Raw genomic sequence first — 58,488 nt, 5'->3', positions numbered from 1 at the left:
ATTGTGCAAGAATAATTCTTTCTGCACGAGGAGTGCAAGTTCTGTGGATTTGTGTTGCCTAAATCCATACTGTTTAGGTGAAAGAACGTTGTTGTGTTCAAGGTAAAGGATTAGCCTTTTGTAGATTATTTTTTCAGTGGCCTTGGAGAAGTGTGACCTTACACTACATGCCGGGCTAAGCGTGTATTAAACGTTTGGATACAGTAGCTCGATGTGCTTGTGGTTCACGAACAGCGCTGCTGTTGACTTGCCATGCTTTGCTTCGATTGGAATTGGACGGTTAAAGTGACGGCCCGATGCCGACGGCGCTGTCACTTGTGAGTTTTAGTGTATCGTACGCTACCGGCCTTGCGTACCTAAGGGATAGCGTGGTGGTTCTGCGCAATGCGCAAAATTCTGTTTATGTATTGCGCGTGCGCGGAACCACCAACGCTATCCCTTACGTACGCAAAGGCGATAGTGTACGATGTACAAAAAACGCACTACTGAAATTCGCGTTACACAACTGTAACCGTCCTGCGATTTTTTTCTTCTTGATTTCGCTTTCAGTTTTATCTGGCGTCGCTAGTCCCGTGTCTGAAGCAGAAAAATCGATCGGTCACCTTACCGCCTTTCTTCCTTCCCAGCCAATAAGAGTGCACCGCTGACCAAAAATTCACGTAGCGTGTTCCCTGCTTACCGTACGAACTTTCCGTGGTGCACGACTACGTAAGTATGCGGTGAAAAAAAAAAAAAAAAAAAAAATCGTGGCAACCAAACTCTGCGTAACAAAAACGTTCCACGCGGGCAAAACCTGTAAAAATTACTGAGCCTACATTATTTAAGAATGCTCTTTGTGATCATCTAAACGTCACATAGTGATTTTTTTTGTCTAATTTTTCATTGTTTTGTGTCTTCTGTATGCATCATCTTATATTTGAACTTATTGTTACATACGCCCCTCCCCTCTCTAATGCTAATAAGCCCTGAGGGTATCATAAATAAATAAATAAAAAGTTGAGGGTATCGCCCACCCAAGTTTCCACATGCAGCGAATAGTGGCGTCAATAGTGGCTGGTATGGGCACTAAAGGCGCACGTGGTATAATCTAGCGCTGTGAACAACCGCTTAGTGCTATTATGGCGAACTAGTGGCTTATACACAAATTCTGTCGGAACGAATAAAAATAGTCACCATGAAGCGCAACAAATTGCACGTGTGGGATTTGTGAGGTTGGTGATAGAGCCTCTAGATGGCGCGTTTGTTTCCCGGTATGGGATTAGGGGGCGGACGCCGAAATGGGGCAAAAAGATGCTTTGGCGGGCAGTATCGTCCAGCTCTTTTCCTGTTTCATTGAAAAGGCTGGAACTTACAGTCGAAAAGTAATAAAGCCTGTTGTTGTTTGCTCGAACTAAGGCTGCGTTCCAATACCTCGCGCCCGCGAAGCCGCCTGACTAGGCAGCTGAGTAGACCCCTTTGCTTGTCACTATTGGAACAGGCTTGCCTAGCCGAGGCGCCTGTGGCGCCATCTTGTTGCTCACGCAAGAAATGCGTACGGCGCAAGCGCAGCAGGTACTAGCGTTTCCCGCTGTCAGCCATCCCGGCTGTCAGATGGTCAGGCCAGGGGAATGAACGTGTAGTATATTTCTATTGTCGGGAAAATCTCACGTGACCTCTGACGTCGGGCCAATCGTTGGGCCTCGGTAGAGAAGTTTTTTGCTTTCTTTTATTTTGTCTCCCTGGGTGACGGGTGACGTAAAGCGACGCTACCGAGGCGTTCTTTTTCCCTTTCCCCTCTGTTCTCTCCCCCGCTTTGGCGGTTCTGCATTTTCGTTCGCATCCAGTCGAATAAATAAAACGTAGCGTTGGCTCTTTCTGTTGCACAAGGTGCTTTATTTTTCGGGATTGGTATTTCCAAATCATACATATGCAGTCTTCTGTATCTGCGCGAAACACAAACTTCACATGAACATTGTTTCTGAAGTTCGAGTAATATATGCCGAAGCAACTTCGCCTTCACTGTTAGCTGATATGTCTCACGTGGAAGATTTCACAGTAGATCAGTAAATTGACTGCACAGGCACACACATTCACAAATCCAGCATGACAGAAAACATGTCCATATTCCTTTGCTGCTTGTGTAGTGTCACATGTCAAGGCTGACCCGTCACAAAGGAACCTGTGCTGCTGCTAAACCAAAAGATGATGTTCCAACCACTCAGAGTGGCATATCCATTCTATTGCGTCCATGCAGATGCTTTTCTGAAGCAGATATGAGTTGAGCAGTACCTAGTTGATACCTGAGTAAGAAAGGCCAGAACAGGGATCAGAAAACGTGAAAACTAAAAATTCTACCGGCCGAAATGTTGCGTATATGCCACAGGTGCGGTGCTATGCTATGTTACTCTAAGCGGCAGAATGGAATAGGAACTGACTTACCTGCCATCGAGTGGAAAAACACAGATGCTTCTTGAATCGTTGTCGCGCCAAGCAAGCGAAGCAGTCCTGCCTTCCACTTATCTATCACTGAATTTACTTGCAGAAGTATCCAAGAGGATTCGACTTTTGCAGAGTCGGTATCGACGGGCACTAAAAACCATCCAAAGCGGCACCGGCAAAGATGCTTTGCATGCGTCCCTGCTGCACCATATATTTCGAAACTTTACGGCGACCTGCTCCGGCCGCTCCGGCACCCCAGACACGGCGGTGCCGGCTTTCCCGCGCCACGAAAAGGTTATAATTTCAAACCGACCAATGAGCGCTTGCATACCAGAGGAGCGGCCGCAGGAGCCAATGGGATGCTCTCGGTAGAGAACTCGTGCTTCGACGTAAAAATTTTGACGTTTCATGACGTTTGATGACGCGAAAGGCTCGCAGCGCCTCACTTTAGTCCGCAAAGGAACTCGCGAGTTTCATCCCCTTGGTCAGGCGTATAACTAGACTACATCGATGCGCACTAGGCAGTAGCCGACTGAATAGCGAACTTGGGAAGATTTGGAACGAAGCTTAACATGGCGGCACTTCCGGTTAGACCGCTAGGCAGTCGACTAACCGGGGTATTGGAATATTGGAACGCAGCCTAACCAGGCGCCCACAGCTCCCCATAGAGCCCATAGTTTGAGATAATTCAGGCAACACTGGACATACGACCAATGAAAATGCGTCGTGATGCCTAGCAGCCAACCAATCAGCAACCTCTCAGTTTGGCTCGGCTTTCGGCCGGCCCTGGCTGGCTGCCATTGACTTCTACTGGTTTTCATACCTGGCGCCCGTTATTCCAAAATAACTAAGACATTTTTGATAGGCGAAATACATATTTATTGATGCAACGTATAAACTCAAATGTTTGACTCATATATTCACCGTGCGTACAGGACGTTTCGTTCCTTGAATAGACAGTAACCAAACCAAGTTCGTACTTGCAAAGCACACATACAGTCTACTTCTGGGGGCGAGCGAAGTCCACGAGTGCGTGCGTTTCACAGATGAGCATCGTTTTCTCATTTTGGCGATGCACCGTAGGTCACACAGTCACGGGAAATACTTTTGTCGTACGAACACTCTCTTCTTTGTCACTGTATTTGAAAATGCGACAGCGCTCGAAAGTGTTCCTCAGGCGTCAGCTCACCAAACATTCCAGTTCCGACCCGGCAAGAATGTCCGTAGGTTGACACTTTATCGGAGATCAGTACATGGCCAGAGTCACTATAGCTCACGAACAAACCCGCGCGTACACTTCCTCTTTGGTCGTTGTGGTCAACCGACATCGGCGAGCCGCGGAGACGCAGCGACCTTGCTTGGAGCTGCCCGCCTGGCCGACTGCCCGCGAAAAGTGAGCTGTCAGATATTTCGAAACTTTATCAACCAATCCCGGAGCGCGCATCCTCCTTTGGCCAATGGGCATCCGTCATGATGCCTGACGATGTAATACCACGTGACTGTGACGTGATTTTATTTTTCTACTGCCGCAAATGCGGGGAGCTGTGGAGGCCTGGCCTAACTCTTGCTGTTTGCGTCCCTTGCGCGAGTCGAACGTACGGGCGTTATCCCGGTGGTGAGTGAACTGGAAGGTTTCCCACACATGGGGGGGGGGGGTCGAAAATATTTTACTATAATAGCATGATCACACATGCAACATGTTGAATTGTAATAGTTCAACGCGAATCTGCGTGGTGTGCGGCAAGCGCATACTTGAGAATATCGCGTGATTGACTTTAAAAGAGGGACCACGCCCACCCCATACATTGAATAGGGCGGTAACGCACCAGTCTTGCTACACTGTTAAAACAGAACTTCACCACATAGCACGCTCCTAACCAACCATCATACTGAATGATATCATTCTGTGTCATGATTTGTTCAAAACAGGGGGGAGGAGCCTATATGGGACAAGATAATCTGTCCCAGATAGGCGTGTCCAGTGGCGTAGCCAGACCTCAAAGGTAGGGGGGGCTCGATACGAAAACTCGCCCCCCCCCCCGCTGATCCTGTGTCGACAACACACACATACTTGTGCACACTGCAAACTGAGGATTAAAAAAGGGAACGAAAATAGTTGATTTAGACGTTCACAGTACGATTACATGTATAGGCTGTCATGACCAATGAAGTGGTGTCACGAGATTGGAAGCATTTTGAAAAGCTCATACTTTGAAAACCATTCAAGAGTGCTTCTTAGATAGACGCCATGAACTGCAAGAACTTTCGCGATAGTCACACTGGTCCCCCCCCCCCCCATATATTATGTTCTCGGATTTGCACGATTTGTGTGGGTCGGTCAGTGGCAGGTAGGGGGGGCTCGAGCCCCCCCTAGCCCCCCCCGTGGCTACGCCACTGGGCGTGTCCCGCCTGTTTTGAACAAATCATGACACAGAATGATATCATTCGGTATGATGGTTGGTTAGGAGCGTGCTATGTGGTGAAGTTCTGTTTTAACAGTGTAGTTCTGCACGGTTGTACACAAGATGTCTCGACAGACATTTTCCACATGTCCTACGTGACAGTGTACGTTCCCATATATAGGGACTTATGTTAGTCGCTTTGCAGTACCAAGGTTCCAAACTTAGCTGCATCTACTACTGCGAGCCTAATGAAGCAATTTGCTACAAAAAAGAGCAGGACAGAAGCCGTTGCTTGGTAAGTATGGAGATTCAGTATAATACAGTTACTATGGCACTCCGTGCGATGAAATCTGTGGGGCATCACCTTGCAACGTCACAAAGAACGGTATGTAGCTGTTTTTCTAGAAAGGAAGTATTAGAGACGTATTCTTGACGATCCTCGGTGGTGGTGGTGGTGGTGGTGGTGATAGGGCTTGCCGTTGTCGGCCTCACGTATGTGGGCAACGTCACGACTCACGCCCTGGGGGAATGTGCGTCCTGGGCCGACTTCTAAGGGAACTGTGCCGACGATCCTCGGCACGACACTCGGCCTCGACAACAGCAAATGGAGGAAAGGATAGCGCTCCCTAAACCGAGGAAGCATTGGGCTTCGGGAAGCACCGGTACCTGTTCTGGTTCTTTTATTCACTATAGTTACATGAAAATCAATAGGAAATAAGGCTGTGAGGACATGCCCTGTAATATAGTCTTTGCACACTGAACAAAAAACTAGCTACTTTGTGGGACAATTGTGTAAGGAAATACCTTTAGTACTCGAGGAAAGTGCGAAGGATTTCCTGCGCTCGATTTGTGTAGAGGTCGACCTCTGAAGCACGAAATCGGTCTCAAGGAGCAGCTCCAAAGGAGGACTCACCGAGTACCCTTTAAGAATACGGCACTTAGCATTTGTTGCACATCATGTAAAGATGTGAACTTGTGGACTACATCAGCGCGATTCCATATGCAACAGGTATTTTTTTCTTTTTGGAGGGTAAGAGGGTATTTCTGTCTCATGATCGATGGACAATAGTTATTGCACCAAACATACCTTCTTGACAACCCGCAAACTGAGAGTAAGAAATCAAGCGCGAACTACTCTACATTTGCTTATCTGGTCGAATTCAGACAGAACATCCCTCCAGACGAATCGATTTCGTTTCGTAATCGAAATCGAATTGGTTTCGTGATAGTAAACACATCACATAATCGTCAAATGAAAATTTCGGCAGCATTACGATGTATGTAAATGTTTCATGCACAATACTGTCCGAAGCGTAACGCTATATTGTGTAATGACATTGCTAATCCTAATTTCTGCAGAAGTTTGACGGCGCATCCAAAGGCAAGTGCTTCATGGGGCGGTGTTACACACCGGAAGATTATGAAAGCATGCGTCCAGCACACTGTAAGCTTACATTCGCAACTCGATCTTGTGAATTATAACCCGCTATTAGTGTAAAAATAATTCGCAAGATGATCCGGTCGTTGAGCAGTACGGAATAATCATGAGTTCTAGTGCGTCGTGCGCTAGTAGTATGTACAAACGGCGAGGACCGCCGTCTTGGCTAGGTGGAAAAACCTATTGCGAAATCGAACTATAATCAAACTGACAAGCATCCAGGCGTCTCCGAGAGTAGTATTTGATCAGCTCAAGTATCCGGAAACTCACACAGCAATTAGAGTAATTTGAGACCCCACAGTAATTAGGATCATTCAGTGAGTCATTACACTAATTGGGGAGCATCTAAGATGTGTCCAGACCACTGTGTGAGTTGCCGGCTACTTGAGCTGACAAAAAATAAAAAAGAGATGGGAAATAAAACAAAAAGATAGAAATTGAGCAGAGAGAAACCATTTGTTTGAAAATCAACGACATGGTATCAAAGAAATCGGACCGGAGTTACCAGCGTTCTCCGTGTTGCTTGTTGACGGCCGGTAGTTGCAGGGATCGATGACAGATGACTACCGAGTTGCAAAGCACCAAACCAGATGGTGCCACAGTCATGGCTCTATGCGTGAAAGACAGAAAAAAACAACAACAAAATGCTAGTGGCGTGTAAAAATTGCAACAAGAAATACACTGCTAAACAAGTCCAAACATGCGAGAGCAGTACAAAAGATCCACGAAAATGCCTAACCACTACGGCAAATGCTAAACATGCGACAACACTGAGAAAAGGCTTAAGACGCACAACGCTAAGAAACTCAACGGTGTGGAAGTCACTGCTAAACAAGTCCAGTCATGCGGGGAAAAGGCTTAACACGAGCGCGGTAAAAATGTGCAAACACCTGGAAATTACAGCAAGCTGCAGAAAATTAGAGCCCTGCACCATTTGCGGATGGAAGCGGATATCCACAAGATACTTGCAGATTCGGATGACAATTTATGACACTTTCTGCGGTGTGCGGATCGGATGGCTCGAGGTCGGATGCGGATCAGATGCGGTATACCGCGTACTGTAATTTTTCCACCAGCAATTTATTTGTATTGTGCTCTGACAGTGAGCGCATGATCGGGTTCACCACTGACCATGGATGGCCAAGGTGGGAGAGGAGGCATTATGGCATCTCTTGCACCGACGAGGTAACGTTCCATGCGTTCCAGAAGTCTCTATGCATCGTGTTTGTTGAAAGGTTTACCTTTGCTTGTCATCGTGAGTCCTTCCATGACAGCATGGAGGCATCCGAAATTATATCAACAGGCTTCCGGCAGTCTTTATGCGTCCTTCGAAACGTGCAGATTTTGCGGATCGGATGCAGATGTAAATGGTTGTGTATGCTGCGGATGCGGATTGGATGCTGATAACATGTGCACAAATGCGGGTCAGATGCGGATGGCAAAAATCTCATCCGCGCAGGGCTCTACAGCAAATCACTCACCTTTCCCCCACGGCGACGTAGCGTCCGCTCAAGTCGACAACCAGGGCTCAACTGACACGGCGACGGCGGAGTGACCGACCGCATGTCCTCTGTCCACAAGAGTCACAGCCCTCCTGACACAAGCGCTGCTTTACGGGCGCTACGCATGAGTGCGCGCTGCTAGCGCCCTCTGCGCGCTCCTAGCACCACTTGCGGCGACCACCAATGAGAAGTAACATGACTGTACCCGCGAGAGTCTAAAAGACAAGTGAATCCTTGCTCCCTCTGGTGGCCTTACTCATTGGTTGTGATGTCATCATATTGTCTCAGGGCTACACTGTTGTTTTTTTTCACTAATGTCCAACCCTACTGCTCTGGACAAGGTCCACCCGAAACAAGAGAGTCGTGGCATGACGTCATCACCCAGGCATGCAGCTGCATGGTTCAAGGATGCGTGCTCTCTAGAGAGGGGACCTGTTATTTATTGAATCACTCTCCCAAGATTATTTCCTTTATTCTACTATAATGATTGCATACGAAACAGAAGAACTATTGCAGAAAAGCACAAAACACCACGCATGAAAGCTGATCGTAGGAATTAAGCATTTTGATCCCAAAGTCTTACAAAATTAGACTTACAAATACAGGAAAGAACAAAATATCCTAACAAGTAACACCATCATTGTCTAAGTACGACAAACTCAGTGAGATATGTCCGTCCCATCTGGGAGCAAGGCAGATAACTGAATAATGATGCTTTGTTCCTCCTAAATAAAACCACGTGTGGCGAATATCACAACGTGTGATAACGAAATGGAGAATGTTGTTGACTATGCCAGTCGGACTATGTTTTTGATTATTCATGTGAGCCACGGGGACTTGTTAACCAGTTCGTGCTATCTATGGGGCATTGCACCTGCTCCCTTTGTTGGAACGTCCCCGAATGGGTCAGTGTAACCTGATACCCAAAGCAAGGTCTTCCGAGATGCGCATCTGGTCACTGTTTCTCGTGCCACTTTCTCTCCCTTCTTTCTGTTAGTCGTCTCTTTTCAAAGCTACGAAGTGCTCGTGCGTTTTCTGGTCACTGCGAAGTACAGGCACCCTTGACATTTTAGTTCAACAGACTTACACATGCACATGTCCCTCTTGCGGTTACTCTCTGAACCAATTGAATCGCAAAATTATTAAGAGTCGTTCTAGCACTACTCCCATTCAGGGCAGCACTATCGACATCGTCAAGACAGTGCTTCAACAAGAATGTTTCTTGTCAAAAAGAAAAAAATACAGAACTACATGCAGAAGGAAAGCATGCATCATAAGACAATAGGTCTGGACATGTCAGGACATTGCTCAACGAGCACTGTCATGCCAGGAAAAATCGCATGTTTGTCAGACAACAAGGGGGAAAAAAGCACAAAGAAACACTTGAATAAAGTGGAAAACACATCAAACCTTCATCTCCTCATCAAACTATTTCTAAGCACACACACACACTCCGCGTATTCAAAAACAGTGCACATCGTAAATCCGTCCAGGACAATGCACACGATCGACCAACCTCCCATTTTCTGAGGCTGCACTTTTTCTCCAGTAATGGTCAACGCATTGCTACAGACACCTGAAACATAGAGCCACTGCATGACGTCATCACATCCTGTCTGAAGAGGTGCAGAGCGGTTCTACACAGCGGCAAAGACAAGCCCTCCCATTATTTAGTGAATCACGAGGTTATTTCCCTTGTCCAACTCTTAATGATATTAACTCTTACATTAGAATTTAAAAAAAGCACCATGCATGACATATGATCGTCGCAATTTTCACACCAAAGGCCTGTCAGAAAACACCCTTGGTACTTTCAATCATTAGAATCCATAGAAATCTTACGGACAGAGGCTAGAAGGACAGGCGGGGAGGAGGATCGGAGGAGAGCCAAGAACTTAAACGTCTGTTTTTTCGTTTCGTTTTAAACGTTCTGAACTTGATTAAAGTTCAACAAAGAAGAGAAAAGGTGTTCTTTCAAGAATTGCGCAATTGTTTTTGGACGATCTGCCAAACGGTAATATGAATATATATCACTTATCTATCACTTATCTTATCTTATCACTTATCTTATATATCACTTATCTTATATATCACTTATCTTATATATCACTTATCTTATATATATCACTTATCTTATATATATCACTTATCTTATATATCACTTATCTTATATATATCACTTATCATATATCACTTTTTCTGAGATGAAATCAATTGCAACATAGCCGATGAAAGGTGAAAATCACTGAAAGTCTTGTTCCAGCCTGAGAACATCAGTTTCTCTCTTGTGCAACATAGCGCATGCTGAGGGGCACTCCTTAGGCAGGCATTAGCAAACGCCTAATAACTTCCAATAATTAACTTTTTAACTATAAAAGCTACGAAGTTGTCACAAGGAGAACATCTGTTTCTTTCGGTTACCTGATATCGTAGCAGTTTTCAGAAGAAAAATTCATTCGGTAAAAAATTCGTAAATGAACACCGTTGTTTTCTTCATTTTTTTCATTGAGCATCTTCGGAGACGCGTATTTCCTTCATCCCCAATGCGAGAGGAGGAAAAAAGCACACTATCGGCTCTTGCGTCCCGGAAAAAGATTACAAGAAAACAAAAAATGCAACACAAGATAAGGGCAGCTCCGATAGAGTCACCCGATACATTCGTTTTTGTTTTGTTTCCCCAAGTTAGAGCTTAGCTTCGACGCATGAGGCGGCGCTGTGCTCCTTCACCCTCTCACATTGGGAATGAAGGAAATACACGTCTCCGAAGATGCGCAATGAACAAAATAAAGAAGAGAAACGGTGTTCTTTCAAGAATTGTTTGCGGACGATCTACCGAACGGATTTTTGTTCTGAAAACGGCTACGATATTAGGTGACCGAAAGCCAAGCGAACCTCACTTTTCCCTTTACAGAAATATGAAGTCCTCCACGGATAACCGCAGGTCGTACAAGAACTATTCAGGACATCCTAAAGCTAACAGTTAGATTCGAGTAAGAGTGGGTGAACTTGATAACTGGACGTGCTTGATTAAAGTCGCTAATGAACATATTTAGGCTGTCGTCCGAATACGGCCAAACTATGAACATGTCTTCACGACACCCTCATGGTTTGGTCATGGTTAGTTTGTTTTTGTTATATATTTTTAGTTAATCTCTCCCTTATTTTAACTGATGTTCCTTCATACTCCTCATTGTGAATGTATTAGTGCAGGATATGCATAAAGGATGCTTACAGACATTTTAGGAACCTCTTCGCGGTTCCCCTAACGAAACGGTCGCGCCACACATCGCGTGCCACGTGTCCGTCTTAACGAGTTGGGCGTCTGTCAACTTTTTCCAGACCAGAACAAACCGCTAGAGTGCCCAAGAGGATACGACTACCTGAAAGTGAGTATTCAACTGATTTGCAAGGTGAAGAATATCGCAAGTTGACTAGCACGAACTCATTCGTAGTTTCCCCGATGTACATCGTGCGCATATGTTTGTTTATAAATGTGCGGCTCCATATTTGATTCTCCTTTTCTGTTAGGCCGCCTAAATTTTTGTCTCCCACGTGCTACTCCGCGGAGCCCCCCAACGTTCTATGTCAACCACTGTTGTCCTAATGATCCTCTTACACGGTGCCAAATTTTGTTTAACTAGCTTTCTTCATCTCTCGATACTTTTTCATCCTCATGTACATCATTTAGGCAGAATATCTTTTCTTGTTTTTCGGAACTTAGATTTCTCTGATATTTTTTTTTTATAATTTCCGTTTTGTTGCCGTGGGATTGTATGGGTTTCTCAGATGCGCGTGTGTTCTTTTCTTGTTTTGAATTCAAGTCATTTACATTTTTTTTTTCATTACAGTATTTTTTATTGCATAGATCATGTCTTGTGATAGTGCATATTGTCTGTATTCGCATATCGTATTATTGTATTTATATGTATATTGTGTCTGCTTGTCGTGTAGTGTATTGTATTTGAGTGCGCCAACATTAGGGTTGTCATGACCGTTCTTGGACACCAACAAAACATTATTATTATTGTTAAATGTTATAATACAATGCTGTAAATGCTACACTAAGAATCATATTCTTTCACATTCGCGCAGAACTCGCAGGGAATCCGTTACGGATGCCAGTACTACTGCAAGACAGGCCGGAGCAACAACCCGTATCCCAGGGAAGTTGATGGCAGTGACTGTCTCGTAAGGGCAAATAATCTGTTGTATAGTATGGGGTTTCAAGAGAGGTTTGGTCAGGCATATTCTTGTCGTCTGGGGACGTAGTGTAAACAATAGTCGAAAGTAGCCTCATGGCGGGGCTTTAAATAGAGCCGTGTTCTGCTAAGCCACAAGAACGGTGTGGTCATCACAGTGATTTCCCACATGGCACGATGTAGGGGTGCTCCTGCTTCCTGGCATACACTTCCAGAAGGAAGAAGACCGGTTAGGACAGTGAGTCGCAGACGACAGTAATGAGATGACCAAACTAAAAGATCAACGAGACGAGATCTATCGGAGGAAAGCACCGTATGTGGAGGATTATGTTGATACATGCCCTGGCTCTAAAAAAAAAGAAAGGAGTGACAGGGGAGTAACTTCCCACATTTACTCCATTTCCACTGTTCCTGTCAGTCGTTTACTCCCTCTTTCTTCCTGCATTTTTCATGTAACTCCATCACTGTAAATAGACACTCCCTCTTGCCGGCCAAATTTTAGTGGACAAATGATGCGAGACATCACCTTCTCTCTCGTACGGCAACATTCGAGTTTGTACACTTATGCATTACAGTGCAGCCATCCATATAATACACCATTTTTGTTATATATTTTATGTTTTTGCAATAAGGCTCTCAGTTGGGGAAGCATCACATAAACAAAATGCAGAAACCGACAGAACACTCCCCTCTTCGTATACGTTTCTGGCGAAGCATCGTGAAATTTGACCTTGTGACACACTAATGACGTCCAATACTTACCTCAGAGTTTACCGCGATCGAGAGCGCTTCTCGATGAAGGTTAGTGAGGGAAGCTCTGATGTTTTTTTTTTTTACCCCCCTTTCTTTTAGTGAGTAGTTCCGTGCGACAACTAAAATTTCTTAGATGGAGCTATCACGCCCCCTACACCTCTTGTTCACTGCCTCATAACACTTCCCTTCTTCTTTCGCGCCCGTTTTCCCCATCGTCATCTAGTATCTACTACAACGGGTTGCTCATATAGGCGGATACACGGATGGAGGCAGAGGCACTGGTAGAAACCTGTTTCACGGTGTCAGCATGGTACCTGTAGCTGGTGCCTGTGTACCTGTAGCTGTGAAGACACTCCCACTGCGCATGGAAGCAACATGAGGGAAACAGGGGGAAAAATGGAGGGCGGGGACTGGCCCAATCACTTATTTTGTCTTAGCAAGCTTATTTGTTCGTGGCCATCAGTTGCCGCTAATCACCGACATTGGATGCTCTGTGCTGTTTCCTGTGTTGTCCTTTCCTCCTCCCCATACTCCTTACAGGGCTGCCTAAGTTAGGCGGGGCAACTTGAACGAGCGCGCCTTGATGAGCAGCGATTTTTCGGGCACTTTTTACACGTCTTCGTGTGTCAAATTTTTGTGGAAATTTTTGTGGACCCGATTGTTGCGTTCATTCACCGCATGCGACTCCAAAATGCCGCCATCACAGTGCAACGCATCACCCGACATTGCTCAATCTACAAAAGCTCTCAGGAATACTCTTAGTGTCTTTATATCGACCATCTCGCCCTTTCACTGTGACGAAATTGCTGAGTCAATGGTCAAATCGCCAGTGCATTGCCCAAAAAGTGCTTACCGTATACTGGGCACTGTATAGGAGTTTTGTCCTCCCTGTGAATCCCATCGTGACAGCTTCACCAAATTACCGCTAGCAATTAGTTATGGTGTCGCCCCTCGTGATGAAACGCCTCACTCATTATCAGAAAAAGAAAGTTACTAAATCCTTGTTATCGAACAATCTTAAGCGACGGGCAGGAAGTTTGGTGTGACTAACTCCTGGTGTCTATATGTATAGGGTACAAGTGATTTCGATCTTCCTGTATATCCCTAGCCACGATTCTAGGATTGTAAGCAATATATCGCATTGCTTCCATATATTTCAGATGCCATCGACTGCACGAACAGGACAGTGTTGGGACGGCAAGTGCGTCTGATAGCAGACGATGATGACAGAAGATATGGAAATCGCGCAAGCTGCAATTCTTGTCTCAAAGGCAATAAATACATTGTCAATCGACAAGGTTCGGTTTCTGCTCTTACTCAGACCGCGGACCAACGGTGAAGAATGGAAACCGGATGTGCATTTGTTTTACAATTTAATTTGTGCCACACCCCTTGAGAGTGTGACGTCTGCAGAAAGCGAAAACATTCAAAGTATCGGGGCTTTCAGAATTATTTTAGACTGGTGTCGAATCGTCCTAAAAGCGTGAAAGAATACCAAATGGTACTGCATTTCAGAATGTCACTTTTCGTGAAAGCATGTCACTTTCACTTCAAACCTGCTTGTACTGAGAAAAGAGATGGCGACTGAACAAAACGTATAGTCATGACAAAAGTGCTACAAGAGATTATAGAGAAAAGTGCACCACGCTTTTCTAGACAAATGGGCGTTCCTCTCGTAGCTCTGTAGAAAAGCCCGTTGCTTCCTGTTCGGTGCAACTGTCCGAGAACAATCTTTTTCCCCTTCTCCAATCAGAAAGGACGTCCAGACAACCACACACATTCCCTCTTTCCGCTAAGCTCTTCCTGTTACCTAAAAACATCAGTGAAATGTATCCCTGCAGGCACAGGTATGCATGTGGTCCTCCAGGCAGTCTTGCTTGGGCCCGCTCGCGCCACTTCTAGCCCTGCCTGCGTCATCCCCCATCCACCCATCGTCACCCCTGCACCGTCGTTTGTCGAGTACTATCGCTCATTGACCACCTCCACCATCACCTTCTCAATCCAGTTTGTCACAGCCATGTAGTCTGGTGGCGCTTCTGAAAGAGCTCACCGTTGTGGGCATCACAGAGGTGGGAACAACCGCATGAGGCGTTTCTCCAGCGTCCTGACGCGCCGTTTGGCGAGCGGCAGCCAGAACGTCATCGAACGATAGAAACACGACGCTCCCCTCCAAGTCCGAGGCAAACAGATAATTGAGGCAGAGGCAGAGGCGGGGACGACGTGCGCTAGTGACCAATCAGGGATTAACCTCGGGATCGTTTCATCCGTTGAACATGAGACAATTGATGTTCTGAAGCTGGAACACATAGAAAGGACAAATATATATATACAACACGGCCCTGGTCCAGTAATCCAGAAGATGTGGGTTCGAGTCCTACAGCTGGCTAACGTTTTCAGTGACTTCCATGTTTCATCATAGGTTCATCCGGGCGCGCCAGTTTTCGGGAGCTCCCATAGATGGCGGCACGTGGAATCGCTCAGACTGTTGTTCGGGCACGGAGTTTGGAGATGGAGTTGGAATAAAAAGAAAAGAATATGGAGATGATGGCTCCTACAAAAGACAGGAGCCGGCTACTCCAAAACATTTGAAGATAAAAGCTGGCAGAAGGACAGAAATTTGTTGCCGCTGGTGTGGGTGTCCAACATACAAAGTACGAGGAGAAGTGTGGAAGAGCTTGATGAAGATGTCAACCGGAATGCTGAGTTCGCTCCGTCTAAATACACGAAGCGGGGTACCTTGTGAATATATTCACAAGGTGTGAATATTCACAACAAATATGGCTTCGTGAGCGCGCATTGCTGCAGTGTCCTGTCCGTTACAGGGTGTTATCACTCAAAAGCACTTGTGTTTGAGATTCTTCACTCGTAGTAAAGTGTTTATCAAGTTATGTAGAGTTTCTTTCCCTGAGAGATTACAGAAACGTGCGCATGAGACACCACCCATCCGCCGTTGTAGAAACGCTGCATGCGGTGAGCTCCGAGCGTTTTTTTGCCAGCGTCGTTTGTCGCTGAGAAAAGCGCGACGCCCTGCCGCTCGCAAAACGTCTCATGCGGTTGGCGCTTAACGCTCTGGGGGAATCGGTACTGTGCCGACATACGTCTGAAAGTATTTGAGGAAAACCCAGAAAGAACCCCAAACAGCACAGCCGGCATAAGGATTCGGGTACGTCTCGGTCTCGATGTGACATGTCCAGTGCGCTGACCACTGAGCTGGTGGTGGTGGTGGTAGTTGTAGTCTAGATACTCAATTCCATATCCTTGGCCAATCTCCCTTGTGGCTAATAGCTATTCTTTATGGGGCAAAAGAAGAAGGAGGAGGAGGACGACGACCGTTATTCCGTTTTCGCTGGGAACAAATCACGGAACAAGAAGACTTGGAAGATGTGTTCTCGAATTTCCTTCATTCATGGAAGCCGGTCTCAAGGCAACGCAAGGTACCGTGCGCTTCGACGCAAATTATTCAGTCGATTACGGAAATTCCAACGCATAGGATAAAGTGGGGCTACTTGAAGACGGGGGCAGGTTGAGGACAGTTTGGGTTTTTCGCGTGGCATTTTCTAAGCAATATTTCTTCTCGTCTGTGACACCAGGGTGAGCACAGTCATTGTCTGGGCTTTGAAGTAACGTGTTGACGTTCTGCACGTGGCTTTTTCGAAAGACCTGAGGCGCTGTTTTGCAGATGTGGTCGAGGTAAGAGGGGCTTTCTTTTTTTTTTTTTTGTCCCATCTAACTTTCGCGAGCATTGACCTCCTTTCTGTTCCTCGGCTAATAAAATATGACCTCACCGTTATGATGCTGTGTCACTGCCCTGTGTTTCCATGTGCACTATCGTGGCTGACCATTTCGGCTGGCACAAACAAAAGACAAAATTTAAACCCGGCATTAATTTTTTGATGTCCTCAACTTACCCATATAGGTGATGAAAATATGTAGCTTGTCATTTTTGGCTCGCACGAAATAAATATGTGGTTTAGCACCACACTAGTTCGTGCATCATTTCTCAAAGGTTTGGGGGTTCAGTTAACGAATTATAGTACAATTTAGGCGATTATTCTGACTGCTACTAACAAAATAGCGCGACTGTCTTCAACATAGACCACCTTACCCTATTTCAAATTTCCGGCATACCGATGCTACACTCTAAGGAAAAAAGGTAGAATTTCCTACCCAAAGTAGCAGCAGGACGGTACTTCTACCATTTCGTGCCAATCCACACCCGACTTCTCCCCCGCGGATATAAGCGTCGTCGTCCCTTTCCCTTGCTCCTCTCTCTCACGTTTGCTCTAAGAGAAAATGCTAGAATTTCCTACCCAAGCTGGTAGAACGACAGTTTCTACTCTGTAGTTTGTTTCTACTCTGCAGTTACAGCCAAAAGGAAAAAACTGGTTGGAGTAGAAATGTGGTTGTAATGCAGCTCTACCGAAGTGAGGTATTGGCTGTACTGTGGTAGTGAACATGCCCTAGATCTAGGGGTGCCGAGGATGTGGCGGGATAGATCAGATTAGGACAGGTTAGTTTAGGTACGATAATAATTCGTGGCTTTACGTCGCGAGACAACTGAGACCATGAGCGACGCCACAGTGGTCGATCGGTGTGTGGATTGCTTTTGCCCACTCGAGCCTTCTCTAACGTACACTGAAATCTCCACCCACGCCACACCGTATTTGCTGCTCTTCGTTTACCGGATGTCACACGCTTTGCTGACTTCCGTATTTGCTCTGTTATAGTATTTCTAAGCCTTAAAAAACGCAATGGACCATTTCCGACAACGCGTATGCGCATGCCCGCCCCTTGAGTCCGCCATCTTTGAGCGGAAAACATCGCCACGGACCCACCTGTGGGCGACCGTCATGTTCATTGTGGGGAGATCATCGGTTTCAAGGTTACGCGGACGTTTGAGGTCTGGTAATGAGTACAATTATGCGCTTTCACTCATTCCGCATTCTGCTTCCAACCTTCTCTTGCTACTTTTCCACGCAACGTACGTGCCAGTTCGTAAAGCGTCACCATTATTGGGGGGAAAGACACGACGTTCGACATTCCGCCACCAGGGGCGACGCGGATATGAAAAAGGTCCATTCATACAAGCAAATATATACACCTATCCATCTCTAAAGCCAACGGGTCGCCCGAACAACGATCCATATCCCGAACGCACAGGTCCGCCAAAGGACTGACCGAAGCGTCCGCAGACCCCGCGGGAAATACCCGGACGATGGAGCCACAGTCGCTACAAAATTGCTGCGCAGCGGAGACGGGAGACGGCGAAAATCCTGGTCTATTGATAGTTTGCAGGAGCAAAGGAAAATTCAGAAGGTTTCGCTCTCAAAAGAAACATGCTACAGTTTTAAAATCGCAATGAGTGAACTCTTGACAGTTTGCTGAAGAGTGAGAAAGTAAAGTTTAGAAGGACAGAGCGAAACGCGAATTCAGAAAGGTTCGTTTTCAAAAGAGAGCTGCTCATTTTAAGTTCGGAGTGAAGAACTGCTAAGAATGCATAACATATCCTTCCTTCGCAACGTTCCTTTACATACATTCTACGTGGAGGCAACACGATATACACAAGGAGTTCTTTCTACGCAGGGATCGGAGCAGTTATTTATTCTCTCTCTCTTTTTTTTGGGGGGGGGGCGGTTTGGGTTCGGGAAGGATTGTGAGTTGAAGGAATATGACGGTGAAGGGCTATGAGGACTGTCATTGAAGGGCTGCGAATATGAAGTCGACAAAGTTAATATTTCATGAGGTGAAGGTGAGTGAAGTTGCACCGAAATGCTCACCTATGTGCTTGTGTGCCTTCGCGCACCATGCTAGGCACAAAAAGTATCTGATTAGAATAAATAAATAAATATTTCAAGAGTAAGTCATTTAAATACATCGTTATTTCTAGTGATTTTTTTTCATTCTTGCCACCTTTAGTGGCTACACGAAGGACCCCGAAATGAGACTGCCTACTCAAAGTTAATATTTGGGTTCGGGAAGGATTGTGAGTTGAAGGAATATGACGGTGAAGGGCTATGAGGACTGTCATTGAAGGGCTGCGAATATGAAGTCGACAAAGTTAATATTTCATGAGGTGAAGGTGAGTGAAGTTGCACCGAAATGCTCACCTATGTGCTTGTGTGCCTTCGCGCACCATGCTAGGCACAAAAAGTATCTGATTAGAATAAATAAATAAATATTTCAAGAGTAAGTCATTTAAATACATCGTTATTTCTAGTGATTTTTTTTCATTCTTGCCACCTTTAGTGGCTACACGAAGGACCCCGAAATGAGACTGCCTACTCATCTTCGGCCGAAAGGAGACCACCTTCGGCCGTATTGATATTTTGGCCGTAATGAGATACATTCGCGCTATTTTCCCGCCTGTGAGCATGGGAATTACGAGCATCAGTGGTAACCCACAATACGTTATCCGCGTGGTAGTATTGTTAAGGAGGTCAGTGAATCCTGCAAAGGTGATACTGGGAGGCTGTATCATGTGCGTATATAGCAGGTTGCTCGATGTCGCGAGCTGGGACAATAACGGTTTCCCTCGACGTTGAGCTCTATACACTGCCCTATGACATTCTGAAAAACAGGCTATGGTATTTATCGTTGCCGTAATAACAGCAGACATAAACCACACAGCTGCGTCCAATTACTGCCTTATTTCTTGATACGTCTGGGTGAGATCTATCGCGCAACGCCGTCGGAATACTCTAATTAGCTTCCGTAACCCTGTAATCAGCCACGTGCGCGATATTTAATCTTCCTCGGAGAGAATAGCCTTCCAAGGTCTCATTTAGTGTTTAGCGGATGGCAGGATTTCGCAAAGTTGTCAGTTGCCACATCTTGCTTTTGACATTATATTCAAATCCTAATCATAATATGTCACGCTTCTCTAAACTACGCTCACACCAGTCCGAAACAGACATGGCTTCTGTTCTGGTCGCGTTCGTCCTGGTCTTCGTGGCATCGTTACAGTTCGGTAAGTAAAGGCACGATGAATGTCGCACCATCCTGTCTTCGAAGATTGTAGATCTATACCTACAAAGAACAAAGACCAGGAAGTGCAGTAAATCCATTTTATCACACGTGCTCTTGACTTAATTATGAACGTCCCTTCTGAGGACTAGTCTGGTCTATGGCAGAGTTTCGGAAAGGACTCTCTTTTTTTTTCTTTTTGATCGACGATGGTAACGCTGGTATTTGGAAGCGAAGACGAGGGTTCGAGTTGTGAACTCTTTAGCCGCCGACGAACCATTTTTTTTCTTTTTTTTTCTTTTATACTCCGTGTTAGCGCCGCGAAGAATCTGTGGCTATGAGCGGCAAACAGACGTGAACAAATGGAGAGAGGACAGCAGGAGGGACTGGGGGACAGGGGTTAGTATGCGTCCTAGGCGGACTTGAGGGGGAACTTTGCCGACATTCGTCTGGAAAGTGTGCCGGAGAACCCAGGGAAAACCCCAGACAGCCCAGCCGGAGCGGGGATTCGAACCCATGTCACCCTCCCTGTCTCGGCGTGGAAAGCCACCTACCTAACCAGCCAACGAAGGCTACGGTAATAGTTTGTGTGAACGCGCATTCTAAACATCACGTAGAGTAAGCAAAACCTGATTGCTTATAATAGAATATTGCTTAAAGGGACAGTCGCATCGACCACAGATCGATTCCGAAACCACAGTGAAATGAGATTCCCCGTCCTTCACTGACCATGACTCCGAAAGTCCCATTCCGATCGACGGAATACTTTTTGCATAATTCGTGTGTAAGCGGCGCTACAGCAGACGACGGATGCGGTCGTCAAGCGGAACTCCCTGCTGAGAATCTTTAGCAACGTCACAAGGAATCTGACCAATAAGAACGCGGCGAGCAAGAGGAGTCCCCGCGGCTTGCAGCTTGCATGAGCAAGGTCAGGGAGACGAGGAGACGAAGGCGATGGCACATACGGAGACGGCGGACTCGGAACGCGGAAGTGGCGAATCGTGCTGTTCAAATGCCTTTAGTAATAGCTCCCGTGACGAATATACATGTTTGATGACGGCCCATATTCGACGGATCCGCTTCTTCTCCAAGTCGCTGGTGATGAGTAGTAATGTATCAGCTCAACTGGCCCACAACTCACACAGTGGCCTGGACGCCATTAATGAGCAATTAGAGCAATTTGGGACCCCCCACAGTAATTAGGATCATTCAGGGAGTCATTACACTAATTGGGGATCATCTAAGACAAGTCCAGACCACTGTGTGAGTTGTGGGCTAGTTGAGCTGATACATTACTACTCATCGTGAGTGGGCTAGTTGAGCTGCTAAAAAATAAAAAAATAGGTAGAAAATAAAATTAAAAGATGGAAATAGAGTGGAGAGAAACAATTTATTCGAAAATCAACGATGCCGCGACGGAGCACGGAGGCAGGTTGCAAAGCATCGCAGCACCAGTTCCGGACATCCTGTGACGTCAGCTGTGACGTCATCATGGCATGTCTGGGCAAGTTAGGACAGCTCTGGACATGCAAGGAGAAAAACACTCGTAATACAGAGGCTGGGAAAGCAAGAGTATGCAAACCATCAATAGCTAACAAGAAAATAGAATTAGTTACACAACAAATGATCCCACCACAACAGGAGCGCAGAACGATGCGACTGCTCCATCCGAGAGGCAGGCAGAGAACTGACTCGTAATGGTTTTTTTCTCCTGTATAAAGCCCCGCAGCTGCACCACCTAGCGGTTACTTTCTCAACTAATCTCACAACAAAATTATTAAGAATCACGCCAGCGCTACTCCCGGTCCCAAGGCAGAAGATGGTAGAAAATGGCGGGGATGCCCGGACAACAGCAACCAGCTCCCGACGTGTACGGGCACGAAAATCGCAAACAAAGCGGGAACAAAGTTGGCGAAATCATTAGTTACACAACAAATCACCTCACCACAGTAGGAGCGCAGACCGATGCGACTGCTCTCGTCGACAGCCAGGGATCAAGTGACGACGGAGCGAACGACCGCACGTCTTCTCCCAATGAGAGCCAGAGGTGGACTGACGTAAGCGCCACTCTACGGGTGCTACGCATGCGCGCGCTCGTAGCGCCCTCTGCGCGCTCCTACCGCCACCTGCGAGAGGCTAAGAGAGAAGAGCATTCCTGCGCCCCCTGCTGGCCGTTCTCATTGGTCGTGAGGCTAAGTGAGAAGAGCATTCCTGCGCCCCCTGCTGGCAGTTCTCATTGGTCCAGACATCATCCTATTGTCTCAGGGCTACACTGTTCTTTTCCACTAATGCTCCTTTGGTCAATCTGCAGTGAAGCCACGGTATGACGTCATCATGCACCTGCGTGGCTCAAGGACGCGTGCGCTCTAGACAGGGGACCTATTATTTATTGAATCACTATCCCAAGATGATTTCCTTTATTCTTCTATAACGATTGCATAGGAAACTATTGCAGAAGAGCACCATGCATGAAAACTGATCGTAGGAATTCCAAAGTCTTACTAAATGAGACTTGCAAAAGAACAAAATATCCTAACATGTAACTCCATCAACGGCTAATAAGAGGACTACGCACTCAACAAATCAACGCGCGCAGAACTCAGGGCAGCACTATCGTCAAGACGACAATGTTCCTTGTCAAAAAAGAAAAAAATACAAAGCGTTAACACAGGAAAGCATGCATATCGGAGCATGTCAGGACAAATTCGCACGACTGTTCGGCAACAGAGGAAAACGAACACTTGAACAGAGTGAAAAGACACTCACCATCATTTTTCCCGTTCACAGCATTCCCTCATTGTAAATCCGCTCGTCACAAAATCCACCTGCATCGTCGAACACCATTCACCAGTGACGAACCACAGATCCGCACCCCATCAGAGGCAGACAGAACCCCACCTAAGCTACGCTCTTCAACTGACGATCAACGCAATTGCCAGGATCATAATTACCGTGTCTACACCCACCAGTGTCCAAGAGAGAAGTGAATCCTTGCGCCCCCTGCAGGCCAGTCTCATTGGTCGTGACGGCATCCTATTGTCTCAGGGCTACCCTGTTTTTTTCCACTAATGCTCCTCTAGACAAGGTCAACCTGCAGTGAAGCCACGGTATGACGTCATCTTGCAGGTGCGTGGCTCAAGAACGCGTACGCTCTAGACATGGGACCTGTTATTTATTGAATCACTATCCCAAGATTATTTCCTTTATTCTTCTATAACGATTGCATAGGGAACTATTGCAGAAGAGCACCATAGAAAAGAGGAGATTATAGCATTTCATTCCCAAAGTCTTACTGTACAGGGAAAAAATGGTGCAGCAAGACATGTTCATCCCACCCGAGAGCCAGGTAGATAATTGAATAATGATGCTTTGTTCCTCCTGAATAAAGTCACACACCTGTCCCCCTCGCGGTTGCTCTCTGAACTAAATGAATCGCAAAAGTATTAAGAATAGCACTATTCCCATTCAAGGCAGCACTATCGTCAAGAATATTCCTTGTACAAAAAGAAAAAAACTACATGTAGAAGGAAAGCATGTCAGAACAAGCCCAGGCACACTGCACGGCTTACACGAAGCTGAATGCACATCCATACCTAGCTGCAACATTGCATATCGATGCAGGTTACAATAGACATTTTGACTTGTGGCAGTGATGAGACATCTTCGGCCGAAATGAGACTACCTTTGGCCGTATTGAGATTTTGGCCGTAATCAGACGCTTGGGGATAAAGGATTATTGGCCGTAATTAGGCTTTCGGCGGTAATGATCCCATGTGTGCCTTTACCAACCGCTATTGACGCCACTACTGGCTGCATGTGTAACTTAGTGTGGGCGACTCTCGCAACCTTTTTTGCAGCTTTTGCCTGCCTGAGCGTGCACCACTACTGCGGGCCCAGCTCTATTACTTTACATCTGTCGCTTCGCAGTTCTTCTTTTTCTTACGCTTTTGTGAGCTTCAAAACTGGACATAATGAGCCGTATAATGTTGCTGGAATAGCTACTTTTGTGGGCACACGTCGTCGTCGTGCAATGTTGTCTGGTGTTGGCTCGGTTCCCAACTTGAAAATGCACTCAACACCAAAAAAGACTCGAACCGTATTCATCTGCACTAATGTGTGTACTGGTGCGAGGGCCACTCCCGTACCCAGGAGTAGTGCGGCGAGGGTGGTTCCATAAGTTTCCGGCCCGAGGTAGAAAATGCGATTAAGGACGCGTGGCGCCATCTGTTGGAGGGCTAACTAACCACCCTCAACCCTCTCCATGCTTTTGTCGGTTGGAGAGCGGCATTTCAAGCAGCCAGGGTGCACTCTTCAGTTAAAATGGAAAAAATCGAGTACCGCGCTGTGAAAAAATTCTTGACAAAAGAGGGACTTTCGCCTGAAGAAATTAAAGCGCGACTGGACAACGTGTACAGGGAAGCCTCTCCGTCGTACACAACGGTAAAAGACTGGGCTAAGCAGTTTCGACTGGACGAGAGTCCATTGAAGATGATCCACGCGATGGTCGTCCAGTGGAAGTGGTGACACAAGAAAATTTGTCTCTTGTCGGGGAGGAAGTGCTGAGCGACAGGCGTCTGAAGGTGAAGGAAATCTAAGAAAGGCTGGGGCTTTCCAAAACAACCGTTTTTCGCATAATCGGCGAGGGCCTTCACATGAAAAAGGTCAGTGCGAGGTAGGTGCCACGACTTCCCTCGTCAGTTCAAAAGCAACAGCGCGTCGTCTATGCCAAAGAGTTTTTGGAGCTCTGTCAAGAGAACGAAGAAGAAATATTGAAGTCAATTGTCACAGGTGATGAGACTATGGTGCTCCATGATCCCCTTTCGAAAAAGGAGTCGATGGAATGGCGCAAACCAGGAGAAGCACCCCCAAGAAAAGCCAAGGTCACACAATCCACAAAGAAGATCATGGCAACAATATTTTGGGATTGTCACGGGATCCTCCTCATCAACTTCAAAGACAGGAACACCACAGTGAATGCGGCTTATTATGCTTCACTCCTGCACCGACTGCGAGACGCCATCAAGGAAAAGAGGCGCGGCAGGTTGAGTCGAGGTGTCCGGTTGCTCCAGGACAATGCCCCTGTCCACACGGCTTCTGTTGCCAAGGCTGCACAGAAGGAGCGCGGCTTCGAAGAAATCCACCACCCACCCTACAGTCCAGACTTGGCACCGAGTGACTACTTCCTGTCCTCAAACTTGAAGAGGGATCTCAGAGGACGGAGATTTCAAAACGATAGTGAGGTGCAAGAGGCAGTTTTCCAGCATTTTGCGGACAAAACTTCGGACTATTTTTTCAAAGGTATAAGAATGCTGGCTGGAAGGTGTCAAAACTGCATCGAAGTTAAGGGTGACTATGTCGAAATGTGATACACTTGTTTCGTCTATACTTCGTGATACACTTGTTTCGTCGACTATTAAAAGTTGGTCGGGCCGGAAACTTATGGAACCACCCTATCTCTCGTGCTGTACCTGTGTGGGATAATCTTTATCTTTCTTTTTTTTTTCATGTTAGCGCCGCGGAGCAACCGTGACTATGAGAGGCGTACAGACATCTACAGATGGAGAGAGGATAACTGGGAATAGGGGAGGGCAATGAGGTTAGTGTGCGTCCTGGACAGACTTCATGGGGAACTGTGCCGACATTCGTCTCGGCGTCTATGTTCGGCTACACGACGAGCTGGGTTTTCGCGAGCTGTACCATCCGTTCGCATATCTTTGCATGACATTGCATATCAATGCAGGTTACAAAAGACATTTTGATGTTTGGCCGTGATGAGACATCTTCGGCTGAAATGAGACTACCTTTGGCCGTAGAGACACCTTCGGTCGTATTGATATGTCGTAATATGAGACACTTGGGGATTAAAGCATTATTGGCCGTAATTAGATGCAATCGCGCTACTTTCCCGGCCGTGGACAGGGATTGTACGAGCATCAGTGGTAACACACAAAACCATATATGCGGGAAAGTATTGGGCATGATAACTAACGAGAATTATTGACCAAGCATTCCGGTGACGTTACTGATGTCGAGCGTCCCGGCTGTTGCATTAAAATAAATAATTTGTTATGGGTTCTATGGGGACTTTAATGGGGGGGGGGAGGCTTTCCCGTCGTTCCCCTCTGCCAAATGCACTACGAAATGTACGATTTCGGGGAGTTTCAACTCCCAAACCCCCCTATGGCTACGCGAGTTGCTGATGCAGACAACATCATCTTGTTGTGTGTCTATATACGTGGCGAAGGAGTAAGAAAAGAGAGTAAGCATCTGTATCCAGGTCACGCTACATATATCTATGACGTAATACTACTGGCCGAATCGAGAGCGCATGTGCTCGGATTATTACCTACTTCTCCGTAAACGGCTACAAGTCGTTCAAGGATCAAACCATGACAGCGTCTTCATTCCGTCGCAGAACTCTTTGAAGCTCGACACACGGATATCTCAAAGATGAGGAGATTAGGAGCGATGAGGTGACGTTTCACTTCGCTCGATGCCTCGTCTCTCAAGTTGTCCGCCATGACAGTGAAAACAAAAAGGAAAAAAAAACAGAGGGAGAGAGAGAAAAAAGAAACGGTAGGAGAAAGCGGCCGTAGACGGCCGACGCGATGACGCTCTCGTGACGTGGTGAAGGCTGCCTCATTAGTTTTTTTTCTTCGCAGCTGACACTACGTTTGTAGATGCGTGAGCTTTGCCGTGTACGTCACTGGTCACGTGAGGAGAGTAGCATACGTGACGACGTCCTCTCGTTCTGCGATACGCTCTTTTCACGAGGAAAAGTGTTTTTCGAAGGTGGTGCGGAACGAAGCCCTTGCGCTCGCTCTGTACGTCTCTTACGTTCATCGTTCTTGCGCAGAAACTAATTTTATTCGTTGAAGAACACTCTGCACCGAAAAACAAACAATTTTGGGGGTTACGTTAATGAACCTTTGGGGGTTACCTTTTAAAAATAGTTATTGAAAATATGGCATTGTCCTAGCTAGGTGCCGACATGATAAAAAGGTTATTCTCCGTCCAGCGTGCAGTGTTGGTTTATGTACTAGATCTATCAGGCACTTTAGTATTTATCTGTTTATTAATTATTAACTGAACCGATTTTATTCCTATTCCCCTATCTCCTATTCAGTCTTCTATTGCTTCTCATCGACATTTCTCCAGCTATGATATTGTCGCGTGATCTTAGGAAGAGATCCTGACAAAAAAGTAATGAGTGAATGCTTGATAATAGCAATGATAGGACGTGCGGCAGCGGTCTTTAAATGCATTTGAAGGCTGCAATCAGTGTGCTTTTATTTACCCTAGTAACGACTCCGGTTTGTGGAGCTGCATCTTGCGACTCGTCTGGACGGAATACCTGCATAGATTACGACCGTGTCACGGTAAGTAGAACTACAAAAAAAAAAAAAAAAAAAGGCTCGGCTACCAGCCTGTGGCGTTCTTCTTTCGCAGCCGACAGCCGTATTTGCGGAGTTAAGCATCGGATAACGTGTGTGCACATGCCGGCGCGTTGAGCAACGGAAGAAGCACGCTCCGCAGGTTGCTCGATACGACGTTGAGAATCACGTGAGATGTGGTGATGCAGGTGGGCGGGAGTGGAAAGCACAAGACGCCAGGCCTTTCACTGGGATGGCTTCGCCGAGCAAGGTTCTTAGTGCAGAAAACATTGCTCCAGAAGGAAGGTGCGGAATGAAAAAAGGCGAAGCTGGAAGCAATGTTTCATTAAGTATATTATACGTGTGAAGCGTGTTTGTGTTCGCCGTTGGCTGCGTGCGGACTCCCATTTCAAGGCCCTCCTTTCCCTTTATTTTAATGAAAATATCCCCTCCCACAACCCCCATATCAAGCGTGCGTTCCTGAACAACCAGTTTAGAGCTGTTTGCAATGCATTTGTACAGGTAATTTCGAAATATTAACGTATATGTTAAGAACTCTCAAACACAGCGAAGAAATCGCGTTAAAGTCAGCCAACAATGCGTAGCGACAGAGCTGCCGCTGCATTTCAGCTGCGAGTACCAAGGGTTACACAGCTACTCGGAATCTTTCCAGCGACAGCTGTTAGTGCTTTGTTTCCCGGGATCGCGGCGTCGTCTGTAAAAGGAAAAGCGAACACACGTAGCCGCATCTACATGAACTCGACAGGAGCGGGTCGAGTCGCACCCAACCCGATGCTGTTTACATGAACTCCCTAGAGGACAGTGTAGAGGACAGCAGTGGCACCTTGCGAGTGCAGCGTCGATCATAGCACGATCATCTCGAGTCCAGTCCACCTACCCCTCGCTTACGCGTTGACTGGACTAGACGCGACGCAAGGTCGACCCGACCCGGCATTAGTGTTGCGTACATTGGGTCGACATGAAGCGGCTATTAGTGAGGACGACGAGGACAATGTTAGCATGGCGCTTGAGTAAAAAAAAAAAAAAAAAAAGTGATTCTGCTTCAGACGCCATGAGGGTACCGGGTCCTGCTGACGCACAACCTTTGCAGCGTTCACGGGAGAAAATAGTGTATCGGATACAAATATCGTACGACACAGTGTGGAAATAAAAACATTTTTCACGAGGAATGCATGAAACACTGTCGCGTAGCATTGCGTGCGTGAACCATTCTGTGCGACAAAAGCCATGGGGTTGCACCCGCCACAGAGTCGCTTTGGGAAGCCTACAACAAAACGATTGTTAATATAGTGGATGCTGCTTTTTTTTTCTTTTTGGCTGTGATGCAACATATTCGGCCGAAATGATGAGGCTGTGTTTGACCGTAATGAGACACCTCCGGCCGTAATGGGATTTTTGCCGTAATGAGACACTTCAGGATTAAAGGAGTATCGGCCGCAATGAGATGTTACCCTTAATAATTCTGTCCGAACAAATAATATGTGTGGGATTTGTGTGGTTGGCGCTAGCGCCTGTAGCTAGATGAAGCGTTTGTTTGCCGGCAGGCAGAGCCGTATATAGAGAGAGTCTGGCCATCTCTTGATCTTTTGCCGATTCACGGGCGGAGCCTGTTTCGACGTCAGTGTCGCTGTTAAAACGCCCAAAAAGCCTGAATCCAAAGGAAATCAGCCAGTAGGCAGGCGCCATTTTGATGCAGTCACCGGCTGGTCGACCTGTACTTTTGTCGCGCTTAGAGACACCAAATAAACTTCGCTTCAGAGTATTGACACTGAGTTACAAGAGCGAGGATGCGACATCCTGTTCGCGCGCCAGGTAGCCACGCGCACGCGCACTTCAGGTGCATTTTAGCGGACGATGCCATCTATCGTGCGTGAGTGAAATGTTCCTTTCTCTTGGAAGCAGCTCATCAAGGCTGATGACCTTGAGCTCACCTTGACATCCTCGGGACGCTCTGGTGGACAATACATGGATTATAGCACAGTAAATCATAAAGGCTTCTCTATCCCACAGCGAGCATTACGTTAGCTGTCTTTGATTCTCAACTGGGGACGGTACCTGTGTGGCGCGGAAACAAGATGGCGCACATGTTCTCCCTTGGACCTCAGTGTCGTTACTGAGGACTGAGTGACTCTAGCCGGCAGAGGATTAGAGGGCGCATGCCGAAACGGGGCATGTGTGGGATTTGTGAGGTTGGTGATAGCTCCTCTAGATGGCGCGTTTGTTTCCCGCGGTTCAGAGCCATTTATGAGGAGAGTTTGGCCATTCTGTGATCTTTTGCCGCCCGGAGATGAGGAGCCGCCGTGACATCAGCTCTGATCCAAAATGGTGCCACTGGCCTTGGTGCTGCCGCCTATCGTGTGACGTCGAATGGCGCGCTTTCCGCCAGGCTCCTCCAAATGGCCAAACTCTGCTAATAAACGGCTCTGCCGGGGTTTGCTACGGGGATTAGGGAGCGGATACCGAAACGGCGGCTTTGGCGGGCAGTATCGTCTGGCTCTTTTCCTTTTTTCCTTAGTGGATCGTGGAACTTATACGGTCTAAAAAGTAATAAAGCTTTTTGTTCTCAGCTCGAGCTAACTCTTTGTGTTTGCGTTCCTTGCGCGGGTCGGACGGACGGGCTTCGTCCCCGTGGTGCGTGAACTGTAAAGTTTCCAACACATTCAGAAATGTTTTATTATTAGCATGATCACACGTGCTACATACTGCACTGTTCTAATAGTTCAACGCGAATCCCCGCTGTGTGCGGCGAGCGCATACTTGAGAACTTCACGTGCTTTGCTTCGAAAAAGGGACCACGCAATCCCCACACACTGAATAGGCCGGTAAACGGTCGGTAATAGGCTGGTGTCTATAGTTTACCATGGTTTTACAAAGACTACCTCGACAGACGTTTTCTACGTGTGCTACATGACGGTGTACGTTCTTCCAGTGCCTCATGTTAGTCACTTTGCAGTACCAAAGTTCCAGACTTAGCTGCAGCTACTACTGCCAGCCTGATGATGGAAGGTGCTACAAAAGAGAGAAGAACGGAATACCTTGCTTAGTAAGTATAGAAATTCAGTATAGCACAGTTTTCGTCAAAGGACGCATGGTGAGAATAACTATGGTACTTCGTGTGATGAGTGATGGATAGTATGTGAGACATCATCCTTTCGACGTGACAAAAAACGATGTAGCTGTTCTTTTTCTGAAAAGGGAGTATTATGAACTTATTCTCGACGATCCTCACTAGACCTCGACTACAGTGACTGGAGGAAAAACGCGCTCCTTCAACTGAGTAGCCATTGGGCTTCAAGGAAACTCCGGTTTCAGAGTAACACTCGAGGAAAGTGCGAAAGATTTATTCCGCTCGTTTTGTGTCGAGGTCGATTTCTGAAGCACGAAATCAGTCTCAAGGAGCAGCTCGAAAGTAGGGAGCGCCGAGTGTCCTTTAGGAATACGGCGCTTAGCCTTTCTCGCACAGCCTTGAAGGATGTGACTTCGGTAAGTGCGATACAATGCATATCGTATCCTTTTTTTAAAGGGGTATTTCCGCCCCATGGTGGACAAGACGTACCTTTTTATCGGGAACCAGACCATCCATCCACACTAGACATCGTTATAGTATTGTATCGTTTGTTATAGTGTCGTATATAGAAGGTTTATTCACAGGTTCACATGACGTCATCCGCAGCAAAGCGCCACTGTCGCTAGCAGATTTGCTGCCATAATGTGGGTCCGTAGGTTGACTGTCCATGCCTTCACCCACTTCACATTCACGGTACATTTGGTGTCCCACGGTTACTGTACTTTGTGAATATTATTTATAATATACGGCTCCCAGTGGACAGCAACCGCAGGTGTTATACCGGCAACAATAGCTACAGACACGTTCACGTATTGCAAACCGCGAACAGGAAATCGAGCACAAGCTACTGCAGATTTGCTGATCTGCTCGAATTCAGAGAGAATACCCCTCCGGACGTATCGAGTTGGCTTCGTGATAGTAGACAGACCACCATCATTTTCGTCATCAAATCAGAAACTCGGTAGCGTTACGGTGCACGTAAATTCTTCATGCACAATATACTGTGTAACGCTGTATCATGTAATGACGTTGTGCAGTACACTATGATCGTATCGTTGATCCTATAATTTCTGCAGATCTTTGACCGCGCAACGAAAGGCAAGTGCTACTTTGGGCGGTGTTATACACTGACAGAATACGGACACGTGCGTCCAACAAAATGTAAGCTTACATTTGCAACTCGATCGTGAGAATTTAATGGCATGTGAGAGAACCACTACGCCACGCGGGCTGGTAACGATGGAGTAGTCTACGAGTTAGGCTGATATTTCTCCAACCAATAGGGTCCATCTTTGCGACTTCTTGCTACGAAGATCGCAAACTCGTTTAGTTCTGCTGCTCGCGGATCGCCTCCTTCTCTTGTACGTATGTGTTACGAGGATTCAACCATAATTATAACCCGCTATTCGTGTAAAAACTATTCGCAAGATGATAGGTACCATATGCACGGTCGTTGAGCAGTACGAAATAATTGTGCGTTCTAGTGCATCTACGCTATACCTGACGTACGCAAAGGCGACAGGGTACGGTGCACTAAAACTCACTATATACTGGAAAAGCACACACCCGCTTCGACGATGGTGCGAGGTTGGATGTGACACACCGTGAGGACTGCCTTATTGGCTAAGCGGAGTAACCTAAACCGAAATCAACCTAATCCAGACTTCTTCGGGTCCCAAGGGGAAAAATAACGTCGGCAAAATGTCGTGCCGACGTGTGCCTCCGGCCTAAAAGTGCCTAAAAGGCCGTGCTTGCAAAAAAAAGAAGAAAAAGGTTGGGCAAAGGTTGGCGATTGACATTGGTCTTGCCCAGTCCGGCCCGACTGAATACTTCCAACACTGGGTCAATGTAGCAGACCGACCTATGAGGCATGAGGCCAACACAGGGCCAGTGTAGAACCAAGTCTGGGCAGTAGTCGGCCCTTAGTCGACTAGTACGGAGATTAACAGCAACGATGGGCCAACTATGGACCACATGGAGCAAGGAGCACAGGCCATGTTTATGCAGTACTCTGATCCTATAGCAGCGCGGGTGCAGCTTCTGATGCCATGATATTGCATTCCCTCAGATGGGAGGTAGATTCACAAGTAAGGCAGGTTAGACAACACTTGTGCAGGTAGATACAGCAGGCAGGACTGCAGGTAATTTCTACCACCTGGAGTTCTTTAGCGTGTAACCGAAAGCACAGACACAGGGTGCTTGAGGGCCCACATACTGCTACTGTCCCCGAACCGTGGTCGAAACCACGACATCATGGACATGGAAAGACTCGAGAAAAAGAAAATGTTAGAAGGAGTAGAAGATCAGATTACTGGGATACATATCCGCAAAAAAGTACGAATACAGTGCGCAATCCTGGTTCGGAAGGGAGCATTCAAATCTCACGGGTCAGAGAAACCTTCTCCTTCGTCATCGACGTCACATCATCCACCCAATAGTGAGGCGCGCTCACTCGTTTTCCTTCCTTTTGCTATTGTATTTTGCACAGCACGTCCAGCGCCTGACGCACAGCAGTCAAGAGGTCGCCTTTCTCACACGCTGTAGGAGATGGTTCGCGCCAGCCAATAAAAAATGCTCAGATGATGTGACGTCACAACACTCCATATGACTCTGGGATAGTTCGCCGTCCATTCTTGTAAAGGGTTTTCCTGGGAAATGTGCACATTTCAAAGGAAATATCATTTGTGGCAGTTCCTGACGGTTCATATTGCGCAACTAAAAAAGCAACAACAAGTGTTCGTGTCGCTCTCCACGCTCCTTCAACGACGGAGTCAAAACTGTCGTTAACCAGAAGAGCCCATTGGATCGTTATGCCCTTCTTCCGTTAAAGGGACCAAGAGACCATGAAGAGACTAATGAAATTTTTGAGTTGTCTGGTGAGAATGGTTCTCAAGAATGAGCTTTATCTGAAGCATGTGCGGCTTTTGCCACATTTCATTACAAGAGGGCGCACCTTACACCCTATAATACCGGCGACCGACCGCAGACGCGCCCGCTTCAAACGACTTGACATCACTAGCATGGTCTGCTCATTCAAAGTCAGTTCGCCAATGCGGAAGACTGTCTGCTTCCGACGTCACGTTCAGCTTATACGCCGCGCCTGCAACGGTCAGGTCGAAGCAGTAGCCTTTTTTGGTCGAAAGTTTTTTTGTTATAGTATTATACTGTTAGGTAGACTCATTGTTAATTAACATCTCCGTAATATTAACTAATGTACCATTCATACCCCTCATGGTGAACGTATATTACCGCCAAGGATACAAAAAGATGCTTGCAGAGATTTTAAGGGCCTCTTCGGGGTCCACGCAACGAAGAGGTCAGGTCATACTCCATGTGCCACGCGTCCATCTCAACGAGTTGATGTGCAAGCGATTGAGCTTCCAGTACCTTACGTCCGTCAACTCCTTTCAGACACTAATAAAAAACAAGAGTGCGAGAGAGGACACGACTACATGAAAGTGAGTACTGAACTGATTTGCAAGGTGAAGGATACCACAAGTTGACTAGCACAAACCACTTCGTAATTTCTCCGGCCAACATCTCGCACGTAAATGCTATAATACAATGCTACAAATGCTACAATAAAGCTCATATTCTTTCACATTCGCGCAGAGCCAAAAGGGGATCCCCTACGGATGCAAGTACAACTGCAAGAAAGACTGGGCGAACCATGGGTTTGCCAGGGCAGCTGATAACAGTCAATGTCTCGTAAGGGCAAATCATCTGTTGTGGTTAGGGGGTTCAAGAGATGTGTAGGCACATTCTCGCCGTCACGAAACCTATTTCTAGAAAAAGAAGAAGAAGAAAGAAAACGCATTGAGCAGATTGAAATATATAGCTGTTCGGCTGGGCAAGAGGGCGCTCCTGTTTACGGCAGTCAGCACCACTTGTGGCGATTGTGCTATGTTTTCCAAAGTAGCGTGTTCTCACGCATATGTTATGTGCTGTGTCAGAAGGACCAAGTTGTGTTGCGCTTTTGAATAAGGCGAAAAGTGCCGAGGATTGTTTTCCCATCAAGTCGGAAGAAGGGAAACCGTCAACAGCGGCGCGTTTTCGGCGCATGGCAGAATATTCTCGGACAGCCTCGAAATACGAGTAAAATGTGACTCCCAGGTGCCGTAGATCTACTAACCCTGAGCGAAACCTGACTGAAGAATAAAGCCTGACAGTTGGATAACTCTGGTTTCAAATGTTTTACTCCGGTTGACAAAGAGGGTGTGAGAGCTGGTGGAGTAATGATTTATGAAATGAATGTAGCGAGCGCTACGAATGTTTGTCAGCAGCAAGTAGTCGGGCTCTTTTTATGAGCGCTACAATCTTTCTTTTCCCTGTTTGTTTACTCCAAACCAAGCTCTCAACTGTCACACATCCGTGACCTTTTCGGAAGAGAGGAATGTGGGAGTCAGATCAGGACAGTTATCAGAACAAGAATTTTGCGATTGAGATTATTGACTTTGAGACACTTGACTGTGAATGAGAACTTAATGACAGACATGTATCGAGTACAACACAACTTTCATAACTCCAGGACCAATTGCAATGATTCCCGGTGGATCCTGCGTAGGTATGATCCTTTTAGGACTCACATGCACTCGCGACATCTCATACTTCCCCTATGCTTGCACTCGCTATCTAGGAATTTGTTCCACGTAATCACATTCTTCGCCTGACGAGTCTACTCTGAAACTTTTCCTCCCCGTACCACAGGGGGAGAAAGGCGGCGCTAGTGTCGCGCTGCCAAACTCCAGGCGAACGTCCCTATAGCCGTGTTCTGCTAAGCCACAAAATCACTGTTCATCACAGTGACCAGGCGCGGATCGGGGGGGGGGGGGGGGGGTCCAGGGGTCCGGCCCCCCGCCAATTCCAGCCTTGACCATAGGGTTTAGGGACCCCCCTGTCATGTTGAAGGAGACATTCCGCACTTACTCCTCTACTGCACTCGTTACCACCAACATCGTCTCCTCCTACGGTCGCGCATCGCTCACCTGACGGTTTCGGACTTATCTCTAGCTACGCTGCTCGGCCCCACACAATACAGTCAGGTGACAAAGGCACTTGCCCAGTTTCTGCGGTCCTGTGGCCTTCTGTGTGAACTGTGACCAGTTTCATGTTTGTTTTCCTCTTTGTTCTTTTGTTTTTCTTTTTGTTTATTTGTTTTCCTTTTTCTTTGTTTTTCTTTTTGTTTGCCTTTATTTTTCCCCTTTTTTCCTGGGAATAGCAAGACGCCATACCGGTGGCTAACCTTTCCCTCTTATTTTTTATATATAATAAACATATCCCCCCCCCCCAGCATGCACGTGGCACTTCCCCATAGCGGACTCCCCCCTCCCCACGGGAAAATCCTAGATCCGCCCCTGACAGTGACTTACCACATGGCACGATGCAGGGATGGTCCTGCTTTTTGGTATAGTCCTCCAGAAGGAAGAAGACCGGTTAGGACAGTGGGTCGCAGACATTTGTAAAGAGATCGACCGAGGACGAGGACGCCGTATTTAGAGAAGCTACCGAAGCCGGTCATTTGTTGCAGTAATTAATTGGTTTCGGTTTACATATTTTTTTCGCGACTATTCGCGGCGAAGCACAAAAGGACGTTATTCATTAGTGTAATTCATTGATGTAGTTCATTGGTGTAAGGACGTAATTCATTGGTGGATAAGGGAGTGGAAGAGCGTTCTTTTGCGCTTCACCGCGACCAGCCGCGACAAAAATATATAAACCGAAACCAATTAATTACTGCAAAACATAACCCGCTTCGGCTGCAGATTTTTCTCTAAAAGGTGTCCATTGAAGGCCCCAAAAGGAATAGTACCCATTTTAATGCCGACGGCGCCCTACTTTAGAACTTACGTTTCTTCACGAAACTCATATAAATGTTTATTAAATAATGAGTGCCTCCCACTCATTCACGCGGTGCGCAGCTTGTAGGTGGTATCGGACGGATACTTGTAAAAAAGCACAAGGACAGTCTCTTTTTCAAAAGTCCTCTGCTACGTATGTACTCTACTCCAGAATGTAGTGTGCTTCTATGCTTTTGTGAGCGCATCGCGAGCTATGCATGGAAGTCAAGATGGCGGAAATTCGTAGCAGACGGCGGAGTTGTCTTCACTCTATGCAGAGGGAGCTAATATTGAGGCACCTTAATATATTGCAGGTTCTATCGACAGCAGCAATTGGTCAATGTCAGGACGGCGTTTGCGTTCGTCGATGACAGAATGCGGACAATGACGACAGAAGATGAGATGGAGATCCCGCGAGCTACAACGGTTTTCTCAAGAGGAATAAATATGTTATCAATCGAGAAGGTTCTGTTTCTGCTTTCACTCAGCGACTGAGGAATGAACTCAGGAACCAATGGTCAAGACTGGAAGATAGGTGTGCATTTGTTTCATAATTTAATTTATGGCACATCTCTAGAGAGTATGACGTCTGCAGAAGGCAAAACCATTCAAAGGACCGGGGCTTCCAGAATTATTTTAGACTGGTGTTGAATTGCCCTAAAAGCGTGCGTACACACACACACAAAAAAAAAATTCTCTCTCTCTCACACACGCACGACACACGCACATACACACACATACGGGTGTTTGCTCTAACGCGTCCAGACATTATATTTAAAGCGAGCGATAAAAGAAAAGCAAGTGGTACTTTTCTGCTACTTGAGTAAGAAACAGGTACTGCTTCAATAGTAGCACCTGTTTCTTTGTCAAGTATTAGTCTTTTATCGCTCGCTTTAAATAAACTTTCTGGACACGTTAGAGAAAATAACCTGTATACACACACACGCACGTGTGTGTGTGGATAGGCCTGTTGATGACAGGAAATCCCAAAGGTGACAGACACCTAGGTGCATATGAACGCTACTGGACCATGGGCCCAGCCTATGGTAAAGAGACGGTGGTCGATTGCATGCATTCCGTGCTGCAAGATCTCGCGCTCCCGCTGGTAGTCAGGGAAGTCCATAAGTAGATGGTGCAGCGTGAAAGATTCCCAAATGGTACTGCGTTCCAAAATGTCTGTGTTTTCCCCCTGAAAGCGTGTCACTTTCACTTCATACTTGCTGGTACTGAGGAAAGGCTCAAAACGCGAAGTCGTGACAAAAGTGCTGCAAGAGATGAACGAGAAAAGTGCACCAAGCACAAGCACAATGCACATAGGCTTCGTGTGCAATGCAACTGTGCGAGGCGCAGCAAGCACAATCCCACCCCCTTCTTCCATCAGAAAGATTTCAAGTAACTCTCTCTCTTTCTCTCTCTCCGTAAACTCTGCTGCTGCTCTATCATTGGTGAACGCTTCACATTATTGCGTTACTTTTTATGATACAAGACACTGCGTGTGCATTCGTGTGTTGCGTACACAAAACGTCCAGTCCGAAGCGTTTGTCCTACGAACCAGTTGATAGCACTTCAGCATCTACTCATAAGTTGATGTCACGGGCTGGGACAATGACGGTTTCCCTAGACGTTGAGCTCTATACACTGCCCTATGACATTACATCTGAAAAACAGGCTATGGTATTTATCGCTGCCGTAATAACAGCAGACATAAACCACACAGCTGCGTCCAGATACTGCCTTATTTCGTGATACGTCTGGGTGAGATCTATCGCAACGCCGTCGGAATACTCTAATTAGCCTCCGTAACTCCGTAATTAGCCACGTGCGCGTGGTATCTAATCCTTCTCGGAGAGAATACCCTTCCAAGACCTCATGTAGTGGTTAGTGGATGGCAGGATTTCGCAAAGTTGTCAGTTGCTACATCTTGCTTTTGACGTTATATTCAAATTCTAATCAAAATATATATCACGCTTCTCTAAACTGCGCTCACCGCAGTCCGAAAGAGACATGGCTTCTGTTCTGGTCGCGTTCGTCCTGGTTTTCGTGGCATCGTTACAGTTCGGTAAGTAAAGGCACGATGAATGTTGCACAACCCCATCTCCGACGATTGTAGATCTATACCTACAAAGAACAAAGACCAGGAAGTGCAGTAAATCCATTTTATCACACGTGCTCTTGACTTAATTATGAACGTCCCTTCTGAGGACTAGTCTGGTCTATGGCAGAGTTTCGGAAAGGACTCTTTTTTTTTTTCTTTTTGACCGACGATGGTAACGCTGGTATTTGGAAGCGAAGACGAGGGTTCGAGTGGTAAACTCTTTAGCCGCCGACGAACCCTTTTGTTTCTTTTTTTTTCTTTTATATTCCGTGTTAGCGCCCCGAAGCAACTGTGGCTATGAGCGGCGAACAGACGTGGACAGATGGAGAGAGGACAGCAGGAAGGACTGGGGGACAGGGGTTAGTACACGTCCGGGGCAGACTTCAGGGGAAACCCAGTCGACATTCGTCTGGAAAGTGTGCCGGAGAATCCAGAGAAAATCCCAGACAGCGCAGCCGGAGCGGGGATTCGAACCCATGTCACCCTCCCTGTCTCGGCGTGGAAACCCACCTACCTAACCAGCCGACGAAGGCTACGGTAATAGTTTGTGTGAACGCGCATTCTAAACGCCACGTAGAGTAAGCAAAACCTGATTGCTTATAATAGAATATTGCTTAAGCGGCGTGACGTAGTCATTAAAGGTCCGCCAATCACGACTGTGCCGTGGGCGGCCGTAGCTACGGAGACAAGCCACCATCAGCCGTACGGGAAGCCACTGATGGCCACAGAAAGCCCGTATTTTTAAATCGTCTGCAGCGATTGGCCGAAGCAGACGACATCCTTATCTTGTGCGTCTTATACGTGGTGAAGCGGTAAGTAGAGACAGTTACCGTCTGTATCGATAGGTGACGCTACATATGTCTATGACGTAACACTGCCTGCCGAAACGAGCGCGAGTGCGCTATGATTATTACCGACGTCTCCGTGCGCGGCTACAAGTCGCACATGGATCAAACGATGACAGCGTCTTCATTGCGTCGCCAAGATCTTAGAAGACGATATGCGGCCAGAGAGGATGGCCTTTTGGTGAGGGCATACAGAGACATTAAAGGGGCAATGAGGTGGCATTTAACATCGTTCGAAATCCTGCCTCGCCTGTCAAGCTGTCCACCAGGAGTCACCGCGCAATATATTTTCGCTTTGCGGTGCGTTATAGCTGTGCGACTGAATTTACAAAAAAATGGTAGGAGAATGCAGCCCGACATGATGCCCTCGTGACGTGCCTTGTCTTTTGTTTTTTCTTCGCAGCTCACGCGCCGCTTGTACATGTTTGATCTGTGCCGCTGTATGTCACTGGTCACGTGAGGGGAATAGCATGCGTCACGACGTCTTCTTCCTGCGATGCGCTCTTCTCATTTATTATAATAATAATAATTATTATTATAGTTATTGTTTTCCGTCAGTAATAGATAATACCTCATACGTGCACGTATCTTGTATACAGAGGTCCATTGTGACGGAGCTGAGTCCCTTGAGTTAAGGGTGCGCTTTGCAACGACAGTCCCCGTTCCCTCTTCTTATTACGCAATCGGTAGAGCTCCACTCCTTCTCTTTCCCTCGGAACCCCGCTCCCCCAATCGACACGGGTACCCCCTAATGGGCCCCTATTCAGTCTTCCATTGGTTCTCATCGACATTTCTGCCGTCAAGATATTACAGCGTGACCAAGAGATCATTATCAGGAGAAGAAAAAAAAAGTGATGACTAAAGGCGTGATAATGGTAATGATAATACGGGAGGCAGCGGCCTCTGAAAGCCTTTGAAAGGCCACGTGACATTGAAGACTGCAATCAGTGTGTTTTTGTTAACCACAGTAACGACTCCGGTCTATGGAACTCCACATTGCGACCCCGCTGGATGGAGCATCTTTGGTTCCTGCACAAAATACAGTCGTATCGAGGTAAGTAGAACCACTAGAAAAACTCATTCCCTCGGCTGCCAGCCTGTGACGACATCCACCCAGTAGTGAAGCGCGCGCCTTCTTTTATAGCTATAGCTGCAAGGTAAGGTGGGGCAAGATGAGACAGAAATTTGCAAATGAATATGAAATTTTTATTTTTCCTGTTAAAAAAAAACAACAGAAAAATGAACTAGCGATAGGCATATTCTCAGGGAGCTAGAACTTCTGGCCTGTAAATGCAGAACGGACGTAGCCGGCGTAAGGAAATTCAAAAGAGGAATTTCGACTCATTCACAAGAAATTCAAAAATGTAGATTGTCTCACCTTACCCGAACCCTCGGGGCAAGACGAGACATCACGTGGGGCAAGATGAGACACGCCATGGTAACGAAACCACACAGAACCCGATGCTGTTTTGCTCCACCGTCCTTTGCAAACAAGACACCTCCAGTCTGATATATTGCTGGTCGCTCGCTTTTGCGCGCGCTTCTGCTTTGCTAGAAATATCCTAGGAAACAAGTTTAATTTGTTGGAAAATCGTAGGCAGTATGCAAAAAAAAGAAAAAAAGAGAGGTATCTGAGGAAAAAGCATAAAGACACCTAATAGTTGAACTTATCCGTTTCTACATTACATTAAATTGTAGCGTCTTGGCCCATGCATATTATCGGATGAATTAATTTTTCTGTTCACTACCGGAAAACCAGGAGTGTCCATATTTTGCATGTATTTAGATGCATGAATAAAGAAACTGAATGCTCACTTACATTGAATAAATAAGCCTGCGAAACGCTGCTGCACAGATGGCAAGAAAATGGACTACAGAAAATTACGCCTTTTTGGCGAGTCTTAACATTTCCGTCAGAAGTAACCCACTTTTTCCACTTCATCGCGTACACGAATACTCACGTGCAATAAAGCGGACAGCATGCAGAGCCACCTATGAGTGATATTCCAAGTGCACGTAGCAACGCGTTTCTGCCCCGTGTCCCATCTTGCCCCACCTTACCCTACATGAGGTGTTAAGCATCGGATAGCCTGCGTGCGCCGTGTGTCCCAGATATCGCGGCGCAGACTCACAGAAGAAACGCGCTGCGCACGTGGAGCGATGCGACGTTGCGTATCACGTGAGGTGTGGTGATGCAGGTCGCGGGAGTGGAAAGCACAAGATGCCAGGTCTTTCGCAAGATGGCTCCGTCGAGGAATTGGTTCTTAGTGCAGAACAGATTGCTGCAAGGAAGGCGCGAAACGCAGGAAGGCGAAGAACCCAAGGCTCGACTTCCAGCGGCGGAACGAGCGTATTGGAACGAGGAAAGAAGAAAGCGCAAGACTGGGCAATTTAACGAGTAATCTAAGAAATAATTCGGAGTAGATTTCCATGTGACGTGAGCCCACCCACAGTTGTGTGGCGACACAGTTGTGCTGCACGTGCCGCGGGGTAGGACAGCGAAAAATTTCGACCACCTAGGGTTCTTTTCACGTGCGCTCTAAATCTCCGACACACGGTGCTGGATTCAATGTTTACCTTCCCCCATTGCTACCGTACTCGACCGGGTTTGAACCCGCGATCTCGGCGTCGTCCCCAGAAGGAAAAGCGAACACTGTATTATTCACGACGACGATGACAATATTAAGCTTGATTCACACATGCGTTTTTTGAATGCGTTTCGCGTTCGCGGCGCCGCGAAACGCGAGCCGCGGAGCGTTTCCAGCCGCTTTTCGAGAACTGCTCCGTGCTGCAGCTTCGGAGGGCAGAAACGCGAACGCTTTTCATCCAGCCAATCGGAGCGCTCGGAGGGGTGAGGTGGATTCCTTTTGGCGCCGGCGGGCAATGGCGGGCCTCCCGATACCGCGCTGGGATCTTTTGTCATTTGTGCGTGTGTACGTGTTTGGTGCTACCGCCTGAGTAAATTCCTTGGTGTCTGAGCTGTCAACGATGAGCTGGGAATTTCCGCAAACCACGGAATCGACGAAAATAAATACGACCTATGTGTAACTGTGTGTTGGTCGTCGGTAGGTAAACATGTGTCTCGCTTCTTCTGCCGTTCTTTCTCTGCTATTGTGTCGCGTTTGTCGTTCCAACGATTGATGATTCCAGCAGAAATGCTTCACGATAATTATAAAATGGAGAACATGCTTCACAATGTAAATTTTGAGGAAGAGAGCTGGAAGTGTCGGTACGATCCTGATGTAGCAACAAGAACGAAGCGCGTTTTCAGGATGGCGGCTCGGCTATGTGTGACAGGCCCCTCTCGGCGGCGCCGCGAACGCTGAGGCGGCGACGCTTTTTGAAACGCATGTGTGAATGAGCCTTTAGCGTGGCGCTTGAGTAAAAAAACAAACAAAACGCACCCTTATAGTACCCTTGTGACTCTGCCATTCTGCTTCAGGCGCCATGGAGATACGGGTCCTCCTGACGCACAATCTTTGCGGCGGGCACGAGAACGCGAAGGGAAGAGCGGAGCTCGCGAAGGTTCAGCTCGTCGTGTAGCCGATGCCGCAAGCAGCAGAGCACGACGTCAGGATCCCAACGAGCGTGCCGCCGCGAAGTAAAGCAACATAGACGCGAAGACCCTGCAGTGCGTGCAGCCGAAGTGGAGGCAAGGACGCGTCAGAGGCATGCAAACGAAAGTCGAAGGAGACACGAAGGGCTTCACTAGGCAATTCAGGGAGAACCCATTTCGGTACAGTTGCTCGGTGTGCTTGTGGTTCAAGAATGATCTCAAAGCGCTGCCGTTGACTTGCCGAGCATTTTTTCGATTGGAATTGGACGGTTAAAGTAACGGCACGATGCCATCGGTGCTGAGTTTTAGTATATCGTACGCTGCCGCCCTTGCGTACGTAAGGGATAGCGTGGTGGTTCTGCGCAGTGCGCAAGGCTCTGTTTACGTATTGCGCGTGCGCAGAACCACCAACGCTATCCTTTACGTACGCAAAGGCGGTAGCGTACGATGTACTAAAACGCAGTACTGAAATTCGCGTTACACAACCGTAACCGCCCTGTGATTGTTTTCTTCTTGTTTTCGTTTTCGGTTGTATCTGGCGCCGCTGGTCCCGGTAGCACCCCGATTCGTCCAAATGTTTATTTCGTCCAAGTACTCAGTACGTCCGAAAAAAATTGGTTGTAGTGGGCATTGGACGAACTGAACCAAAGGGGGAAACTTGCCCAACCCGTCCAAATAACCGTACCGTCCAAACGCTTGTTTCGTCCGAAAAGGGAGAGGGATCTCCGAATGGCGAGTGAACAATTGCTTCGTTTTTCGATTGAAGGTAGGATTTAAACATTCACACCGAAAGATGCTATGCCATACACCAAGTAATGCGCAGCCTGCTCTGTTTATCTATTTTTCTTTTTTTCATTCCAACAACTGATGTTGAAGGTAAGAGTTAAACATTCCCATTGAAAGATGTTATACACCGAGTAAAACGAGAAGAAACGCTCAGCCTGCTCCGTTTATTCGTTTTTTTTTTGTTTTTTTTTTTTTCAATTGAACACCTAACTTATTAGTTAGCATGGAACATGGAGCCAGTGGAACATGCGCTGCAGGTATGCATTGATCACGTGAGCAAACTGCTCTGTTAGGTCGCTGAAGGGTGCTTTGTTTCCCAACATCATTTGACCCGAGCTGTATCTTCCGTACGCCCATGGGAAGGAAGAGCGAGCCTCTTGTATCGCCGCGTTGTTCTCGGCGAAATTGCGTCGTCTACTGTTTGGCGAAGGCCCGTTCAGCAGCTGCCGAATGCGTGCCTGCAAATGGCGGTAAGAAGCATGAATACAACGAGAGCAAGCGAGGAAGTATATATGCTATATTCTATTAATTATAATGATGTTGTTCCCTCATTATTCGAATTTGTTGCTTACCTGGTTGCACTTACATGGTGTATGGTTGACTGAAATTCGACGAGGAACTTCGAAAACATCATGTGGTGGTTGGCTCTTGAATTTCAGTGGCTCTTGAATTTCTTGAGAACACAGTTATAGAAAACAACACATCGTTAACTGGACGGTCACTGTAGGTCAGCGGTCCTGTGAACGGGTTTGTGTTTTCTGTGATTCCCCGTTTGATCGATAATCCATTTGCTTTCATGAATACAGTCACCTGCCATTCACCCAGTGTCAAAATGGCCTGTGCTTTCATGACTGCAGCCAGGCAGTCGCCTGCCGAAAGGAGCAGAGCCTTAGGCAGTCGTCTGCCGAAAGGAGCAGAGCCTTTGGGAATTCCCCCATTTGGACGAAACGGGCTATTGGACGGTACGGGTATTGGACGCGCTGGGCAAGTTTCTCCTCGCCTGTTCATTTCGTCCAAGTGTTCAGTACGTCCGATTTTTTTCGGACGAATTAAATATTTGGACGTTGTGAGCACTTGGACGAACTAAACGTTTGGACGAAATGGGGCGTAACCCTGGTCCCGCGTCTGAAGCAGAAAAAGCGACCCGTAACCTTTCCAGCGTTCTCCCTTCCCAGCCTATAAGGGTGCTCCGCTGCGTCATAATGCACGTATCGCGTTCCCTACTTCCTGTACGAACTTTCCGTGGTGCACGACGACGCGAGTATGCGTTGCAAAAAAAAAAAAGAAAGGAAAAAACATGAAAAATAAATCGCGGTAACCAAACTCTGCGTAACAAAAGTGTTCCACGCGGGCAAAAGCTGTAAAATGTTACGGGTATCACCGACACAAAGTTCCACATGCAGCGCATAGCGACGTCAATAGTGGTAGGTACGGGGGTACTATAGGCGCACGTGGGCTAATCACGCGCTGTGAAGAACCGCTTACTTCTATTGTGGTGAACTAGTGGTTTAAACGCAGACTGTGTCCGAACGAATGAAAATAATCAGTACGAAAACCAACAAATTGCACGTGTGGAATTTGTGAGGTTGGTGACAGCGCCAAGACATCGTCGCCAAGACAAGACAGCGCCAAGATCGTCTTTAAATGGCGCTTTTGTTTGCCGGTAGGGGATTAGGGGGCGGGTACCGAAATGGGGCATGCTTTGACGAGGCAGTATCGTCTGGCTCTTTTCCTGTTTCATTGAAACAGTCTGGAACTTACAGTCGAAAAGTAATAAGCCTGTTCTTGTTTGCTCGAACTAACCCTTGCTGTTTGCGTCCCTTGCGCGAGTCGAAGGTACGGGCGTTATCCCGGTGGTGAGCGAACTGGAAAGTTTCACACACATGTCAAAAATATTTTATTAATAGCATGATCACACATGCTACATGTTGAATTGTAATAGTTCAACGCGAATCCGCGTGGTGCGCGGCAAGCGCATACTTGAGAAGCTCACGTGGTTGGCTTTAAAAGAGGGACCACGCTCACCCCATACATTGCATAGGCCGGTAAACACAGCAGTCTTGCTAGTTCTGCATAGTTGTACACAAGATGTCTCGACAGACATTTTCCACATGTGCTACGTGACAGTGTACGTTTCCATACATAGGGACTTATGTTAGTCACTTTGCAGTATCATGGTTCCAAACTTAGCTGCATCTACTACTGCGGGCCTAATAATGCAATTTGCTATAAAAAAGAGAAGGACAGAGAACCTTGCTTGGTAAGTATAGAAGCTCAGTATAATACAGTTTTCTTCAAAGGGCGCGTGGGGAGAATAACTATGGCACTCCGTGTGATGAGATAGTATGTGGGACATCATCCTTGCGACTTGACAAAGAACGATATGTAGATCCTTTTCTGTAGTGGTGATAACATAGAATTTGTTAATAGTCAAAAGTTACTCGATGTTTATTTTCAGAGCAACATCACCTGGGACGATCAAGTTGAGCACATAAAACGTAAAATATCTAAATCTGTAGGGGTCCTCTGCAGAAATCGCTACATATTACCTATTAAGATAAAGTTAATGGTCTATAATGCTTTAATTCATTCGTACTTAAATTACTGCACCGTAATTTGGGGGACAACGACACATGGTAATTTACACTCTATATTAAGGTTACAGAAAAAGAGCCTTGAAAGTATAGCTCGATTATCGTCTCTAGACCCTGTAGACAGTTTCTTCACCAAGTTTGATATCATACCTGCTCCGAAGTTATACCATTATCGACTACTTACAATGTATAAAAATGCTGTGAAAACTCATAATAGCACTTTTCTTAACTTATTAAAGCTTACAGCCCCCTCCTCCAGTGCTAACACACGTCACAAAGACACGTGGAAAATTCCGTTCTCAAGAACCAACTATGGTAATCAAATACTATCCTCTCAAGCGCCTGTAATTTTAAATAAATTCCAAATCTATGCAAAAACCTCCAACGAACAGATTCGTCAAATGTTACTTGTCTAAGTGTGTCTGATTATGTTACTACTGTTCCACTTGAGTTGGTCATTAGTGTTGATAGAATGAATTTGATATGTGACATAGTGAACATTGCCTTGTGTGTGTTTATCGTTGACAACTTTCACGGTCAAAGTGGGAACCCAGAGCCTTGTCAAGCTGCTTCTTGCAGTTTTTTTGCACTGGGCCTCCCACATTGTACTTGCTACAATGTAAAATAAAGTTTAAATTTAAAAAAAGAGGATTCTTGACGATCCTCGGCACGACACTCGGCCCCGTGGAGGAAAGGAGCGCTCCTTAAACTGAGGAACCATGGCTTCAAGGAAACACCAACACATGTAAGGAAATACCTGTAGTACTACAGGGAAGTGCGAAGGATTTCCTCCGCTCGATTTGTGGATTTTTTTTTTTTAAGCGGGGAAGAGTGGTATTTCAGCCTCATGATCGATGGACAATAGTTATTGTACCAGAGATACTTTATTGACCACCCGCACTGCAAACCGGGAGCAAGAAATCCAGCACAAAGTACTCTACATTTGCTTATCTGGTCAAATTCAAAGAAACCTCCAGACGAATCGAGTTGGTTTCGTGGTAGTAAACACATCCCCACAATCGTCAAATCAGAACCTCGGTAGCATTACGATGTATGTAAATGTTTCATGCACAATACGGCCGAAGCGTATAACGCTGTATGCTGTAATGACATTGTGCAATACACTATTGATGGTACCGCTAATCCTAATTTCTGCAGAACTTTGACAGCGCATCGAAAGGCAGGTGCTTCAGGGGGCGGTGTTACACACCGGAAGAATACGAAAGCATGCGTCCACCACACTGTAAGCACTGTAAGCTTACATTTGCAACTCGATCTTGTGAATTATAACCCGCTATTAGTGTAGAAATAATTCGCAAGATGATCCGGTCGTTGAGCAATACGAAATAATCGTGAGTTCCAGTCCATCGTACGCTATCCCTGAGGTACGCAAGGACGATAGCGTACTGTGCACTAAAACAAGCATGCTCACTAATCGCAAAGCACTCAGCCACTATACAACGATGATGCGAGGTAGGATGAGACAAACGGTGAGGGCCGCCTTCTTGGCTAGACGGAGCAAAATCAACCTATATAACCGAACCACGGACAACTGCGCGCGTCGCTTCGCTCCGGCCAGAGCCGTATATTAAAAGGGAGTCTGGCCATTGGGAGGAGTCACAAAAAGAGGCTGGACCTGTCAATCACAGTTTCGCTCCTCTGATTGGGTTGCTTTTTACCAAGGGGGTCGCCATGACACCTTACTGCCACCCAAAATGGCGACGAAAACAAACAGTAGTGAAGCGGAGATTTCGCGACAAAAAAATTTAACGGACTATTCTGATTTTACGCTGCAAATGTACATTTTCATATACGTTTCTTGGAAATCAGTTTCAACGTACGCTCATCCATCGATGTCTAACCGAAAAGAATACGTTTTGTCGCCGATGTTAGGCCTAGTGAACACGGCGATCACAGCGAAATCGTAACCAAAAGGGCATTGTGCTGTGCAATCTTATATTTAATTGATGGATTTCATGGATATAAACATTCCTGCCTCTTATATTCCAACTATTCATGTAGATTTGTTTGAAAATCATACCGACAACAGAATGTGTCCCAGCAGGTGGTTCTGCCGCCAGCGGTACAACGACGGAAGCAGACGACAATTCCCGACGTGCCTTACGCTCCCTAGGTGGCGTTCATCAAATTTGCGCTACCAATCCACTACTCTTGCAGATTGCGAGAGGTATCCATTTCAATCCCACCCAATCCACTTGCCACCCAAAATGGCGCTGCCCGTGTTGGATAAGGGGCAAATAGTGAGGATAGGCTGATTGATAGCGCCCCATATTTCAAGACTTGATTGGTCGGAAAGCTGAAAAAGTGGGTGGAGCTTCAGGTATAGGCATGACCCATTAATGGCCAGACTTCCTTTTAATATACGGCTCTGGCCTGCCGCCAGCGCCGAGATTCCTGTGACGGCGGAGTTTCGTTTTGGAGCCTCGGGGGGCGCCACGCATCGCGAACGAGCAGACGACGTAGGGCACTCAGGAACGCGGCGCGCTTCTGCCTCGGAGCCTCGTTTACATGTTTTCTCTGCAAGTTTATCTATTTATTTATTTGCGACTAAGACTTTTCTAGCAACGGTATATCGTGCTTGTCCAGCACATGGTAGAGGGGGCGTGAGGGATGCGCTCACTGATGACAATGCCTCTCACGAGCACATGTCTAAGTCAATGAGTGCATGCTTTTTTGTACGTACACAATGACGGGCCATTGTTTATTATCGTACAAAAAAACGTAATCACACATGCCAAAAAGAGCGTTCCAATTAGGAGTACTTGAAATTATGGTTGTCATTAGATATGTCAGCTTCAGGCCTTCATGTTTTCATTGAGACTCTTCATTTCATATGAGATATTTCACTTATAGTGTCGATCAATACGTTTCTTGAAAGTGCCTTGTGTAGCAGCTCAGCGCACGTTGGACACTTTCATCTAAATTCACTCTCCTGTATGGACATCTCAGTACGGACATTCACTGTTCCTGTACGGGCATCTCAGACGTTTCGGCAGTGCCACGTTCACTTTCTACGCCGCGCCTGCTGGTCGCAGCAGTAGCCTCTTGTGGTCGAGGGTTTTTATTTTTGTTTTTATTTTTAGTTAATATCTCCGTTATTTTAAATATAATGTTCCGTTCATACTCTTCATGGTGAGTGTATTAGCGAGAGATGTGCAAATAATGCTTGCAGACATTTTAGGGTCCTCTTCGAGGTCCCCCCAATGAAGAGGTCGCGTCATACATAACCTGCCACGTGTCCATCTTAACGAGTTGGGCGTGTAAGCCAATAAGCCTTTACCTTACGTCCGTCGACTATTTCCAGACCGCAGTCCACCGCTAGACTGCCCGAAAGGACACGACTACATTAAAGTGAGTATTGAACTGATTTTCAAGCTGAAGAATATCACAGGTTGACTAGCACGAACTCATTCGTAATTTTGCCGCTGCACGTCGTGCGCGTAAATGCTACAATACAATACTGTAAATGCTACACTAAGAATCATATTCTTTCACATTCGCGCAGAACTCGCAGGGAATTCGTTACGGATGCCAGTACTACTGCAAGAGAGGCCGGAGTAAACACCCGTATCCCAGGGAAGTTGATGGCAGTGACTGTCTCGTAAGGGCAAATAATCTGTTGTATAGTATGGGGCTTCAAGAGAGGTTCAGGCATGTTCTTGTCGTCTGGGGACGTAGTGTAAGCAATAGTCGAAAGAAGCCTCATGGCGGGATTTTAAATAGAGCCGTGTTCTGCTAAGCCACAAGAACGGTGTGGTCATCACAGTGATTTACTACATGGCACGATGTAGGGATGCTCTTGCTTGCTGGCCTACACTTCCAGAAGGAAGAAGACCGGTTAGGACAGTGGGTCGGCAGACGTCGGTAATGAGATGACCAAAATAAAAGATCGACGAAACGAGATCTCCGGGAGGAAAGCACCGTATTGAGAGGAGTGTTCTCATATATGCACTCTTAGAAAAAAGGAGTGACAGGGCAGTAACTTCCCACATTTACTCCATTTCCACTCCTCCTGTCATTCGTTTACTCCCTCTTTCTTCCTGCATTTGCCATGTAACTCCATCACTGCAATTAGGTACTCCCTCTTGCCGGCCAAATTTTAGTGGATGTGAGACCATCACCTTCCTTCTCGTACGGCGAGTTTCGAGTTCTAAACTTATTCACTACAGTGCAGCCATCCATATATTGCATCATTTTTGTTAAATATGCTATGCTTTTGCACTAAGACTCTCAGTTGGTGAAGTTCTCACCGTTACGTTCTCACCGTTACGTGAGAGCGCATCGTGAAATGTGACCTTCTGACACACTAATTACGTCGAATACTTATCCCAGAGTTTACCGTGTTCGAGGGCGCTTCTCAATGAAGGTTACTGAGTGAAGCTTTTTCGCGGCCCACGCGAGACACGTGTGAAGAGGTAACTGTATCGTGCACGCACAGTAAGAGCGAGATGAGGCTCACTGTTGTGTTGCGCGCACACATTTAGATAAGTTTTATTTTTTCTTAGTTTTTCGCACATTCTGCCATGAACTCCCTGGCCACAGTTTCATCAGCGGGTCTTGCGTGATGTTTCCAGTGGTATGCGTCAAAGGAGAGCTACAAAAACCCGTAGGAAATCCACAGTAAAAGCGGTTGCATCTTGCCAAGTGCGAACAACTTCAGACCATGTATTTGAAATTGCCACGTCGTCTGCTAAACTACCGCGCGTTGCATATTTTTGGGGCACTGACGTTGCTGCTCACTCTCGCCACCTGGCCCACAGAAACAAGTCTAGTAGACCTGCTTCTGTGGGCCAATCCATACGCACACTTTCAGTGTGGCGCAGATGGTGATGAGGGAGCTCGCCGTTGTCGGCCTCACAGAGGTGGGCAACGCCCTGGGGGAATGTGCGTCCTGGGCCGACTTCTAGGGGAACTGTGCCGACATATGTCTGAAAGCGTCTGAGGAGTATGGTGAACTAGAAGGATGGCATATTTACCTGGCCTATTCAATGCATGGGGAGCTCGTGGTCCCTCTCTTTAAGCCAAGCACGTGAGCTTCGCCATTACGCGCTCGCCGCACATCACGCGGATTCCGGTTGAACTATTACAACAATTCACTGTGCGGCATCCCAGGCACATCGGCGGCTACACCAGACAGCTGCCGATCAGTACACCAGTCGTTATAGTTCACCATACTTCGAGTTCGGGGAGTAGAAGGCCGTTACGTGGAGAAGGAGGCGTATGTGTGCTTGAGCAAGAACCGTCATCGAATACACCTCAAACTACGCAGTGTTTATACTGACTGAAATACATCCTTCAAGCCCTTATTTCCTCGCCTTCAACATCTATGCTTGGATGAGCTGATCTCAAGGCGCGCTTTCCGGTTGCTGCGAAATATACCTTATTGTTGCGTTCATTCACCACATACGGCTCCCAAGATGCCGCCGCCATCACTGTGGAACGCATCAACCTACATTGCTCAAACTACAAGCCTTTCAGGACTACTCTTAGTGTCTCTATATCAACCATCTCGCCCTTTCACCGTGACAAAATTGCTGAGTCAACGATCAAATCGCCAGCGCTATTCCCCAAAAGCTCTGCTTACCGTGCTGGACACTGTATAGGAGTTCCATCTTCCCTGTGAATCCCATCACAAAATTACCGCTAGCAATGAGTTATGGTGTCGTCCCTGGTGATGGCCCCCTCATTAGTGAGTTTTAGTACACTGTACGTAAGGGCGACAGAGTACGTAACAGATAGCGTTGGTGGTTCTGCGCGCTGCATAAAGCGCTCCTTCTGTAATGGGCGTGCGCATAACCATCAACGCTATCCCTTACGTACGCAAAGGCGGTAGCGTACGATGTACTAAGACTCTCTATTATCATCAAAAGAAAGTTGCTGTTCCTTGTTACCGAACGATCGGAAAAGACAGGCAGGCAATCCTTGGGAGGAAGTTTGGTGGAATTAAGTTGTCTACATCTAGGGTACAAGTGATTCCCATCTTCTTATATATCCTTGCCTAGGATTCTGGAATTGTAAGTAATATCTGGGATCGATGTCGCATTGCTTCCATATATTTCAGATTCCATCGACTGCAGCAAATGGCATATGTTGGAACGGCGAGTGCATTCGTCGGCGTGCATGACAGAATGCAGACGATGATGACAGAAGATGAGATGGAAATCGCACAAGTTGGCAATTCTTTTTTCAAGGGGAATAAATATTTTATCAATCGACAAGGTTCTGTTTCTGCTTTCACTTAGAGCACGCATGTGCTCTATATGTTTATTATATGTCATTAGTACGCTCGCCTCCTCATGGTGAATGTATTACTGCAGGAGATGCATAAAGGATGCTTACAGACATTTTAGGAACCTCTTCGCGGTTCCCCTAACGAAAAGGTCGCGCTGCACATCGCGTGCCACGTGTCCGCCTTAACGAGTTGTGCGTCTGTCAACTTTTTCCAGACAAGAACAAACCACCAGAGTGCCCGAGAGGATACGACTACATGAAAGTGAGTATTCAACTGATTTGCAAGGTGAAGAATATCGCAAGTTGACTAGCACGAACTCATTCGTAGTTTCCCCGATGTACGTTGTGCGCATATGTTTGTTTATAAATGTGCGGCTCCATATTTGATTCTCCTTTTCTGTTAGGTCGCCTAAATTTTTGTCTCCCACGTGCTGCTCCGCGGAGCCCCCCAACGTTCTATGTCAACCATGCACTGTTGTCCTAATGATCCTCTTACACGGTGCTAAATTTTGTTTAACTAGTTTTCTTCATCTCTTGATATTTTTTTATCATCATGTACATCATTTAGGCAAAATATCTTTTCTTGTTTTTTGGAACTTGATTTTTGATTTTGATTTTTTGTTTTGATAATTTCCGTTTTGTTGCCATGGGATTGTATAGGTTTCTCAGATGTGCGTGTGTTCTTTTCTTGTTTTGAATTCGAGTCATGTACTTTTTTTCATTACAGTATTTTTTATTCCATAGATCGTGTCTTGTAGTAGTGCATATTATCTATATTCGCATATCGTATTATTGTATTTATATGTATATTGTGTCTGCTTGTCGTGCAGCGTATTGTATTTAAGTGCGCCAACATTAGGGTCGTCATGACCGTTCTTGGACACCAACAACACATTATTATTATTGCTATTATTATTGTTAAATGTTATAATACAATGCTGTAAATGCTACACTAAGGATCATATTATTTCACATTCGCGCAGGACAAGAATGGAGTCCCTTACGGATGCAACTACTACTGCAAGACAGGCAAGAGTCAATACTCAAATCCCAGAGCACAGGATGGCAGTGACTGTCTCGTAAGGGCAAATAATCTGTTGTAGTATTGGGCTTCAAGAGAAGCTCAGTAATGTTCTCGTCTTCTGGGGACGTATTGTAAGGAATAGTCAAAAGAAGTCTCGTGGGGAACTTTTAAATAGAGCCGTGTGCTGCTAAGCCACAAGAACGGTGTGGTCATCACAGTGATTTACTACATGGCACGATGTAGGGATGCTCCTGCTTGCTGGCATACACTTCCAGAAGGAAGAAGACCGGTCAGGACAGTGAGTCGAGACGACAGTAATGAGATGACCAAACTAAAAGATCAACGAGACGAGATCTATCGGAGGAAAGCACCGTATGTGGAGGATTATGTTGATACATGCCCTGGCTCTAAAAAAAAAAAGAAAGGAGTGACAGGGGAGTAACTTCCCACATTTACTCCATTTCCACTGTTCCTGTCAGTCGTTTACTCCCTCTTTCTTCCTGCATTTTTCATGCAACTCCATCACTGTAAATAGACACTCCCTCTTGCCGGCCAAATTTTAGTGGACAAATGATGCGAGACATCACCTTCTCTCTCTCGTACGGCGACTTTCGAGTTTGTAAACTTATGCATTACAGTGCAGCCATCCATATAACACACCATTTTTGTTATATATTTTATGTTTTTGCGATAAGGCTCTCAGTTGGGGAAGCATCACATAAACAAAATGCAGAAACCGACAGAACACCCCCCTCTTCGTATACGTTTCTGGGGAAGCATCGTGAAATTTGACCTTGTGACACACTAATGACGTCCAATACTTATCTCAGAGTTTACCGCGTTCGAGAGCGCTTCTCGATGAAGGTTAGTGAGGGAAACTCTGATGTTTTTTTTTACCACAACACACAAGAGATTCAGCGTTCCCTGCTTGAACTCGACGGAAGTTCTAAGTTTGACGACGTGCTAAAGGTTGCTTTTGCCAAAGAACTGGCGATGCAGCAATGCAAAGTGCTTCAGCATCAGAGCGACTCCGGAACTGAGGATGTGCACCGTCTGCGCAGCATTGATGAGGACGTTGCACGGCGGATACAGCCGGTAGGACGTTGTTCTCGTTGTGGTTCTTTCTCTCATGTGCCCTCAAAGTGCACGTTCTTAAATGCTAAGTGTTTTAAATGTGGTAAAAAGGGACACATTAAGAGCCAGTGTTTTACGAGATCAACACGCGCAAAATCGAGACCGCCAGGTAAAAGGGTTAGTGTGGTACGGTGTAACACAGTGTCTGGCGTGCCACCTGTAAAGTCCAGGTTGAAAGTAGAAGGTCATGACGTGGAATTTGAAATTGACACAGGTTCCGCGGTAACGCTGATGCCCGAAAGAATGTACCGCATACTACGGCCGTCGGGTTCGATGAAATATTGTGACGTCGTCTTGCATACATTCACTGGTGATCAAGTCCCTATTGTAGGGGTTGTTGATGTATGTGTAGAAAATGAAGTAGGCAAGGAAGTATTGCCCTTGATTATTGTTAAGAATACGAGGATTGATCTACCAGCCTTACTAGGCAGGAACTGGTTACAGCAATTGAAGTTGGACTGGAAAGCTATTTTTTATCACTCGTCACAAGGGAAGACCCTTCAGTCCTTAAAAGAAATGTTTCCTAGAGTGTTTGACAGGGATAAGAGCTTTATCGATGGGTTCAGCGCGAGCCTTGTGTTTAAAGATAACGTTCAGCCGGTCTTTTGTAAACACCGCAACGTTCCCTTTGCTTTCCGTGACGCCGTGAAAAAAGAGTTGATGCACATGGTTGAACAGGGTATCTTGACACCTGTTAAGACAAGTGACTGGGCTACTCCTCTTGTTGTTGTACCGAAGGTCGGGGGCAAAATTAGAATCTGTGGCGACTATAGTGTTTCTGTCAATCCTAGTCTGCGTACTGAACAATACCCACTTCCTCGCACGGATGAACTGTTCGCAACTTTTGCTGGGTGTTCTGTTTTCACAGTTCTGGATTTGCGTTCTGCATACTTGCAGCTTAAGTTAGATGCATGCGCTAGAAAGGTTCTTACTGTGAATACTCACATGGGTTTGTTCGAGTTTACATGCTTGCCGTATGGTGTGTCGAGTGCCCCTGCCATCTTTCAGGCTACCATGGATAAGATACTGCAGGGTTTACCTAAGGTTGCCTGTTATATTGATGATTTATTAATTGGAGGCGTAGACCATGATGAATGTTTTGAAAATGTAAAAAAGGTGTTGAGACGACTTGCTAAGCATTGTGTAAAACTAAATGTGGAAAAAAGCAAGTTCTTCGTTAAGGAAGTCAAATATCTTGGCTTCGTACTGAGTAAGGATGGCTTAAGCCCTTGTCCAGACAAAGTCAGGGCCATTAAAGAAGCCCCCGCTCCCTCAAACATTTCTGAACTTCGAAGTTTTTTGGGCATGGTTAACATGTATGCGCGGTTTCTTCCGGACTTAGCTACGATTCTGAAACCATTGTACAGCCTTCTAGAAAAAGGCAGCGTTTGGGTTTGGAGCAAGGACTGTGTCAGAAGCTTCCAGACTGTAAAAAACTTGTTGTGTAGCGCGCAGGTGTTAGCAATATACTGTTCAAGTAAGCCTGTCCGGTTAACTTGTGATGCATCCCAGTACGGTCTAGGCGCTGTATTGTCACAGGAAGTGACTAAGGGTGTTTTTCAACCAGTGGAGTTTGCTTCAAGGATGCTAACAACCGCTGAACAAAACTATTCACAAATAGAAAAAGAGGCGCTCGCTATTGTATTTGCCACAAAGAAGTTTCACAAATACCTTTTTGGTAGAAGGTTCTCACTGGTTACAGACCACTATCCTTTGACGTCCCTCTTTAAGTTGGGCCACAAAACCACTGGTGTTGCTGCATCCCGGATTGAACGATGGCGCCTACTACTCACAGAATATGACTACGACATCGTTTACCAGAAAGGCAGCCACATAGGAGATGCAGACGCGCTATCAAGGCTTCCAGTACAAGCAACAGCTGAAGATGAGGACACACTGAAGTACTTTTCACCGTTAGAAAGGATCCCTATTACCAACTGGACAGTTCAAGAAGAAACTAAACAGGATCCTGTGCTTCCAAGGGTAATTGAACGGGTCAAGAGTGGATGGCCGAGTAAAGTGACCGACCCAGGTCTACAACCGTACTTTCAGAGAAGAGATTCTCTTTCCATTGACGAGAACTGCCTGGTGTGGGGAGCAAGAGTGGTTGTACCTAAAAATCTGAGGGAAGTCATCCTGGGACTTCTACATGAAGGACATCCGGGGATAGTCAGGATGAAAATGCTGAGCCGCCAAATTGTCTGGTGGCCGGGACTTGACGCAGACGTCGAGAGAATTGTTCGAGGCTGCGATGTCTGCCAATGTGTTCAAAACAGTGCACCTCTTCCTCCACTGCAGCCGTGGCCTTCTTCCACACGAGTGTTCCAACGAGTACATTTAGATTTCGCTCAGAAATATGGTACGAACTTTCTACTCCTTGTGGACGACTACTCAAAATGGATAGAGGCAGTTATAATGCCCTCTACGACAGCCGAGAAGACCATCGAGCAGTTGCAGATCATATTTGCACAGTTTGGCCTTCCAGAGGAAGCTGTGACGGACAACGGTCCTCAATTTGTATCGGAAGACTTCCGCAACTTCATGCTGGAAAATGGCATCGTACATACGACGACCCCACCATACCATGCGCCATCAAACGGACTTGCGGAGCGGGCAGTTCAGAGCTTGAAGAAAGCACTTTTAAAGCAAGTAGTTGAGGAAAAATCCAGGAACAAGAAAAGGGGCCTTCAACTAAAACTCTCAAGCTTCTTGTTCGAGTATCGGACAACGCCCCATACTACGACAGAGAAGACACCAGCAGAACTATTCTTAGGTCGGGTGCCAAGGACGCGCCTTACGTTACTGAAGCCCAGCTTTTCGCACAGACGTCGCGAGAAGCAGAACAAAATGAAGGCTTACGCTGATAAGCGACCATAGGCGCCGACTGCGGGGGGGCGCGGGGGCCCTTGCCCCCCCGGAACATGAACTAGGGGGGGCGCCGCCTCCCCCGGGAAATCCCGCTAAGAGACTGACACCAACCTTTGGGGCTCGGAGCGCCCGGGTCAAAAGAGCGAAGAGGCACCAACCCCAAAAATGCATCTTGCAATTTGTAAAATATGTATCCGCCCACCATACTCATTATCACAGTAGAAGGTGAGGCGAAGAAACACAGAGGATGACACAACACATTGCCTGAATTTCGCCCAAAGCAATCAGATCAATGAAACGAAAGCAGTCGAAGAGGTACCTGCAGCTGCCAGTGAGGTGCAACGGTAGAATCTTCGGAACGCATATCCGTTGGGAGCTGGTTCAACTCCTGCTGGTCCATTTCATTGACCATATTCATAATATTGCGCGCATTTCGGGTCAAACACCGAGGATTCAATGCATTTTGTTTCTTTTGCACTCAGTTTTCAAAGGCGTAACGCCTTCAGTTGTGCACATGTTCACTGTTTACGTTCTCTGTTTTTCTTTTTTTTTTCTGTTCTTCCTTCCTCTTATTTCTATACCAGTTCTGCATACATCATAAGATCCCGCAAGGGTGTGTGATTAGTTTTGTGTTCTTCATTTTTCTTTTCTTTCCTTCTTTTTGTTTTCTTTTGCTTTCTTTTTTCTTTTCCTTTTTTGTCTTCCCCTTTCACTTTTTTTTTTAATAACACGCCGACATCCATCTGGCTTACCTTTCTTCTTTTTTTCTTAATAAACATATCCCCCCCCCCACCCCCGCCAGAGTACTGATTTCGCGGTGCGTCCTTGCCCCCCCTGGGAAAATGAAAACTCTCCGCCTCTGTAAGCGACGGTCCAGGCCAAGAACATTTGAAGTCGGAAATGAAGTCTGGGTAAAGAATGTGCGGGGAGAAGAGACTTGCTGGTCACCAGGAAAAGTAATCAAGAAAATTAGCCACACAACATTTTTAGTGCGCGTTTGCGGAAAAGTTCGTTTTGTTCATTCTGACCACCTGAAGTTGAAGGTGAACGACGCTGTAAGACCGCAGGACAACGGTTCTCTCAGGAGCCTTTCACCGGAATCGTCATCTGATTCTGGCGAGTCTGATAATGAGTATTTTGATGCATCTGGTGATTCACCAGCGTCTGGTGATGTTTCTAATGATGGTACTCCTAACGAAGGACTTAGGAGAAGTACAAGAGTAACGAGACCACCAGACAGGCTTACTTATGAAAAGTTTGGAGAACCAGGGTAAATTGCTTGTACTGTTCTTGACATGTATTTGTATTTTGTTGATTGCTTCGGATGTGTGTGTGGGAGAATGTTGTATCTGACAGCAGAT

At 46.5% G+C, this 58,488-nt stretch overlaps 3 protein-coding genes across 8 annotated transcripts; all 3 read left to right on the top strand.

The window, feature by feature from the left end:
• The first annotated feature begins 19,589 nt into the window (after positions 1-19,589).
• On the top strand, positions 19,590-36,437 carry LOC135397101 (uncharacterized). Of its 2 annotated transcripts, none has more exons than XM_064628441.1 (7): positions 19,590-19,679; positions 26,978-27,054; positions 30,023-30,112; positions 31,213-31,297; positions 33,548-33,594; positions 33,749-33,844; positions 36,288-36,437. In XM_064628441.1, exons 1-7 carry the CDS (start codon positions 19,625-19,627, stop codon positions 36,342-36,344), a joined length of 507 nt encoding a protein of 168 aa, XP_064484511.1. In that variant the 5' UTR covers positions 19,590-19,624; the 3' UTR covers positions 36,345-36,437. The 2 variants fall into 2 exon arrangements, with proteins under 2 accessions (XP_064484511.1, XP_064484510.1); XM_064628440.1 differs by having other exon boundaries at positions 29,999-30,112.
• Positions 36,438-37,867: 1,430 nt separating this feature from the next.
• On the top strand, positions 37,868-52,082 carry LOC135398232 (uncharacterized). Of its 5 annotated transcripts, none has more exons than XM_064629653.1 (7): positions 37,868-38,032; positions 39,882-39,967; positions 45,426-45,515; positions 47,008-47,092; positions 49,175-49,221; positions 49,376-49,471; positions 51,932-52,082. In XM_064629653.1, exons 1-7 carry the CDS (start codon positions 37,978-37,980, stop codon positions 51,992-51,994), a joined length of 522 nt encoding a protein of 173 aa, XP_064485723.1. In that variant the 5' UTR covers positions 37,868-37,977; the 3' UTR covers positions 51,995-52,082. The 5 variants fall into 5 exon arrangements, with proteins under 5 accessions (XP_064485723.1, XP_064485721.1, XP_064485724.1 ...); XM_064629651.1 differs by having other exon boundaries at positions 47,008-47,101; XM_064629654.1 differs by lacking the exon at positions 47,008-47,092 and adding an exon at positions 45,714-45,753.
• A 3,761-nt stretch (positions 52,083-55,843) lies between these two features.
• Positions 55,844-57,136, top strand: LOC135398699 (uncharacterized protein K02A2.6-like). The gene has a single exon (XM_064630084.1). The coding sequence runs from the start codon at positions 55,844-55,846 to the stop codon at positions 57,134-57,136; it is 1,293 nt and encodes a 430-aa protein (XP_064486154.1).
• The last annotated feature ends 1,352 nt before the right edge of the window (positions 57,137-58,488 follow it).

This window comes from Ornithodoros turicata, chromosome 6, assembly GCF_037126465.1.
Source record: "Ornithodoros turicata isolate Travis chromosome 6, ASM3712646v1, whole genome shotgun sequence".
In the NCBI taxonomy this organism is placed as follows: domain Eukaryota; kingdom Metazoa; phylum Arthropoda; class Arachnida; order Ixodida; family Argasidae; genus Ornithodoros; species Ornithodoros turicata.
This window is presented reverse-complemented; position numbering and strand designations above follow the sequence as displayed.

Coding starts and splice junctions, on each gene's coding strand:
- LOC135397101 (XM_064628440.1), top strand. CDS start 19,625: ATGGCTTCTGTTCTGGTCGCGTTCGTCCTGGTCTTCGTGGCATCGTTA. Junction 19,680..26,977: donor CGTGGCATCGTTACAGTTCG/GTAAGTAAAGGC, acceptor TATTTACCCTAG/TAACGACTCCGGTTTGTGGA. Junction 31,298..33,547: donor ACACGTGCGTCCAACAAAAT/GTAAGCTTACAT, acceptor AACTCCTTTCAG/ACACTAATAAAAAACAAGAG.
- LOC135398232 (XM_064629651.1), top strand. CDS start 37,978: ATGGCTTCTGTTCTGGTCGCGTTCGTCCTGGTTTTCGTGGCATCGTTA. Junction 45,516..47,007: donor AGGACAGAGAACCTTGCTTG/GTAAGTATAGAA, acceptor TAATTTCTGCAG/AACTTTGACAGCGCATCGAA. Junction 49,472..51,931: donor TTGATGGCAGTGACTGTCTC/GTAAGGGCAAAT, acceptor CATATATTTCAG/ATTCCATCGACTGCAGCAAA.
- LOC135398699 (XM_064630084.1), top strand. CDS start 55,844: ATGCTAACAACCGCTGAACAAAACTATTCACAAATAGAAAAAGAGGCG.